The sequence below is a fragment of the Podarcis gaigeae genome, assembly GCF_964106915.1.
Source record: "Podarcis gaigeae genome assembly, chromosome: 16".
In the NCBI taxonomy this organism is placed as follows: Eukaryota; Metazoa; Chordata; class Lepidosauria; order Squamata; family Lacertidae; genus Podarcis; species Podarcis gaigeae.
Genome location: NC_139693.1, coordinates 5,584,917 through 5,648,769, shown reverse-complemented (window position 1 = coordinate 5,648,769; position 63,853 = coordinate 5,584,917). Strand labels below are relative to the sequence as shown.

At 45.1% G+C, this 63,853-nt stretch overlaps 2 protein-coding genes across 10 annotated transcripts; both read right to left on the bottom strand.

Annotated features, from left to right (window-relative positions):
• Window positions 1-3,660: 3,660 nt before the first annotated feature.
• Window positions 3,661-14,142, bottom strand: LOC310833370 (intelectin-1-like). 5 transcript variants are annotated; one of them, XM_083716080.1, is made up of 8 exons: window positions 14,015-14,142; window positions 10,829-10,941; window positions 9,082-9,246; window positions 8,137-8,384; window positions 7,137-7,295; window positions 6,110-6,230; window positions 5,694-5,797; window positions 3,661-3,928 (listed from the first exon to the last, which is right to left on the bottom strand). In XM_083716080.1, exons 2-8 carry the CDS (start codon window positions 10,887-10,889, stop codon window positions 3,779-3,781), a joined length of 1,008 nt encoding a protein of 335 aa, XP_083572206.1. In that variant the 5' UTR covers window positions 10,890-10,941; window positions 14,015-14,142; the 3' UTR covers window positions 3,661-3,778. The 5 variants fall into 5 exon arrangements, with proteins under 5 accessions (XP_083572206.1, XP_083572202.1, XP_083572204.1 ...); XM_083716076.1 differs by lacking the exon at window positions 6,110-6,230; XM_083716078.1 differs by lacking the exon at window positions 6,110-6,230 and having other exon boundaries at window positions 10,841-10,941.
• A 2,036-nt stretch (window positions 14,143-16,178) lies between these two features.
• LOC310833301 (hemojuvelin-like) lies at window positions 16,179-34,294 on the bottom strand. Of its 5 annotated transcripts, XR_014558622.1 has the most exons (5): window positions 29,601-29,760; window positions 25,736-25,919; window positions 23,685-24,187; window positions 16,416-20,320; window positions 16,179-16,377 (listed from the first exon to the last, which is right to left on the bottom strand). XR_014558622.1 is itself a non-coding variant. In XM_083715923.1 (4 exons), the coding sequence occupies exons 2-4, from the start codon at window positions 25,827-25,829 to the stop codon at window positions 19,697-19,699; spliced, it is 1,221 nt and encodes a 406-aa protein (XP_083572049.1). In that variant the 5' UTR covers window positions 25,830-25,919; window positions 33,889-34,294; the 3' UTR covers window positions 16,179-19,696. The 5 variants fall into 5 exon arrangements, 4 of the variants coding, with proteins under 4 accessions (XP_083572049.1, XP_083572050.1, XP_083572048.1 ...); XM_083715923.1 differs by lacking the exon at window positions 29,601-29,760 and adding an exon at window positions 33,889-34,294 and having other exon boundaries at window positions 16,179-20,320; XM_083715924.1 differs by lacking the exon at window positions 29,601-29,760 and adding an exon at window positions 33,871-34,121 and having other exon boundaries at window positions 16,179-20,320.
• Between the last annotated feature and the right edge of the window lie 29,559 nt (window positions 34,295-63,853).

Below are 63,853 nucleotides of genomic sequence, written 5' to 3'. Positions count from 1 at the left end.
CCTGTGACTCACATTCCTTTCCTTGGTGGTTAATAATAATTTTTAAAAAAAAATTAAAAATGAAGTTTTACATTGTGTATATCTGCTGGAAAATGTAAAGGCATCGCCTCCCTTTCCTGACCACAACTTTCAGTCTGACTAAGTTACCTGAACCTGAAGCAGCTGCTAACTCTCTTAAACAGGGCTTATCGGAAAGAAAGAAGGTGTTCGTCTGTTATGTACTGAGTTGAATAGGAACCAAAATGCAGCAGCCTGATTGGTCCTAGAACAATAGGATTCAGAATGCAGCAGTCTGATTGGTCCTAGAACAATAGGATTCAGAATGCAGCAGTCTGATTGGTCCACCCAATCCAGCTCCAGGTGGAAGTGAATCCGCAACCTGATTGGCCTACGGGAGAATCCCAGAATTAGCCAATCACGTTGGGGCCCATTGTGTAAATAATGTATATAAAGCAGACATTCTGGGGGAACTTCCATTCCTCCTCACCACTATGAGCTAAATAAAGAGCATGAAATCTACTCTCGACTCCGAGTATATTTCATCTTCTAGATTGAGGGTGGGGGCTCATGCCTGGGGACCAGATGTAGCCCCCCTAGGCTACTCTGTCTGCCCCCTGAGACTCTCCCCACACCATGTCTCTCACTTTCCCTGCTTCGCACCTTCCTGGGGGTCTTTTTGCCTGTTTGGAAATATGTCCTTGAACTCCGATCCTGCCTCTTGCTCTTGTTCTAAGAACTTTGAGGTCTCAAACCAGGGTAGGCAACCTAAGGCCTATGGGCCACAAGCAGCCCAAAGGGGTCGTTTAACTGGCCCATGAGCTGCCCCCAAACCAAGCCACCTGCTTGGCAAGTCCCCGCGTGCTGCACTAAACCGGCGAAGCACAGGGCAGGGACTCGCTTCCACAGCACTGGAAGCCGTATCTGCACATGCGCAGACACCAGAAATCGCATCTGCACAGACACAGATGCTAGAAATCTTGGGCGCGCACACACAATCCAGCCCACAGAGGGATCTGTGATGGAGTGAACCGGCCCAGGCGAGGTAAACCTTGCCGACCCCTAGAAATATAGAATAAATATTCATAAATGCACGCATATCTAAATATATGAACCATTTGTCTGACATAGTACAGGAGAGCAATCCTGAAGCCATTTTGACTCTCCCAGTGACCCCAAATATTCCTCTGCTGTAAGGGAGGCAAATGGGGAAAGCCTTCCCATGGTCTTTTTGCTTGCAAATCCTGTCTTAAGGGCGCATTTGCATATGAAATGGGTGAGCCTGTGACCTGGATTCAGGAACTAAAAGTATTAACCATCACAAAAGAATGGCCAAGCTGCCCAGGTAAGGCAACCAGTGACCCTTATCAGGTATCCTGGCAGACAGGATTTCTGCTGTAGACCGCCTCCTTCTGTGATGTATGCATGATGTTTTGGGAGGTGGTCTTGGGCTACAGGGTTGGCAATTTCAAGAGTCTATATAAGGGCTTGCACACCGTTGTTCAGGGTTCTCCTCCCTCCTGCGTGTGGTGAGTGGGGACCTTGTTGCAATAGTTCCTTGAATAAAGATCAGGCTTACTAGCTGCTTTGCTTCTCAGTATTCTCTGGTTGGCCTCTGTTATTTCTTCTACTGATAGGGAACCCACTTAAGGACTCTGTATGGGCTCCAGAATACCCCATAAGGAAAAAGGAGCAGTTTTTCTTATAACACTGTTGTTGTTAGGTGTCTTTTTTGGGAGAAAGAGCCAGGATACCCCTCAGCAAAATAGGAGATGGAGGATGGAAACTCCGTTCAAATAATCCTTCAATCAAAACTGAAACTTTGAGTACTCCCTCCCCAAAAAAAGTCCATCCAGAAATAAAATGGTCCATTCAGCAGCGATCACAAGATGCTGACTGACCTTTCAAGTGAATCTCAAACTTCCCTGGAGGAGTAAAAAATCTGATTAGGAAGGGATTTTCAAGCCCACGGCAAATCTTCAAAAAGATCATCGGTCTTGAGTTACCCTTATTTCTACAAACTAAAGAGGAGGAGCTTTGAGTGGAAGACAGACCAGCTTTTGTTTTAAACAAGGATGACCAAAGCTAATGCTAATTCAGTATGTTTAAACTGTTTTGATTCTGAATTTTAAAGTGTGATAACCTGCCCTGGGGCCTGCTGGTGAAAGGTAGTTAATAAAGTTCATAATGATAATAATCCATACTGTCAGGGAGCTGTTGGATGAGAAGGCGGGAGAGATAGGAATGTACAGGGAGCCACCTCCTTTAATGAGCAGCTGCACTTTATCAGAGAGAGAGGAGTAGGAGGGGCTGTCAGGAAACACAGAAACAGAGAGAAAGGAACAGCCTCCAACACTTCGGTTTTTAAGTAAGGAGAGGAGGGAAAGGGGGGTGGCTCAGGAAGTTTCTATGCTGTAAAGGGAACTAATAGCAACTGAGGAAGACATGCTTTTAAGAGCTCCGTACTGTACATAGTTTTCGGACTGTTGTAAATAAAAATATGCCCTTTTCCCTTATGGGGTATCCAAGAGCCCATATAGAGTCCTTACATAGGTTCCCTATTGGTAGGAGAAAATAACAGAGGCCAACCAGAGAATATTGAGAAGCAAAGCAGCTAGTAAGCTTGATCTTTATTGATCTGTTGCAACAGGGTGCTCCCCTCACACGCAGGAGAGGAAGAGGACGCCCAAAATTGCTGTGCAAGGGCTTATAAAGACTTTGAAATTCCCATTCTGTAGATCCAGACCACCCCCAGAAACATTATGCATACATCACAGAAGGGGTGTAACCTAAGACCACCCCTCAGATACATCCCACCTACATCACAGAAATTAAAATGTTGTTTTTCTCTTGTCACAGTTTATCTCCTGTCTGGCAGGTTACTTGATTGGATTTCCTGGGGAGCCTGGCCATTCTTTTGTAGTGGTAAAATACTTATTTCCTGAGCCAGGTCACAGGCTCACACCTTTATCTTAAATGTGTCCTTAAGACAGGATTTGTGAGGAAAGAGACAATGGGGAGACTTTTCCATTTTGACCATGCAGAGAAACATTTGCTCAGTTTAGGAATCAAAATGGTTCCAGGTTGGCTTTCCTGTGCTGATCTATGTACGTGTGGTTATGAACGTTGCCATATATCTAAGACCATAAAATTCCATCACAGGACTTAATAAATCTTGTAAAAGCTGGCTGGGTTGTTATCTCGGCTAGCACCCACATATCATCCTGACACTTACAATTATTATTTTTTTGCATGCAGTTGTACCTAATGTACACACTTCGGCAAAGAACCACCCTGACAGAATGCATCACAAATATATATTTCTTTAGGCACAGTTTCTCCTGATATACCATTTTAGTTTGAATGGAGAACTGCACCACAGAATTCGAGAAGGTGCCAATTTGGAAGGGCGGTTCTGCTTCCCATAGTATTTCGGGAAGGGCTAATGAAACAGCTTTGCAACTCAAATGCAAGCTGATCTGAATTTCCACCCCCTCGTCACAAATGCCTTCCTGTCCCCCAAATAGCGATATTCATTCCGTTCCCCCGCAACGTTGTGAGCAGACAGCTTGGTCAGAATGCAACCACGAAAAGACGAAACTAGAATTCGTGGGCAGTGGCACGATGCTTTTGATGGGATGATGCAAGAAAGACTAAGACTCGTATGAACCAGATGGTTGTATTAGCCTTGTTGACATGAGATGAGATTTAGCTAGGGGGAAACGTCCTCATTCTCCAGTCCAAAGCTCTGGTGCTCAGAGAATTGGCAGCGGTCTTAGACTCAGCGGTAAAAGATCAGCATCGCAGACTCCAGCAACTGTTTTGAAGCACTCCAGCCAGTGTGGGTGCCGTAGCCTTCCCAGTCAAAGGCCGTGTAGTCGCCGCACTGCCGACTTGATTCCGGAAAGTACCCTCCTCCACCGACACAGAACTGGAGAAAGGAAATTTGGGAGAGTCTAGCTCGGAACTGGGAGTGGCCTTCATCATATTCGGTATCGCCAGCGGGACAAAGCAGCTCCCAAACTTATCCTGCCTCTTTTATTATTATTTACCGCATTTTTTGCTCTATAAGACGCACCAGACCACAAGACGCACCTAGTTTTTGGAGGAGGAAAACAAGAAAAAAAATATTCTGAATCCCAGAAGCCAGAACAGCAAGAGGGATCGCTGCACAGCAAAAGCAGCGATCCCTCTTGCTGTTCTGGCTTCTGGGATAGCTGCGCAGCCTGCATTCGCTCCATAAGATGCACAGACATTTCCCCTTACTTTTTAGGAGGGTAAAAGTGAGTCTTATAGAGCAAAAAATACGGTATTTATCACACCTTTTTTTCCCTGCAAGGTGGAATACGTGGTTTCCTCCCCCCCCCTTCGTTTAATCCCCGCAACAACCCTGTGAGGTAGGTTAGTCTGAGAGGCAGCAACTACCCCCCACCCCCACCCCAAAATGTAAAACCCAGTGATCTCCGTGGGTGAGCGGGGATTTGAACCACAGTCTCCCAGGTCCTAGTCCGACACTCTAACCTCTACGCCACCCCGGGAGTGGATCTAAAAAACAGTGGGGAAACCACTATAAGTACAGTGGTACCTGGGGTTATAGATGCTTCAGGTTACAGACACTTCAGGTTACAGTCTCTGCTAACCCAGAAATAGTGCCTTGGGTTCAGAACTTTGCTTCAGGATGAGAACAGAAATTGAGTGGCGGCAGCTGGAGGCCCCATTAGCTAAAGTGGTGCTTCTGGTTAAGAACAGTTTCAGGTTAAGAACGGACCTCAAGAACAAATTAAGTACTTAACCCAAGGTTTATAACATGCCCCCAAGTATAAGACGCCCCACGGGAATCCAAATTGAGAAAATGGGGGAAGATTGTATCCGTGTATAAGACGACCCACAATTTTGAACACAATTTTTAATTTAAAAAAACCTAGTCTTATACATGGAAAAGTATGGTAAGTCAGAAATTAGATTGTTTTAAATAAAAGGAGAAAAAATCCAAGGGGAAATCCAGGGGTGTAGGTAGGTGGCGGCGGCTCACCCTGGGTGTCATCCCTCAGAGGGGTGACAAAATCCCCCCTGAGCAGATCACACCCCGCCCCCCCTGGGCACCGATCACCCCCAATGGGCGCAAATGCCCCCCCCCCCGAGCAGCTCCCCCACCCCACCCCTTCAGGTGCCTGAGCAGCTAGCTCCACCGCTGGGGAAATCTCATTTTAAACCATTCCTTCTCTCTTCCGCCATCTGCTGTTGCATGTGTAAAATGCGTTCAGTTCCTTTTTTCTTTGCTAATGTAGCTGCTTTTAAATTATGCTGCTGGAGGAGACTCTTGAGAGTCCCATACTGCTAGAAGATCAAAGCTCTCCATTCTGAAGGAAATCAGCCCTGAGTGCTCACTGGAAGGACAGATCCTGAAGCTGAGGCTCCAAGACTTTGGCCACCTCATGAGAAGAGAAGACTCCCTGGAAAAGACCCTGATGTTGGGAAAGATGGAGGGCGCAAGGCGAAGGGGACGACAGAGGATGAGATGGTGGGACAGTGTTCTCGAAGCTACCAGCAGGAGTTTGACCAAACTGCGGGAGGCAGTGGAAGACAGGAGGGCCTGGCGTGCTCTGGTCCAGGGGGTCACGAAGAGTCGGACACGACTAAACAACAACAACAATGTAGCTGAGTCCTGGCTCTCTTTCCACCAACTTACAACTCACCGTTTCTGTGTTACAGCCGGTGGCTTTGATCCCAGCACAGAGCGCCATGGCAGCTTTCTCATTGTTGAAGACCCGGAACTGTATGTAGCCAGCGACAAATTCGCCTGGAAAGACAGAGAGGCGGGGAGGGAGAACACAGTCTTGGTGGCTGAGAGAAAATGACAGCTTTCTCCTCCTCCGTGAATTTGTGTAATCCTCTTTGAAAGGCATGGGGACAAAGCTCACGTCCGCAACACATATATAAAATGGATGATGCACATTCAACTTACCTTTAAAGCACAGAGCTCTGCCCCCAAAGAATCCTGTGGGTTCTAATTTATCCCTCCCCAAGCTACAATTCCCTTAACAAACTAAAGTTCCCAGGATCCTTGTAGGAAAATCCATGTGGGTGTATCTTCAGACCGGAATAGACTTGCCTCTGGAATTTGGAGAGTAATAGAACGCCGTTTGCTGCGCATTTCCGGTGTCGTAGACGACAGGGACAATGGGGCCATTATTAGCTGGGCAGCTGCCAAGCCCAAACTTGACTGGGTATTGCTGGAAAGAAGAACAAATGGGAAATAAACCAGAGAGAGAGAGAGAGAGAGAGAGTAAGAGAGAGAGAGAGAGAGAGAGCTTGGCCTTTTCAACTTAGAAGCATACAAGCCTGAGCATCAAATTTGTTTGAAAAGAATATACAGTGGTACCTCGGGTTAAGTACTTAATTCGTTCCAGAGGTCCGTTCTTAACCTGAAACTGTTCTTAACCTGAGGCACCACTTTAGCTAATGGGGCCTCCTGCTGCCGCCATGCCGCTGGAGCACAATTTCTGTTCTCATCCTGAAGCAAAGTTCTTAACCTGAAGCACTTTTGCTTCGTTGGCGTGTATGAAGTGTATGTAACCTGAAGCGTATGTAACCCGAGGTACCACTGTAATTGCATCATCCTCCCTGTGTCCTTCCTTATTTACTTATTAATTTGATCACATTTAAGGACATAAGAAAAGCCTGCTGGATCAGAGCAGTGGCACATCAGGTCCAGAATTCTATTCTCTCATTGGTCAACCCGGTGCACCAATGGGAAACCCTCAAGGAGGGCCTGGGCACAACAGATATTCTCCCCTCCTCCGGTTTCCAACAACTAGCTTTCAGAAGCATCTACAGCCTCCAGACAGAGGTGAAGCTAGCTGCTCCGACACCCAGAGCGGCGCTCATGCTGTACACCCGGGGGTTGGGCCATGGGGGCAGGGCGAGCATCCCTTTTCCATGTTTTCCCTAACAAAGTCATAACAGAGGGAAGAGTGAAGTTGGGATGGGATGGGAACCTGGACCTCTGAGATCTACATCTGAGGCCTTCAGGTATTTGGAAGTCTCCTGCTCTCCAACACACATCGCCACCTCCTTGTGAGAGTTCCAGGCTAACTGAGGCACTAAATATTGACTGTCCATTCAGCCACATCAGTTACCTGATAAAGCCCGTGAAGGTTCCCTCCTTCTACAGACAAGAACCCGGTCTCGGTGTGATACCTCAAGAAGGCAGAGTCACGCCATTCCCTCATGGGGGTGTTGTTTGGGACATGCCAGATGGCCATATCCCGTGCTTGGAGGTCAGAGTAGCCTGGATTCTGTAAAATATCAAAAGAGGGTAGGGGAAAACACCTATATATTTAGTCAGGGCCTTATTCTGCAATCAGAGTGCCTCAGTGGCGGATTCATAATGGACCATCCACACAAGACTCTGCTTTAATACCGTATTTTTCGCTCTATAGGACACACCCGACCATAAGACACACCTAGTTTTAGAGGGGGAGAACAAGGGGGGGGGAATTCTCTCCCTCTCTCCACAGCGCCCCTTCAGCGAAACAGCAGGAGAACGGAGGCTTTGTGTTGCTTTCGCTGAAGCCATGGAGCCTGCATTTGTTCCATAAGATGCACACACATCTCCCCTTAATTTTTGGAGGGAAAAACGTGTGTCTTATAGAGCAAAAGATACGGTAGTTCTGTGATGCTTCCACGAGGTTAACACATTGCTGCCATCTAGAGGGACGACTCCATAACGCAACCAAAGTGGAATGAAAAGTTAGGAAGTTATAGGGCAGGGGTCAGCAACCTAAGGCCCATGGGCTGGAAGCAGCCCACGGAGGTCATTTGACCTGTCCACAAGCCCCCCCCAACTGAGCTGGCCAGCGTGACTAAGCTGCTTCTGGCACAACAGAACACCGTGAAGGAAACCAGAGCACATGGAAATGCTATTTACCTTCCAGCCACAGCGGTACCTATTTATCTGCTTGCACTGTGTGCTTTCGAACTGCTAGGTTGGCAGGAGTTCGGACAGAGCAACAGGAGCTCACCCCGCCGCAGGGATTCAAACCGCCGACCTTTTGATTGGCAAGCCCAAGAGGCTCAGTGGTTAGACCACAGCCACCCACGTCCTCAAGAAACTCAAGAAAGGTAACAGAGCCTCACCTTATAGTCATCACACGTTGAGCCCACAGCTGTCCCAAAGGTGTTGTTATTGGACCAGTTGCCTTCTCCACTTGGGTAATTGGCAGTGTTCCCTTGTTGACTAGACCAGCGATCTCCCAGGGTGCACTTCCCATAAATGTTGTTCTCGTGGATGCTGGCCACCAGCGTCCAGCCGCCTCCATTGGTGGACATGTCGCAGAAGGTTTGGTAGATCTCACCGTCCTCCGTGCTCAGGAAATACAACCCATCTGCCGATGAGCCAAACAGGCTATCATTATGACCCTCTCTCCACTGGCGGCATTGACTCTGATCACGTTTTGTAATCCTTGCCGCATCTCAGGCGTGGAGAGTCCTCCCCTACCTTCGGGAACTCCACAGATAAGAATTAACGAGCATTTGATATATTTATGGTCCTTTTATTACAGCATCATGTCGCAAGCACAAATATACAGCTCTTCACAAGGAGGGTAGCTGGCTACTCTAAATCCTTCCTCCGACCTCCGCAACAATTAAGTTCATTCCTCCCTCTGCCTCTTTTGCTCCCTGATACGTTCGGACCTCCGAGTCCACGGTGAGGGCAGTGTCCCCCACACTCTCAAGTGGCGTCTCAGCTAGCTGCACCCTCCCTTCTGTCTCCCTTGTCATTATCTCGTAACTAGGTAGCTCCTCCCTAAGCTGTTCAGCTCCTGTCTCTTTCTGTTTCTGAACAGGTTGTGGACGGAGGGGGGCGACTCTTCCCCCTACAGCTCTCCATCAGAGAGAAGCTGGTCTGCCATAGAATGCAGTCCCCAGTTCTCATTTTCAGACCATTCCCTGACACCGCGGTGAGCATAGAATCATAGAATTGTAGAGTCAGAAGGGACCTAAAGGGGCATTTGGCCCAACCCCCTTGAGATGCCTACGAAGAGCCCCTGATCAGGCGTATCTCCTTCTTGGCTTACCTACCTGGAGCTCCTTCCAGAGCCGTTTTGATTTCCTTGCAGCTCCGAGGGAGGGTCTGGAGGAGGTTTGGGACCAGGCCCTGCTGGTTCTGGAGGCAACTGGCATCTTCCCATTTGACCATCAGCTTGAGGATGTCTTTTTTCAAGGAGGCGATGCAACCGTCCGTGTCTGCGCAGAAGGGGCTCCTTATTAGACTCAGGAGAGGAAAGGTGGAGTGCATTTATTGGGGAAAGAGGTGGGAACGTGTTTTGTGGACCTCTCGATCTACAGTCATGCCTCCTGTTACTATAGCTTCAGGTTGCATCCCACGGTGACCCAGAAGTAATGGAACGGGTTACTTCTGGGTTTTGCTGCTCACGCATGCGCAGAAGCGCAAAATGACATCATGACATGCCCAGAAACGGCGAATCATGACCCATGCACACGCAGACGCGTGTTGCTTTCTGTTCAGGTTGCGAATGGGCCTCCGGAACAGATCCCATTCTCAACCAGAGGTGGCACTGTAAAGTCTTCTGGGCGGTCTTTTTCATGCCATCACCATGATAAATTCTCATAATCCTGCACCACATTCCCACCCAGCTGCCAAACACTGCCTCAATTTAGGATGTCTGATGAAGAGGAGGATCAGACACTGGGACTGCTATGGCTAAAGAACCGCTTTCCCCCTTAAAACCATCTGAGGATCTTCTTTGTGTCCTACCTTCAAGGGAGGTCCAGGGGTTGGTGGTGAGGGAACAGGGCCTTCCCTGTAGTAGCCACGCTGTTAAGGGAATGTTTCCCCTGGCAATTTGACTGGCACTGATTTCGTCATCATTTCAGTACCAGGCAAAATCATTTTTCTGTTTTTCTAAGCAGTTGGGTAGCACCAATGACGTTATGCGGCACTGTTAAAACTCCTTTCTATTTATTTTATTATTTTATTTCTTACCTTGATTGTAAATCGATTTGAGGCTTTTTTTTAATCTCCCTAGATAGAGCCATAGGACTGGAAAATCCAGGACTTTGCACGGCAGAAATTTCAATAAAACAATGAACAGGAGGGTGGTGATACAATGCCTACTGCAATTGTCACATGTATTAGGTTTTCTTCCAAAAGAAAAGAAATGAGCACAGACCCACTGATATATTACAAGTGAGCTCTTTACTCAATACGTTTGCAATTGTTTAAGATAAAACCTATTTGGAATTGAAACTACTTTTGCCATTTTTCTGGACGTTTATTGTTTGTTTACAGATAGTTGCTTTGGTGATATTGTCTTGTGAAGATGTCGGCAGCCTTTCAAAATGTCTGGGAAAACTTGGGGGAAATGTGCAAGCAGGTTTTTTTTGCTGAAATGTTTAAGAAATTGCTACAAAACTGGGAGGGGGGTTGCAAGAACTTTGGTCAATAAACTTTGGCACTGGTGGAGGCATTCTATGTCTTGCATATGTGTGAGAGAGAGAGAAAGAGAGAGAGAGAGAAAGAAAGAAAGAAAGAAAGAAAGAAAGAAAGAAAGAAAGAAAGAAAGAAAGAAAGAAAAGGGGAACTGGGGTGGAGAAGGAAATATGTTTTTGTCCTTTTGGAGGGCAGCTGTCTGTGAGAGAGTGGTCTTGAAACATAAGATAGTGTGGCCCTTTGGTTGGTTCAGAAACGGAGAAGGAAAGAAAATGTCAGTGTGGTTTTAAGGAGGGAAATTGAGGCAATAAAAGCTTTACAAAACATTATGTAGCTAGTTCTCCCCTCTTCCCCTATGAACATACATAGACTTACCACACTCCAAACCTTTTGGGAAGACAATCACACAAAGCAGAATGGCCACAAGCGCCTTCATTCTTCTGAGTGGGAGAGATCAAGTTTATTTCGTGAGAATCACTCTTCACCACCTACAAAAAAAAAGTCTCTCAGGCAGAAATCCACATGAATCTGACCTTTGAAGAGTTTGTAAGTAAACTATTTTTAACTTACTGAATGTGTGGTCTTTTTCTATGCTGGGGGGAGAGGGAAACTCTGGTACTGACTTTAAAGGGCACATTTTAAGGGCCTTTATCTCCACACTTTGCTGAATATTTTGTGACTATAAATCTCTGCTGAGGTTCTCTCACCAAAGAGTACTTGCCCCAAATGTGATTTTGGCATATATATGCATCCCAACAAAAACTGCAATGTCAACAATTCCAATTTCCTGATTCAGTCTACATTCCGAGGCAAGCATACCATGTTTACACTATCTGAAACAATATGTGAACTGAAACACAGCCATCCTTTGAAACTGGCACTGAATTTTACAACGAAGTCCTCCAGCCAACAAGTGTACAGTATATACAAATAGATTGTGTATACTATTGTGAAGTTTGCATAAAGATACATACAGCTGTGAATAGAAAGAAAGGTAAAGAGACCCCTGACCATTAGGTCCAGTCGTCTGTGAATATTGCATGCAAAAAATGCATTATATTACAGGAAACAACTTTGTAAAAATGTGTCTGTTGGACATATCCATATGAATGTGGATATTAGGAGAAATTTGCACTGAAATGCTGATAAATTTTCATGAGCACATTTTTTTAAAAAAATGCAAGTCGGTGTGGAAATTTGATGAACCAAACTTAGGGCTGAAAACATTGTGAACAGTTTCACCCAGTCCGACTCCTGGATGATTGGAGGTTGCACAAAAATACTTTCGGACTTTATTTTGGAGCTGCAAGCCTCCTCCACCCGCCCACCCCTGCTCCAAAGTTCTTTGTTCCAGTTGCAAAAGCGGAACTGTCCCCAAGGCATGAGAAATGCCTGTGAAATAAATCTGAGGGAAAGAGAACAGACTAACATAGGGAGGGGTCATTTTATTACAAACCCAGGCCAATATTCTAGAGGGCAGAAAGAAGGGGGAAAATTTCAAGGCAAGCGAAATCTTGCTGTGGGTGTGGCATAGACCACCCTTCAGCCAGACAGGACGGCTGGGCTGTTGCAACTTGTCTCCAGAGCCAGTGTGGTGTAGTGGTTAAGAGCGGTAGACTTGTAATCTGGTGAACCAGGTTCGATTCCCCACTCCTCCACATGCAGCTGCTGGGTGACCTTGGGCCAGTCACACTTCTCTGAAGTCTCTCAGCCCCACTCACCTCACAGAGTGTTTGTTGTGGGGGAGGAAGGGAAAGGAGATTGCTAGCCACTTTGAGACTCCTTCGGGTAGTGATAAAACGGGATATCAAATCCAAACTCTTCTTCTTCTTCCAGACCACAGAGTCACATTTGAGCTTCCTGCATGCCCTTTGGGAGGTTGGTGTCCAAGTTTGGGAAGCCTGAGAGAACTGAGCCAGTGGTTTGCATAGTGGGCAGTAGCACCCACTGGGGGGGCAGTGAGATTACCCAGGGGTCACCAAGAGGCAAAGGGGTTGATTTAATCAAATGAAGAACAACAACAACAACAATTTATTATTTATACCCCACCCATCTGGCCCAGCCACTCTGGGCAGCTCCCAACTGAATATTTAAAATACAATAAAACATCAAACATTAAAAACTTCCCTAAACGGGGCTGCCTTCCGATGTCTTCTAAAAGTCAGATAGTTGTTTATTTCCTTGACATCTGATGGGAGGGAGGGCGCCACCACCAAGAAGGCCCTCTGCTTGGTTCTCTGTAACCTCACTTCTCACATGGAGGGAACCACCAAAAGGCCGTCAGAGCTGGACCTCAGTGTCCGGGCTGAACGATGAGGGTGGAGATACTCCTTCAGGTACGCTGACTTTAATTGGATTTTGAATGCAGTTTGATTGTGGCTGATTTGAATTTTGTTGTGTTATTATCTTCCTTAGCGGATCGTGCAAACCACTATTCTGAATAATGCTGTTATGGGGTGGGGTAGGGGGCACAGGGGATGAGTTTTTGGAATCAAGGGGGCAGTTTCCCAGAAAGGTTTTGGAACAACTGGACTAGGCGAGCAAAGCCTTTGGTGTAATTGTATACACCTATTAGGCCCCAAACATCTGAAAGACCAGCTCCTTCCCTGCAAGACTGCCTTGGGTGTTAAGATCAGCAGAGGAGGCACCTCTTGGTAGTTCCTCGGCCCTTGAAAGGGCAAGGGGTGGCAGTCCAGGACAGCAGACACATATTTCGGGCAGCGCAAGCAGTGCAGCCACACCAGATGTACAGCCAAGAAGGGCACCTTCTCAAAGCCACCTTGGGAAGGAGGCATGGGGGCCCTCCTTTGGGAAGGAGATAGGAGGGCTCTGGGATCCTGCCAGAGCCTCACACCTCCTTCCCAAAGCCTGGCATATTACCAAGGTCCGCCGCCCCTAAAGAGAGGGCTTTCTCCAGTGACAGCCCCTAACCTGCAGAATTATTATTATTATTATTATTATTATAGTGGTACCTCTGGTTATGTACTTAATTCGTTCCGGAGGTCCGTTCTTAACCTGAAACTATTCCTAACCTGAGGTACCACTTTAGCTAATGGGGCCTCCTGCTGCCACTGCGCGATTTCTGTTCTCATCCTGAAGCAAAGTTCTTAACCTGAGGCACTATTTCTGGGTTAGCAGAGTCTGTAACCTGAAGCGTATGTAACCTGAAGTGAATGTAACCCGAGGTACCACTGTATTTAATATTTACGGTATATCCCGCCCATCTGGCTGGGTTTCCCCAGCCACTCTGGGCGGCTTCCAACAAAGTATTAAAATACAGAATTCCCTCCCCACAGAAGTCTATTGGGAAGCTTCAAAATGTAGTTTCTGTCATGTCATTAAGACCCACCTCTTTATCCTGGCCCTTGACACCACATGTATCTGTAAATATTTTAGATATCACTCTATTTTCCCCCCCCGACCACAATTCACATTAAACTGTTGTTGTTGTTTTACGCTGCCGCCACCCACCCTGGAACCTTAGGGTGAAGGGTAGGTAAGAAATCCAATTAATGATAATGAATTAATTAATGATAATGAATTAATTAATTAATAGCTCACCCTTTCAGCAGCTCAGCTCGTTTGGAGTTTCTAAACTGCAGCTTTCAACGGCGGCCGTGGAAATGGAAGGAAAGGCGCTGGCGTTCTGCCGACTGCCCTCTGCTTTAGACAAATGGACCTTAGTCGAGGATGAGGAAATCTTTGCAGGTGACCAGCAGTGACCTGGGCTTCTTGGCACACACAAGGCAGGAGGGCAGTGGACTGACTGCAGAAGGGATCATTCTTTCTTTATTTGTATTTTTCCTTCAAGTATTCCTTCCAGGGCTTACCATCTGCAAATTCTGCTACCAATCTTTCCAACCCAGTGGTCCTCAAAGAGGATGGTACAGCCCCCTGGGGGGGAATGAGATTACCTGGTGATGCTGAGAGCTAAGAAGGGGGCAGGGGGGCACTGGAGGTGTAAATGTCTATCGGACTTTGAAAACCTCATATCAGTGGCAGATAGGTAGCCGTGTTGGTCTGCCATAGTCAAAACAAAAAAAATTCCTTCCAGTAGCACCTTAAAGACCAACTAAGTTAGTTCTTGGTATGAGCTTTCGTGCGCATGGTATCTGAAGAAGTGTGCATGCACACGAAAGCTCATACCAAGAACTAACTTAGTTGGTCTTTAAGGTGCTACTGGAAGGAATTCTCATATCAGTGGGTCACGTTCATCATTTTTTGTTCAACTGATTAAAATGATTAGTTGGATTTTGAATAAACATGCAATTAATTGTTACTGTTTTAAATTTTATTGCTTTGCTTCTAGTGGGCTGTGGAAGCCACTATTCTAAATAATGCTTCTTATAGCATAAAAGTAAAGGGACCCCTGACTGCTAGGTCCAGTCATGGCCGACTCTGGGGTTGCGGCGCTCATCTCACTTTACTGGCCGAAGGAGCCGGCGTACAACTTCCGGGTCATGTGGCCAGCATACTAAGCCACTTCTGGCAAACCAGAGCAGTGCACAGAAACACTGTTTACCTTCCCACCAGAGTGGTACCTATTTATCTACTTGCACTGGCGTGTTTTCAAACTGCTAGGTTGGCAGGAGCAGGGACCGAGCAACGGGAGCTCACCCCGTCATGGGGATTCGAACCACCGACCTTCTGATCAGCAAGTCCTAGGCTCTGTGGTTTAACCCACAGCACCACCTGTGTCCCTTCTTATAGCATATTATCATTTTATGTATTAAATTTGTATACCACCTCTATACCTGTAGATCTCAGGGTGGTTCACAACATAGGGTAGGGGGCACTGGGGTTGAGTTTATGGAATCAAGGGTGCGGGGGACCAAAAAAGGTTAGGGAGCCAGTGAGCTAAGTTCTTTGTCCACACAAGAGCTCATGAAAGGAGAGCTGGAGGCTGCCGGGAAACTATTTCCATTCAAATACATAGGTGCTGTGCCAGTAATAGCATGGATGGATGGATTAGCAATATATCTATGGCTTATTATTGTAGTTTCTAAGCGCTGTGCAAGAGCAATATAGCATAGAGTCAGTGAACATAAACTGCATTTTGTGTGACCGTGACAGCATTTTGTTTATGCAGCTATTTTGTACAGAGTTTGCAGTGTTTGCAATTTAATTCAATTTCCTGCTCAGATCGTCTGCCGTTCTGGCTGCCAATTTCTCACTACATGCCTCCAAGCCGTTAAACTAACTTCAGCACGCCCTCTTGTGGGTCGTGGTTTAAAACACTTTATAGAGTGACCCTCTGTAGAAGAGCGAAGTCCTGTACCTTTAGAATCACAGGATCATAGAATTGCGGAGTTGGAAGAGACCATGAGCATCATCTAGTCCAACACCCTGCGCTGCAGAAATCCATGGCAGGTGACCATCCAAACCTTGGTTAACTGTGCATGTTATTTAATGGGAGAGGGACCTAGACTGTTTTCACCGGCCCTGTTTGTCAGAAACACAACCGTAGAGAGAGAGATTACATTGCACATTTGGTGACTGGAGCGGCAATGAAAATACACATGAACTGGTGTACTGAAAGTTAGGAATGTCTGAATTGGAGATACAGGGATCCTCTCCTTTCGGACTTCATTGCTGGACACCCTGTTTTGTATGCATTTCATTTTTCCAACGGAAGAAAGACACCTCCCGCCCTCTTTAAGGCGAGTTATTTTTAGCTTCACCTGTTGCAAACCAGGCGCTTAAAGGCACAGCAGATGAGAGGAAATGAAGGCTTCAAAAATAGATGTATTTTTAATGCCAAACACTTGAGGATTAACGGAGGCCGTACGGAAGCAGTTCAGAAGCGAACACTGTCAGGGCTGGAGGCAGGTTTGGAGAGAGCAGAATATGGGATTATGTCTCGTACCCAATCATTGTGATGTGACGTGGCTTGAAGGAATCAAAATCTAGAAATTCTTTGCAGGCTACGTCACCATACATACACATACACACACACACACACACACACACACACACACACAAACACACACACTCATTCTTCTTCCCCTTTTAGTTTCCAGGTCATTCCACGCCAGATCAACTGATTTTAATATTCGACCGTGCTCTCACAACTCAGATTTTCTTCAAAAAAAAAAAATAGCTGTGAGATAGCTCATAGCTATGTAGATAGCTATGAGATAACCTCAAAATATTTTTTTTAAATTTTTTGGTCCAAATTTGGGTGTAGGATAATTTTTTTGAAAATTTCAATTTTTGAGTGATTTAGGCTAATGCAATTTCTGTGTCAGTTTAGAGAAAACCTCCTGTTTCACTTATTTTTCAACTGGGCTTATTTTGGTATCAAAATAAAGCTAATTGTGGTCTCTTTCCACATCTGTCCAAAATAAGGTATAAAAATGGTATTAAGTGCCACAGAAAAGGGTCACCAACCATTCAAAGTGAATTTTTGTCATTTTATTCCCAGTAGATTTTATTCCCGGCTGATCGCCGAAGAATTGATGCTTTTGAATTCTGGTGCTGGAGGAGACTCTTGAGAGTCCCATGGACTGCAAGAAGATCCAACCTCTCCATTCTGAAGGAAATCAGCCCTGAGTGCTCACTGGAAGAACAGATCGTGAAGCTGAGGCTCCAAGACTTTGGCCACCTCATGAGAAGAGAAGACTCCCTGGAAAAGACCCTGATGTTGGGAAAGATTGAGGGCACAAGGAGAAGGGGATGACAGAGGATGAGATGGTGGGACAGTGTTCTTGAAGCTACAAACATGAGTCTGACCAAACTGCGGGAGGCAGTGGAAGACAGGAGTGCCTGGCATGCTCTGGTCCAGGGGGTCACGAAGCGGCGGACACAACTAAACAACAACAGATTTGATAAGCCATAGGGCACAAACCACAACTAGCACATTTCATACTTTTTTGTAGAATGGGCTAACCATGTACTTGTTATGTTTTAAAAATAAGGAGGGTGTTTTTGTGTCAATAAAATAAATTGATTTTGAAGAATATTTTTTACAAAAAAAATATTATTTGTACAGGTTTAAGGTCTCTTTGAGCCTGAAATAACTCACACATTTGTGAGAATAGTTGAACTTGTACCCTCTTATGTTACAATGTCATCTAATATAGTTTAAAAATTCAGTTTTATTGATTATTTAATAAAAACAAAATACATCTCAGAGTCCTTACTCATTTTATTGTGTAAAACACTTCTGCAAAGCTATTTTGTTTCCAATACATGCGATATGGTCAATGATGGACCAAAAAATCTTTAAAAAAATAATTTGAGGTTATCTCTCAACCTAAAAAAAAAATTGAGTCGCAAGAGCACATGGCACCAAGTGATTTGGCGTGGAATGACACTTCCATGCAACATCAATAACGGATACCAATGACACCATCAGCCGATTACATTCACAGTCTCCACGGACAAATGCAACCTCTCTTAAAGTCTTCAGCTTTAATATATTAATCATTTCCCCCTCTTTCTTATTTACATTCCTTAATAATTTCCCTCCCCAATCAGATCCAGTAGGTTTCAATTAGCACACGTTATATGGGCCTAAGGTTGCAATGCACACATCAGCAGTATTAGAGTAAAGGTAAAGGGACCCCTGGCCGTTAGGTCCAGTCACAGACGACTCTGGGGTTCCGCGCTCATCTCGCTCTATAGGCTGAGGGAGCCAGCATTTGTCCGCAGACAGCTTCCGGGTCATGTGGCCAGCATGACTAAATCGATTCTGGTGAACCAGAGCAGTGCACAGAAACACCATTTGCCTTCCCACCTGGAGCAGTACCTATTTGCACTTGACGTGCTTTCAAACTGCTAGGTGTGCAGGAGCTGGGACTGAACAACAGGAGCTCACCCCATCATGGGGATTCAAACTGCCGACCTTCCGATCAGCAAGCCCTAGGCTCTGTGGTTTAGACCACAGCACCACCCCGTCCCCTAGTATTAGAGTAAAGGTAAAGATAAAGGGACCCCTGACCATTAGGTCCAGTCGTGGACGACGCTGGGATTGCGGCACTCATCTCACTTTATTGGCCAAGGGAGCCGGCGTACAGCTTCCGGGTCATGTGGCCAGCATGACTAAGCCGCTTCTGGTGAACTAGAGCAGTGCACGGAAACACCATTTACCTTCCCACCAGAGTGGTACCTATTTATCTACTTGCACTTTAACATGCTTTCAAACTGCTTGGTTGGCAGGAGCTGGGGCCGAGCAATAGGAGCTCACCCTGTCGCGGGGATTCAAACTGAGGACCTTCCAATCAGCAAGTCCTAGGCTCTGTGGTTTAGACCACAGCGCCACCCGCGTCCCTTAGTATTAGTCTTCCTCATATCAATAGGCTTGCCCTGGAGTCAACAGGCCACGATGTCAGGGCTCATTCCAGAGAGAAATGTTCTCCTGGGCATGCTACATTGAGATTTGTTGATTCAAGACTACCGAAGCCATTTTGCTGCCTGAGATGGAGGAGAATCATAGCATTGTAGAGTTGGAAGGCACCCAAAAGATTGTCTAGTCCAATCCCCTTCAAAAAAAACCCAAGATGGTGTCCCCCTTATGGTTCATGTAGAGAAGGCTGTTGGATTGGCAGTTGACTAGAGATGACTTCAGTGCTAGAGATGGTGCCATGACCTTCACTGTACCTGGGACGAGCAGGCGAGCTTAACAGGGTGTCAGGCAGAACATGGGGCACACACAGTAAGAGTGTAAGCAGACATAATTCTCTGTTCCGCCCTATATTCACCACTTGCAGCACCAAATAATACGCCAACTGAAGCACAGATGTCATTAGAAATCCATACTTCTCCAAATTTTGCGATGCAGCTGTCTAACAAAGAAAAAGTGTACAAATATGCATCTGCTAGGGTGAAAAGTGTGCATAACTTTGGTAAAATAGTGTACAAGAATGCATTCCTAGTAATTGCTTGCAGAAACGATGTGCGTATTAGGAGAAATTCTCACCAAAACGCTGACAAATTTTCATGAGGATTTGTTAAATAAATAAAAAATGATGTGGAAGTGTGACACGCTGAATTTAAGATTTGAGGAATGAGGAGCAGAGAGGTCAAAATCAACAGATTTGTCCATTTCCACTCTCAGCTTTTCCTCTCCCTAATAAAGCTGTGAAGGTCAGGGTGCCCTGCTTCCATCCATCCCAGATTCTTACAGCTTTACACTTTGTCCTGTCCCATGTTTGCTGGAGGCCATACTTCTGGGGGAGTCAACCCCATTCGCTATCCTCTCAAACTAGCACCATACAACTTTCCACCAGTCCCCAGAAACCTTCAGAAGTGTAGCTGCAACACTGAAAGGACCAACGTGATGGCGAGGAGGAAGGCCGAGCAACGGGACACGCAAGCTGTGTCGCTTTGGAAGAGATGGTGCTTCTTGGCGTCCGGGTGGAAGACTTTGGCGTCCTCCAGGGCAGCGTGCGCAGCCAGCGTAAAGTTGACGTCTCCCGATGTCACCACGTCAAAGACACACGACTGGAAGTAGACATCCTCCACCGGCAGCTTCTCCTTGCACAGGAGCTGGGCCTTCTGAGCAGGGATGGCTCCATTGCTGCAGCAGCATTCGGTCTGGGAGATGCGCTGGCTGGGCGGGCAGCCTCCCACGCATAGCTGGAGGTCCTGCTCCTCCGTGAAGGAGCGCACCACGTCCTCGGCCGCCCGGATGGAGAAAGAGAGCTGCCTCCCTGCCTGGCGCACGGCAATGGTGGTGCCGATGTAGGTGGCGAGGATCTCCACGTGCTGCCCGGGTGTGCGCTCGTGGATGCTCAAGCTTTTCCCTCCGGGCTTCTCGCCCCCATTCGTGGATCCATCCTCGAAAGCCGCTGGCAGGTTGTCGATCTCCGCCTGGTAGACTTTCTGGTCTATGCACTCCTTCATGTTCTTGAATATGATGGTGAGCTGAAAAGAGAGAGGTAAAAAGGTAAGGTAAAGGACCCCTGGATGGTTAAGTCCAATCAAAGGCGACTATGGGGTTGAGAGGCTCATCTCACTTTCAGGCCAAGGGAGCCGGTGTTTGTCCATAGACAGCTTTCCAGGTCATGTGGCCAGCATGACTAAAGTGCTTCTGGAGCAACGGGATGTTGGAAACCAGAGTGCATGGAAACGCTGTTTACCTTCCTGCCGCAGTTGTGACTATTTATCTACTTGCACTTGTGTGCTTTCGAAATGGGAGCTCACTCCGTCATGGGGATTTGAACCGCCGACCTTTTGATTTGCAAGCCCAGGAGGCTCAGTGGTTTAGACCACAGTACTATTTCATGCTCTCCATGTGTGCCCAAGCCACTTAATCTTCCCTGGGAGTATGAAAGCTGTGAGCTGACCCATTTATTATTTTTCAAAAATGTGTACAGGCAAGAGAAATGCACACTGAAACCCTGACAGATTTTTCAGGAGGAATTTTGCATGTTTGTGGGCAGTGGGTATGTGTATCTGTGTGTATAAATACATATGCATATATATACACACACACATACGGGACGCGTATACACACACACACACACACACACACACGGGATGCGGGTGGCGCTCTGGTCTAAACCACTGAGCCTAGTGCTTACCAATTGGAAGGTTGGCAGTTCAAATCCCCGTGACGGGGTGAGCTCCCATTGCTCTTCCCCAGCTCTTGCCAACCTAGCAGTTCGAAAGCACAAAGTGCAAGTAGATAAATAGGTACCGCTCCGGTGGGAATGTAAACGGCGTTTCCGTGCGCTGCTCTGGTTTCGCCAGAAGTGGCTTAGTCATGCTGGCCACATGACCTGGGAAAACTGTCTGCGGACCAACACCGGCTTCCTCGGCCAGTAAAGCGAGATGAGCGCCGCAACCCTAGAGTCATCCAAGACTGAACTTAACTGTCAGGGGTCCTTTATACACACACACACACACACACAGAGAGAGAGAGAGAGAGAGAGAGAGAGAGAGAGAGAGAGAGAGAGATATTCAGAGAATCAGAGAATAATAGGGTTGGAATAGATCTCAAGGGTCATCTGGTCCAGCCCCTGCAATGCAGGAATCCCAGCTAATGAATCTCTGGCAGATGGCCATCCAAGAGCCCCGTGTACTTCAGAATATACGTCCTCTCATGTATCTCTCTTCTCCCCCTCTCTAGTTGTCCATGTACGAACTTGAAGAGTCCTCCTAGGGGATTCGTCGCTCCTTAAGGGAAGTGGTAGCATCAGCCCTGGGCAGTTTCCTGGTTGTTGACATCTGCAGGGCAGCCACTTGGGCCTCTGCTTGTAGCCTTATTGGAGTTCACTGATTGGGTCTGCGTTTCTCCAGGACAGGAGGAAGGAAGTCAAAATGACACCAAGTTGGTTCAAAGAAAGAGTTTATTCTGCTCTCCAGATAGCAGAAGGCACTTGCGTGATTAGTCCACAGCAAGTCCAAAGAAATGACAGGTTTCATGCAGTATTTATATCCTCCAGGCACCCTCTCCCTCCTTCCAACCACATCAGCCTATGTATGCAGGTTGACATCACATATGTTCCTGCTCTGGTACTCTCAACCATAAAAGGGATTTCCTTCCTGCACTCCTGACCATAAAAGGATATTCCTGTTCCTACTCCTATCTTGGAGCAAAAGGTCACTACTTCCGAGAACATGCTCTGGCGTTAGTCCCAGACTTGGGTCTCCCCGTCATTTGTGGTCAGAACATAAGATATGTCTGTGTCTGTTCTACTGGGAGTAGATCACAGTCTCTTGGGAGATGGACGTCCCTGAATTATATCTAATATCGTTCTCATAACGTTACAACAGTTCAGTGTAGATCCATCCCTGGTTTGAACGGAGATGTAAGTGTGGTGTTGTGTAACTTCCGAATGTGTCTCCTGTGGCATAATTTTTTGTATGGGGCATGGTGACCATGGCTGTGCTTGCCTTTTTCAGGGCCATCTTTAGCTCTGCCAGATCTGGAGGGTCTCCTCCCCCTAGAAGAGGCGAAAGAAGACTTGGAAGGCCCTGGCTATCTAGTCCAGTGGGAGGAGTGAGCCCCATATGAACCCCACCCCCTGGCCTGAGGCTTTCCGGTTCTGATGTATACAGTGTTGGAATCTTTGACACTGTGGTGATCACACAGGGTCCCCAGACATTTAACGATCTATTGATCCCTGTGCCACCACTGTGCTCGCTTCCCTGCTGTCACTAACCAGTTACTCTCTGGTAAAACACTGAATCCAGACAGTTGTTAAAAATGAACCAAAAAAACCCCCAAGTTTATTTTACAGACATTAACAAGTTTATGGTTTCTCCAATGATATTCGTGTCAGTATCTTAACTTTAGTTTCTTTACCGGCCTATACCTTCCTAATACCTTCTGACTGATTATCTCAACTGTTTGACTGACGCCTCTTAACAAATTCTCTCACTCTCTCACACCAGACTAGCCCAACCCAGACTTATCTTATCTTCTAACTCTAGACTGTCTTCTCCACCCTAACTCTAACTCCTCCCCCTGGGTTCCCATTGGTTAGTCATTTTACAATTAGTTAACCCTTTCCCTATGAACCCAGTATGATGTCACACACCTAGTGTGATGGCCTGGGATTCGGACTTGGAGGCTGAACCTGAGGAATCCCAGCCTGCACAGGATTCCCCGACTCCAGAACCAGCTGAGCTGGGGCTGGGGCCTGAGCCTGAAGGGTCCTCACCTGTGCTGGATCCTCAGGTGCAGGCACCAGCTGAGTCTGCTCTGGCTCCTGAGGTGATGGAGGACCCATTGCCTGCAGGTGCTCCACTCTCAGCCCCGTCGGGGGAGGCTGAGGTTGCCTCTGGGTCCGGTAACCCTCCAACCTCTCCTGAGCTGCAGAGGCTCAGGGCAGAGAGGCAGAGGGAACTAAGTTCCCGCAGGAGGAGTGCTCGTCTCCAGGCCAGGAGAGGTGAGTCACCTGAGGATCGGGGCCGCTCTGTACCTCAGGGCAGATAAAAGCCAGCCAGCCCCAGTCCCAAGTTGCGGGAGCAACGTTGTTGGTAGCCAGTTCCTGCCTGCACCCTGTCCTGCCAGATCTCCTGACCTCACCCGACTCCCTGCCTTGGACCCTGCTTCAGCTTTGACGGACGGCCTCAACACTGCTCCCTCGACCTCGGACTGGACTCGGACCTCACCTCACAGAAACCCACGGGACCAGCACACCTAGGAGGGCAAACGCCACAGATGCAATTTGCTAGAAATGCCCATAGTAATTATGAGCCTATCTCCCTGGTCACACCACCAATGAAACAAGCCATGGGAAACTTTAATGGGACACCTGTAGAGGTCACCGTTTCTTACCTTGCTAGTAGCTGTTGCGTTTGATCCTTTCAAGACGGGGTAGCTCGTCGCTTGAGCAAACAAATAGTTGTTGTCCAGGAGTGGCCAGGAACCTTCCACTCTGCATGTGTGGAACTCATCGCTGAAGGTCCGTACGTGGGGGTCCCCAAACGTGGCGCAGTGCTGGTACGTGGGGGGTCTGTTGTGCTTCCGGGAAAAGCTCTTCTCGTAATCGCAAATCTCTGGGGGTTCCAAACCCTGACGTGCAGGGGGTGGTGCAGGGGGTCGCCGCGGGGAAGTGGGCCCCTCCTTGGAGCACTTGTTCTGGATCATGAGGTCCTCGATGCCGTGGACGGCAGAGTGGTAGGCGAGGTCCCCGCGGCAGGTACGGGCCGTCCTGCGAGTGCAGCGGGAGTAGGAGCGCAGGGTGTTGCAGTAGCTGGCGTGCTTGTTGGGGCCACGCAAGTTGAGCGTGGCGGCCACGTACTCGGAGTTGCAGCGCAAGATCCTGCAGTGGGAATATGCTGCAGGGCAGAACCCAAAAAGCAACGATGGTAATGATAGGAAGAGAAAGGGAAAAAAACAGCCAGGAAGATCAGAGTCAGGTAAAACTTTGGTTTACATTTCAAAATATTCATTTAAACAACCTTAAATCAATGACTTCTCTTCTTCTCTCTCCATGGTTCATTTTGCATACCATACATCCTTGCATATTTTACATGAACTAAACCATGGGTAGGCAAACTAAGGCCCGGGGGCCGGATCCGGCCCAATCACCTTCTTAATCCAGCCCACGGATGGTCTGGGAATCAGCATGTTTTTACATGAGTAGAATGTGTCCATTTATTTAAAATGCATATCTGAGTTATTTGTGGGGCATTCATTTCCCTCCACCAATATATAGTCCAGTCCCCCACAAGGTCTGAGGGACAGTGGACCGGCCCCCTGTTGAAAACATTTGCTGACCCCTGAGCTAAACCATTCAGTAATCCATTATTACTTCCATCAAAACTTATTTTCACTGCTGAAATTATCTTAATGCTACCGGAGTTTTTAAATGAACACAATTTTCATCCATATATTCAGTAAGCATTTTCCATTCTTCTTTAAACATACATTCTTCTTGTTCTCTTATTCTATATGTTAAATCCGCAAGCTGCGCGTATTCCATCAGTTTAAGGTGCCACTCTTCTTTGGTTGAGACCTCACTCGTTTTCCATTTTGGGGCTAACAAAACATGGCCCGCAGTAGCGGCATGCATAAATAGTCTTTTTTGACACCTGGGAATTTCCCTCTGAATTATCCCCAACGAAAAGGACTCTGCTTTTTTCCTTTTTTTTGGAATGGTACTTTAAAAGGTTATAAGTTATAAGACTAAATTCTTCCGACATGTAGAACAGTTCAGTGTTTGTTGCAGTGCCATGCTGGCAGGGATCCACTGGATCACATGGGGCAGCTGAGTGGGGGTGGGGAGACTTTGTTCCACCCTCCTTCCTTGCAAAGATAACTGTGGAGAATTCAGCAGCACTTGTACAATCGCTGAGCTGCAGTCCTTGCCCTATAAGAGGCACTTTTCCCCTCCTAAAAAGTAAGGGGAAATGTGTGTGCGTCTTATGGAATGAATGCAGGCGGGAGGCTCTGCTCAGCGCTCCCTTTAAAGAGCCACGTGCAGCATGTGTGCGGCTCTTCAGAGCTTTTCCCGAAGAGAAGATAAAAGCCCCCAAGACACACACTCCATGCGCTCTTTAAAGGGAATGCAGCTCTTGGGGGAGCCTTAGCTGTGTGCAGCCTGTCCCGGGCAGGGAATGAAGGCTCCCCTTGCCCAGGAAAGGCTGCGCGTGGCTATCCCATAAGCCAGGACAGCACTTGGGATCGCTTCACAGCGATCCCGCTTGCTGCCCTGGCTTATGGGATTCAGAATATTTTTTTTCTTGTTTTTCTCTTCCAAAAACTAGGTGCGTCTGGTGCGTCTTATAGAGCGAAAAATACAGTAATTTCCCAGTCCTTGGGGTTCTGAATAAAGGGTTGGTTTAAACAGGTATAGCAGAAGAGTTGGCCTGTCGAGTCCTTACCATGTCTACAAAGCAGGAGAAGGAAGAGCGCTTTAATGATGAAACCAGCATTCGTCGAGTGTCCCGGCCCCATGGAGCAGGCGAGTCTCCCCATTCCAATCCATCCAGAGTTTAGGAACGTTTCTTACCCAGATTGTTCCTCTCCCTCCGTTCTCTTTGCTTCCTTCTTTCTTTCAGTGGTTGTCTGGAAGAAAAGCCAAATAATAATAGTAATTATTATTATTATTATTATTTATTTATTCCCTGCCCATCTGGCTGGGTTTCCCCAGCCACTCTGGGCAGCTCCCAATAGAATATTAAAAACACAATAAAACATCAAACATTAAAAACTTCCCTAAGCAAGGCTGCCTTCAGATGTCTTCTAAAAGTCAGAGAGTTGTTTATTTCCTTGATATCTGATGGGAGGACAGGCATCACCACCAAGAAGGCCCTCTGCCTGGTTCCCTGTACCCTCACTTCTTGCAGGGAGGGAACCGCCAGAAGGTCCTCAGAGCTGGACCTCCGTGTTTGGGCCGAATGATGGAAGAAGGAGACGCTCCTTCAGGTATGCTGGGCTGAGGCCATTTAGGACTCTAAAGGTCAGCACAAACACTTTGAATTGTGCTTGGAAATGTAGAAAAAGACAGAAAAGAAGAAAAGACAGATTCTATACCAAGTATGGGATGTGGGTGGCACTGTGGGTTAAACCACTGAGCCTAGGACTTGCCAATCAGAAGGTTGACGGTTCAAATCCCCGCAATGAGGTGAGCTTCCGTTGCTCGGTCCCTGCTCCTGCCCACCTAGCAGTTCAAAAGCACTTCAAACTGCAAGTACAGGCGGGAAGGTAAATGGCATTTCCATGCACTGCTCTGGTTCGCCAGAAGCGGCTTAGTCATGCTGGCCACATGACCCAGAAGCTGTACGCCGTCTCCCTCAGCCAATAAAGCGAGATGAGCGCCACAGCCCCAGAGTCGGCCACGACTGGACCTAATGGTCAGGGGTCCCTTTACCTTATACCAAACATACATCTGCGTGATGGATTGATTTTCAATTCATTTATATACCACTTGATTTTTATTTTGAAGAAAAGGAATTTCGCAGCAGTTTATAAAAAAGAATAAAGTTAAAAACAACTGTTTAAAATATTCAAAATGTAATTAAAATCAAGGATAAGCTATAAAAAAAACAAAACCAAGTTAACTAACACATGTCAACGTTCTGCTTGTTCGACTAGGCTTTCCCCAAATGGCAATGTTTTTAGCAGGAGCCAGAAAAAATCCAGCGAAGAAAGCACCTGCCTGAAGTCAATGGGCGGGTAGTTCTTCAGATCTACAGGGCACAAAGCTGGGTGGCTGATATAGTATGCAACCACCCAGATGCAGGGGCATGATTCTGGTTGCGAGTCTTGCCCCCGTCCCTTTTCCTTTCAAAATAAAACCAGTGCAAAGTTTCTGGGATGAACTTTCCTTTGCACGTTTGGTGAAATTTGGGTAGGTGGCAATTTTTAGAGAACTAGCTGTTTTTGAGGATTGCACCAGGATTGACTGGTAATAAGCCCTCCCCTAAAATGCTTAGCAGGGGGAACACTTCCTTCAACTGGTTGGACGGTGACGGTCCTGAAAATATAAAAGGTAAAGGGTAAAGGGATCACTGACCATTAGGTCCGGTCGTGACCGACTCTGGGGTTGCAGTGCTCATCTCGCTTTATTGGCCGAGGGAGCCGGCGTGTAGCTTCCGGGTCATGTGGCCGGAATGACTAAGCCACTTCTGGTGAACCAGAGCAGCGCACGGAAACACCGTTTACCTTCCCGCCGGAGTGGTACCTATTTATCTACTTGCACTTTGACGTGCTTTCAAACTGCTAGGTTGGCAGGAGCAGGGAACAAACAACGGGAGCTCACCCTGTCTGCTTGTATATCCATATATCCATATATATATATATACACACAGAGAGAGAAAGAGAGAGAGAGAGAGAGAGAGAGAGAGAGAGAAGAGAGAGTCGTATCTCCACTTACATAACCCTCTAGATACGTAAACTTTGGGATGCGAAATGTGGGTTTCGCCACGTGCACATGTACAGAAGCGCTAAACTGTGTCGCACACATGCGCAGAAGCAGTCCTCCAGTTGCGAATTCCTTGGGATGTGGCTGGACCTCCAGAACGGATCCCGTTCACAACCCGAGGTACCATTGTATACACACAAACATGCACAAATACACGCTATACTAAGCTACCCTACACTGAAATGTTAAAATGTTTGTCTTTTTTAATTGCCCTTGAATCTTCCTGCCACACTTCCCATCCCCTCCTGCCACAGGGTTTTGGGCACCGTCCTCTCCCAGCCCCACCTGGAGATACCTATGGGGATTCAAACCTGGCCCCTTCTGCTTGTGAAGCAGGTGCTCAGCCAACAGAGCAGGAGCCCTTCTCAATGACAAAATTGCAGCATTTCACCACCACCCTGAAGGTAGATGACGCGATGCCCCTTTGGGCATTTCTCAAGAAGAGTGGATACCTTCAAGATCATAACAGCAAGCCAAAACTGGGTTTAATGCATCTTCCCTCTGAGTTACAGCAACTGACATAAATGCTTTGCTTCGTGGAGAATGGAGGTGAGTTGCTATCATCGAAAGCCATCAATGAATCAGCACCAAGGCCTGGAATATCACCCGCCTTGAGCGTCATTAACCCTATAAAGCTGCTCTCTCTCTCGCTCTCTCTCGTTCCATTTTCTTTTCCCCTTCATCTAGTTTCTGTCTGGAAAAGGAACTGGAAGAATTAACTCAGGGAGCAGGAGTTTGGGGTCTTTTTTCAATGAAACACCACTCCATAAACCATCCCCCCCCCCCATTCTTTATAATCACACTTTCATCCAGGGATGTCGAATACCGTATTTTTTGCTCTATAAGACTCCCTTTTTCCCTCCTAAAAAGTAAAGGGAAATGTGTGTGCATCTTATGGAGCGAATGCAGGCTACGCAGCTATCCCAGAAGCCAGAACAGCAAGAGGGATTGCTGCTTTCACTGCGCAGCGATCTCTCTTGCTGCTCTGGCTTCTGAGATTCAGAATATTTTTTTTCTTGTTTTCCTCCTCCAAAAACTAGGTGCGTTTTGTGGCCTGGTGCGTCTTATAGAGCGAAAAATACGGTAACTTACAAAAAAATCATTCAGTCGAAAATCTAACCATAACATGCATCAAAATCATCCTCCAATTAGTTATGCATAATGGTATATACTTTTGTCCCTACTCATTTATCCTCCTTCCTTTCTCCCCTTTAACCCCTCTCCCCAAAACTTGTTCTCTCTTCAAATTTTTAACCATGTGCACAGATTATTCGTTCAAATTTGGGTGCTTGGGTTGGCTTCCCCCCTTGCTATCCAATTCCTATAACTTGTCCATTTATTCAAAATCTTTTGACATTTGTTTTCCCATGTATCTTCCGTCATTACCTGTTCAAATATATCAGATTGTATATATTCAGAAACATAGTCATTCCATTTTTCCATTGTCCATTTATCCTTTTCTTTCTATCCTGATGCAATAACAAGCATACCAGCTAAGATCATAATTTTATGCCAGTCTTGCTCTTTTCTACCTCTCCATAAACCTTGCCCACTTAGCACTACTCTGTCTCATCTTTTGGCCAAGCCCCTTCCTTAAAGAAACAGATACGAAGTGATGCACGAAGATGCCTTTGAGCATGTGCAGAGTGCCCCTCTTTCACCCACTGCAGCCTGCTGTCACAAGAAAGGAGAAAGCAGCCTCCTGTCTGAGGATACATATTTAAAACGGTAGATATCTCAAAGCCAAGTGGTATGTATCTCTTTCCGTGTGTGTGTGTGTATGCATGAAAAGAAATGCAGAAAGAATAAACCAAAATGCTTACCTCGATGTGAACTAGAATGCTGCTTGGTCAAACTCCCCCTGCGGGGAAACTGCCGGCTTTCCTCCATAAACTCCCCCAAAGGCCCCCAGCTCCTGCCTTCTTGTGATAATCAAGGGGGAAAAGACATCAATTGCTCATGGCCAGCAGCCTAGAGACAGCTGAGCCTCTGCAACCTGATCTGTCCCCCAAAAGGCAAAGGTCCGCAACAGATGCTTTAAAAATAGGTTGTAGTATTTTGGATCCCGAAAGCAGAATTCGGGGGCGGGCAGAAGGCCACATCCCGGAGGCGGCTGGTTTTATTTTAGTAACTGACACCTTGTATACACACACACACACACACACACACACACACACACACACACACTTTTCCTCCGAATATTAATTGTGGGTCATCACAAATGGGGAGTGATCTGCTGCTGTTCGCTGGGTCTCTGATTGGCCAATTTGAGAACAGGAGGGTGGACTTGATGGGCTCTCTCTGGCCTGATCCAGCACAGTGGCAGCTTAGAAATACATTTTGCAGACCCAGAATGGGAAGAGGGATGGGGAAGGACCTGGGAGAGATCTGTAGAAATGGAGGGTTCAGCCCTCAGGGAACTATAACGATACCCGCCCTCCTGAGAAGTCACTCACAACTGGGAAGAACATGGATTAATTCACACCTACCAAGGGACACGGGTGGCACTGTGGGTTAAACCACAGAGCCTAGGACTTGCTGATCAGATGGCCGGCGGTTCGAATCCCCGTGACGGGGTGAGCTCCCGTTGCTCGGTCCCTGCTCCGGCCAACCTAGCAGTTCGAAAACATGTCAAAGTGCAAGTAGATAAATAGGTACCGCTCCAGCGGGAAGGTAAACGGTGTTTCCATTTACAGATGGGCAGCCGTGTTAGTCTGCCATAGTCAAAACAAAAAAATTCCTTCCAGTAGCACCTTAAAGACCAATTAAGTTAGTTCTTGGTATGAGCTTTCGTGTGCATGCACACTTCTTTAGATACCAGCACATGGCGTTTCTGTGCGCTGCTCTGGTTCGCCAGAAGAGGCTTAGTCATGCTGGCCACATGACCCGGAAGCTGTATGCCAGCTCCCTCGGCCAGTAAAGCGAGATGAGCGCCGCAACCCCAGAGTTGGTCACGACTGGACCTAATGGTCAGGGGTCCCTTTACCTTTACCTACCAAAGTCACACTTTCTGAAACAAATATGCGAATTACAAAAAAAAGTTGCTCCCTCCTTCAGAATATGCAATTCTCTGAATTTGGCACCGCAGTTCCCTAGCCAAGTTAGGTGCTCAGAAAATGCATATACCAAAGTGTGCATCTGTTGGTGAAAAGCAAACACACAGAAACGCCTTAACTCAGGGGAACTCATTTTGCAAAAATGTACATTGTAGGGGGGAATTACCTACAAACATGTCTTATTTTAGGAGACATCCTCACAAAAAATGCTGATGAATTTTCACGATGACTTTCCTCCTCCCCACAAAAAAGTAAAAGAGGAATCACAAACTGATGTGTCAATGAGGAGAACAGAGAATTACATGGGGGCAGATGAGGCCCTGATGGAAATCTAAATTGACATATTTCCCCTGTCTTTATTCTTAGCCTCAAAGACATTTCTGTAGGGCTCTTAACCACATTGGCTCCATCTTTCCCCTTCTGTCAAAGTCTACTGCATAGTCAGCTTCTGGATTGTATCCTCCTCGGGGCGAGGGACTGTATTTGTTGTTTGAGCTGCAAAGTGCCACACACATTCACAACTCGGCATTTGCAACAAAGACCTCATCATGATAACGTCAACCAAAAACTCCCAGATTCCACATGCACGAAATTTTGCTTGGAAAAATGTTCAGCATCTCCAAATAGACACATTTTTTGTGATCTTGCCTGATATTTATTTTACACATTTTTGCAAGGCATAATCCCCTCGTACATAATGTTATTTTCAGGCACGCTTTCTGCTGATATACACATTTCTATAGAATTTCAAAGTGTTGGAGAAGTGCATTGCAAAATTCAGAGAAGTGCAAAGGATAGGTTTGTTTCACTTTGCATAGGGTTGCCATATTTCAAAAAGTAAAAACCAGGACACCTCAAAAGGTTTTAGGAAGACCCTTTTTTTTTTACAAGAAGAAAGAAAAAAGGACAAAGTGCCACCTTTTGGAAATTCCACCTTTGAAATCCCGGTAATGTCCAGATGTGTGGCAGCCCTAACTTTGCATGTTGTTTTGAGAAGCATTACATCCTTGTGGGACAGAGGTCTGTCGCCGATCTGCTGTGCTCTTAGAAGGGGTTGGGTTCAACCCCTGGCACCTCTGGGTAAGGTTTAGGTCTAGGAGCTTAAAACCCTGGAGAGCTGCTTTCAATCCGTGTAGTTGCACCAATTGCCTGACTGTACACAGGTGGTGCTGTGATCTAAACCACAGAGCCTAGGGCTTGCCGATCAGAAGGTCTGCAGTTTGAATCCCTGTGACGGGGTGAGCTCCCATTGCTCGGTCCCTGCTCCTGCCAACCTAGCAGTTCGAAAGCACGTTAAAGTGCAAGTAGATAAATAGGTACCACTCCAGCGGGAAGGTAAACGGCGTTTCCATGCGCTGCTCTGGTTCGCCAGAAGCGGCTTAGTCATGCTGGCCACATGACCCGGAAGCTGTATGCCAGCTCCCTCGGCCAATAAAGCGAGATGAGCGCCGCAACCCCAGAGTCGTCCACGACTGGACCTAATGGTCAGGGGTTCCTTTACCTTTAGAAAGGAACTGCCTATGCCCTTAGTTTCATTGGAACCATGACACAGGGAAAGGGAATAGCTCAGTGGCAGAGGAACTGCTTTGCTCGTGCCACACTGAATTTTTTATTGGTAAGAAATACTTTGGAAAACAAAAAGAAATGGGGGGGGGGACTCCTATCAGTGCTTGATTTATAATGTAGAACACAACTACTTCATTATTTATTTATTTATTTATTTGCACCCTGCCCATCTGGCTGGGTTTCCCCAGCCACCCTGGGCAGCTTCCAACAAAGATTAAAAATACATTAATATGTCACACATTAAAAAGTTCCCTGAACAGGGCTGCCTTCAGGTGTCTTCTGAATGTCAGGTAGCTGTTTATTCCTTTAACATCTCATGGAAGGGCGTTCCACAGGGCGGGCGCCACTACCGAGAAGGCCCTCTGCCTGGTTCCCTGTAACTTGGCTTCTTGCAGCGAGGAAACCACCAGAAGGCCCTCGGAGCTGGACCTCAGTATCCGGGCTGGACAATGGGTGTGGAGATGCTCCTTCAGGTATACTGGACCGAGGCCGTTTAGGGCTTTAAAGGTCAGCACCAACACTTTGAATTGTTCTCGGAAACGTACTGGGAACCAATGTAGGTCTTTCATGGGACGTCCATAAAGTATAAAACAAGGCAACTACATAAGAACATGAATCATTCCCGAGGTATAATACTGGTTGTCCATCAGTCTTCCTGCCACACTTACCATCCTCTCCCGCCACAGCCTTGTGGTATGCCACACCCTTTGAGAACCACTGGTATAGACAATACTGAACAAGATCAATTAGCAAACTGAACCAAATAGTCCCAGCCCTGTGTTATTGCTGCTAGGAGCATCTCACAGAACCCAAAAGGGCAAGGCTGAAAGTTATGGGTCGAGCGGATAGAATTTGTGGGTTGAGCGGACAGAATTTGTTGCAGCTGTGCACAGGGAATACAGGCAAAGTTGTTGTGTGTGCCAGGTGTTCGGGGAGCAAAGGTGGGAGTCCCTACCATCTGTTGTTGCAGATTTTTCTCAACGTGCCTTGTCAGTATGACTTGGGGAAAGGAAGGGAGAACACTCAGCCCTGCAAACCTCTCGTAGGAATTTTGTATTTAAACAAAAAAATGAGTGAATGGCTGAGATTAGAAGCTAAAGCAGAACTGCCTCTTTGCACCAAACTCTCTGTGGATACAGGAGTGGCAACCTAGCTGATGCCAAGACCTCTTCCACCATCAGTTGAGTTGCGCCTTCCCACAACTGCAGCTTAAATATATTTCCATCTGCCTTTCCCATCTCCCCCCTTTCCAATTGCTCTCTGAAAGTATTTTATAGAAGTATTTTATAGAAGAAACGGATATCCATTAAAAAAATAATAATCAGCAGTGCCCAGCTTCACGAAAGAGGCAAGACCAATGTTGCCCTATCTGAAAACGGTGCCTTTTCTGAGTCCTCTTACCCATTGTCAAAACTCAAGTTTTGTTTAACACCAAATTGGCTGCACAGATTTTAGAGAATCTCTTCCAAACCTGGGCATCACCACTCACTTCCTTGATCATTGGAGAGACATTCTGGAAGATGTTGGCACTGGATTTCTTCCTAAGAGCCCAGAACTCCACGCTGGGAATTATGAAGGGGTGGGGGAGACTTCCAAGCCTTCTGCCATTTCCCTTCCCCTTTGGAAGGTATGAGATCTGGGAAGAGATGATGAAACTGAGTCACAGCACCAGGCAAAGGAAAAGACAAGGAGCGGTGGAAAATGCCGTCATTAGACTCATCTGACACACCCCCTCTGGACACGCAGATACAGTACCGTGACCCCCTCTTGGCTAATCTTTGCAGAGGAGCCAGGGGGCAACCAGAGATAAATCAAGGGACAGAAGCACCTGTTCCGAAAACTGGCATCTGTAAATGGGAGCTTGAGCCGGGGGGGGGGGGGGAGTCTGTGTGTTTAAAACAGGAACCAGTCCGGGAAGGGACCAGAGGGGGGGGCGAGTTTTCTAAAAAAAGATCAGAGCAGATGGAGCAACAGCAAGATTCCATCACATGGGTAAAGATCCAGCGAGGACGACAGACCTGCCATTTGAGACTAGTGGCGTGCAAGCATTTGGCCCAGTCTCTATGGGCGCTGCAGCCCCTCTCCTCACTGGGGATGGGGAAAGAATTCATTTTGGTTCTTGTTTGAAGGTGAACGGCCCTTTACGGAGCAAGACGCAGCTGTCCTTCGGGATTCACCCTTCTCTGAATTTTGCAATGCGGTTCTCTGACCAAACCATGTTTGCAAAAATAAAGAATAATAATGCGCAGATTATGGGGAATGGTGCAGATTTGGGGAAGGGGCAGGGAGAGGAGAGGGGAGAGGTAGGGTTCTCCAACCACATGAGGAGCAATTGAGGGTCGGTCATGTTTAGCCTGGAAATGAGAAGACTCAGACGTGATAAAATAATAATAATAATAATAATTTTTATTTATACCCCGCCCTCCCCAGCCAAGGCCGGGCTCAGGGCGGCTAACAAGCAATGATAAAAACAAGTTGAACGAATACAACTTAAAAACGAAATTAAAATACAACATTAAAATATTAAAATGCAGCCTCATCACAGGAGGAGAAAGGAAAAAGAAAGAGGGGGAGGGAATCAAACTGGCTCCAAGCCAAAGGCCAGGTGGAACAACATAATGGGGGGGGGGACCAATTTAAAATAAAGGCTAAATTGCAATTTAAAATGCAGTGTCATTTTTAAAAGTAGCCCATAGATCAAAACCATAAGGTGAGGGAAATATAAGGGTCAGACTTGAGTCCAAACCAAAGGCCAGGCGGAACAGCTCTGTCTTGCAGGCCCTGCAGAAAGATGTCAATTCCCGCAGGGCCCTAGTCTCTTGTGACAGAGCGTTCCACCAAGTCGGGGCCAGTACTGAAAAGGCCCTGGCCCTAGTTGAGACCGATGTAACCACCTTGTGACTTGGGACCTTCAAAATGTTGTCATTTGTGGACCTTAAGGTCCTCCACGGGGCAGACCAGGAGATGCCCACAAGGGCTGCCACATAGAAGATGGAGCAAGCTTGTTTTCTGTTACTCCAGAGCGTAGGACCCAAACCAATGGGTTCAAACTGCAACTCTTCATCGGGAAGAACTTTCTAAGAGCTGTTTGACAGTGGAAGGTGGAGGCTCTTGGAAGGTGGTGGATTCCCTTCCTTGGAGGTTTCTAAACAGAGGTTGGACGGTCATCTGTCAGGGATTCTTTAGCTGCGATTCCTGCATTGCAGGGGGTTGGTCTAGATCAGTGTTTCCCAACCTTGGGTCTCCAGCTGCTTTTGGACTACAACTCCCATCGTCCCTAGCTAGCAGTACCAGGGGTCAGGGATGGTAGGAAATGTAGTCCGAAAACAGCTAGAGACCAAAGGTTGGGAAACTCTGGTCTAGATAACCCTTTGGGGTCTTCTTCAGCTCTACAGTTCTATGATTCTAAGCATAAATCCCGGAACTAATGCAGCAGCTTTGTGGGATCCTGTATGTTCAGCATTTATGTTTTTATTTTAAAGCTCTTCTACTGAAGGAACTTGGGGACGATGCAGCAAACATCTCTATAAATTATAGGCTTGATTCCTAATTCCAGACCAAATATGTCAGAAATGTTGTTGTTTATTTGCTTGGCCGTTTTAATAATAATAATAATAATAATAATAATTTATTTATCTCCCGCCTTCCCCAGCCGAAGCCGGGCTCAGAGTGGCTAACAACAGTTAAAATAGCACAGTTTACATAAAATCACAATCAATGAATTGTAATACATTCTAAAATCAATTCAGAGTCAAATTAATGGCTACCATTGGGCTAGAGTTCTATGAGGGTTACAGAAGGAGGAGGTCAGACTGTGCCTTGGCCAAAGGCCTGGTGGAACAGCTCCATCTTGCAGGCCCTGCGGAAAGATGTCAAGTCCCACAGAGCCCTAGTCTCTTGTGACAGAGATTTCCACCGGATCGGAGCCACAGCCGAAAGAGCCCTGGCTCTGGTTGAGGCCAGCCTAACCTCCCTGTGGCCCTGGATCTCCAAGATGTTTTTGTTTGAAGACTGTAAGGTCCTCCATGGAGAGGTGCTCCCAGAGGTACGAGGGTCCTAGGCAGTATAGGGCTTTAAAGGTTAAAACCAGCACCTTAAACCTGATCCTGTACTCCACCAGGAGCCAGTGCAGCTGGTACAGCACCGGGTGAATGTGATCTCGCAGCGAAGACCCCGTAAGGAGTGTTGCAGCGGCATTCTGCACCCGCTGGAGTTTCTGGGTAGCGCCATGTAGAGTGAGTTACAATAATCAAGTCTGGGGGTGACCGTCACGTGGATCACAGTGGCTAGGTCAGAGCGAGAGAGGTAAGGAGCCATTTATTCCGTTTATGAATCACGTCCCATAAAATATCTCAGAGCAGTTCCACGGGGGGGGGGGGGGACATCAACAACAGAAGCAATCGAAAACAATTCCATATGTAGAAGCAATTTGCAATAATACAATCATACCTCAGGTTACAGACACTTCAGGTTACACGTTTTCGGGGTTTCGGCACTCGCGCATGTGCAGAAACACTAAATTGCGCTTTACCCATGTGCAGAAGTTCCAGATCGCGACCCGCGTGTGTGTAGATGCGGCGCTGCGGGTTGTGAACGTGCCTCCCACACAGATCACGTTCGCAACCCGAGCATCCACTGTAATAATGATAATGATAATGATAATGTATTACTTATACTTATATCCCGCCCATCTGGCTGGGTTTCTCCAGCCACTCTGGGCGGCTTCCAACAGGAGATTAAAAATACATTAAAACATCAGTCATTAAAAAACAGACTGGGATTAAAAGGCTCATTGGAAAAGGTCTTGAAAGTCCAGGAAAATGACAGAGACCTGGAATGCCTATCTGATGTGCAATGAGTTAAGGAGTTTAAAAATGTTGCATTCTACTAATGAGAGCCATGCTCCAACAACTGGGAGTTCGAAAGCAGTTTGAGGGAGGCTTCCCAGCAGATGGCGTCGTCTCCATTCCGTTGGTAGCTGGAACCGCTGAAAATTGCCAGCCGCCTACAGACTTCTGGTTATATGCAGGACTGATTACTGGCATGCCAGCAAATTAAAGTTGCCGATTTCTGGGCACAGGGAAGATTCACTGGCAGAGTTTATGTTTGACCCCAAATCTGGAAAACAGTTCGGAGAGCAACTTAGATACCAGCAAAGGCCAGCAACATGTAAGCAAAATTAGCAGGTTGGAAGGAATAGAACAGGGTTTCCCAAACTTGGGTGTCCCAACTTTTTTTTGGACTACAACTCCATCATCCCTGACTGTTGGTCCTGTTAACTAGGGATGATGGGAGTTGTAGTCCAAAAACTGCTGGAGACCCAAGTTTGGGAAACCCTGGCCTAGAGGAAGAACCTCGTGGTTCTATCTGTTATTTCTTTGGGGTTTGTGGAAGTCCATCACTCTAATGGTCTCTACTCCACGTCCGCAGTGCGCCCATATCGGAATTTGAAATACTCCGGGGTCATGTCGAATTGAGAAGGAAGAGGAGGAGAATTCAGAGTGAAAAGTGAATCGTGACTTAGGTCCCACTGAAATAAATGGGACTTAACTAAGGAGGAGAGAGAAACTTGATTCCGTTTTCATTTAAAGCCAAACCCATAAACTTTGCATTTTCTGAAACAATGAGAAAACCAAACCAAAGCACAACTGTCCTTTGAAATTTGCAGTTGTCCAAATTTTATGATGCAGTTCCCCAAATGATGTTTCCAAAAGCACATACACAAGAGGAAAACCTGCATTAAAAATGACTATATTAGTGAAAACAAAATACAAAAATGCATTATATGATGAGGAAAAGCTTGCAAAAATGTTAGTCAAAACTGTGCACAAAATATATGTTCATTAGGAAAAATTCTCCCTAAAATGCTGTTGAATTTTCATGGTGATTTGAAAATAAATCTGCAAATTATTATTATTATTATTATTATTGTCAGGGGTCCTGACAATTATTATTATTATTATTATTATTATTATTATTATTATTATTATTATTATTAGTTTGATTATACCCCGCCCATCTGGCTGGGTTTCCCCAGCCACTCTGGGTGGCTTCCAACAAAAGATTAAAAATAGATTAAAACATCAGTCATTAAAAACTTCCCTAAACAGGGCTGCCTTCAGATGTTTTCTAAAAGTCAGATCATTGTTTATTTCTTTGACATCTGATGGGAGGGCGTTCCACAGGGCAGGTGCCACTACCTGGAAGACCGAGAATGAATGTGGAAATGTGCAGAACTGGATTTAAAGTTGCAAATCAATAGAAACGTAGAGAAACAGAGTTGACAGATCCTTCCACCCTCTAGACCCAACAGAACAATCCTGCCTGAGAGAAGTAAGTCTCGTTGAATTCAGTGGGACTTGCTCCCAGGTAAGTAAGTGTGCGCCTCAAGAGTAGCCAAAATGGCTCCCTCCAGACATTTCCAGACCATTGGTCACGTTGGCTGGACCTGATGAGAACTGGGAGTCCAACAACATCTTGAGGGAACCTGGTTGGCTATCCCTGGATTGCAGTCTTTGTGCAACTAAGCTGGTCTGAAGGACCCAATTCAACATCACAGCTGTTCCTCCTCCTACACATTTGTTGTTGTTTAGTCGTTTAGTCGTGTCCGACTCTTCGTGACCCCATGGACCAGAGCACGCCAGGCACTCCTGTCTTCCACTGCCTCCCGCAGTTTGGTTAAATTCATGTTGGTAGCTTCGAGAACACTGTCCAACTATCTCGTCCTCTGTCATCCCCTTCTCCTTGTGCCCTCCATCTTTCCCAACATCAGGGACTTTTCCAGGGAGTCTTCTCTTCTCATGAGCTGGCCAAAGTATTGGAGCCTCAGCTTCAGCATCTGTCCTTACAGTGAGCACTCTGATTTCCTTCAGAATGGAGAGGTTTGATCTTCTTGCAGTCCATGGGACTCTCAAGAGTCTCCTCCAGCACCACAATTCAAAAGCATCAATTCTTCAGCGATCAGCCTTCTTTATGGTCCAGCTCTCACTTCCATACATCACTACTGGGAAAACCATAGCTTTAACTATATGGACCTTTGTTGGCAAAGTGATGCCTGTTGTCTTTGTCCATGGAGTTTTCTTGGCAGGGATACTGGAGTGGCTTGCCAGTTCCTGCTCCAGGTGGATCATGTTTGGTCAAAACTCTCCACTATGACCTGTCCATCTTGGGTGGCCCTCCATGGCATAGCTCATAACTTCTCTGAGTTATCCAAGCCACTTCGCAACGGCAAGGCAGTGATCCATGAAGGATTTACACATTTACACTGCAGTAACTCTGTCCTGAAGGGGAAAGAGGGTCCCCTCTTTTGGGTCACAATATCCTGGAGAAGCTGGAATGGAACCAGGCCCAGATTTAGGTTTTATGAGGCCCTGAGCTACTGAAGGTAATGGGACCCTTTATATGTCCAGCTGTCCTTTGTCAACAACAAATTGTCACTTTTTTGTGTTGAATATATGCTATATGGTAATTTATGGACCTAAAGCCATTTGCACATAAAATATGTATTTTATCAAAGTAATTATTGAAAAGTCCATGAAGAATACAAAGTCCATGCAGAATGTAGGCACCCTATATATAGAAATGAGCAAACCAGTGCTATTTTAGGGAGCCTACACAACACAAAACACAGTTGCTGTATGTAGGCTTAATTTGCTTCTTATATACTGGAAATATACATCCAGTTGTTTTTTCCCTTTAAATTTTTTTTTGGGGGGGTGCTGTGGGTTAAACCACAGAGCCTAGGACTTGCTGATCAGAAGGTCAGCGATTCAAATCCCCACAATGGGGTGAGCTCCTGTTGCTCAGTCCCTGCTCCTGCCAACCTAGCAGTTCGAGAGCACATCAGAGTGCAAGTAGATAAATAGGTACCGCTCCAGCGGGAAGGTAAACGGTGTTTCCGTGCACTGCTCTGGTTTGCCAGAAGCAGCTTAGTCATGCTGGCCACATGACCCGGAAGCTGTACGCCGGCTCCCTCGGCCAATAAAGCGAGATGAGCGCCGCAACCCCAGAGTTGGTCATGACTGGACCTAATGGTCAGGGGTCCCTTTACCTTTACCTAAGAGAGTGGGGCCCTAAGCTACAGCTTGTTTAGCTTATACATAAATCTGGCATGGGATGGAACCCACAGCTGTTTCACAGCAACATCTTCCCTTTAAAAGCTCAGAATGAATGAAGCCTTCCTCACTGGGAGCATGTGTGAAGTGTCAAGGTGAGCACTAGGTGGCGCCATAGCATGCTAGACAGCGCACTTTGGCAATTTGTTCTGCTCCGGAGTCAAGATGAACTCAGTGCTTGATTTATTTGATCTGATATCTTACGCACCATTCACCACGAGGTGCCGTGGAAGGGGGCGGTAGCTCCATGGTAGATAACTCTTGTAAGATAATAAAATACAGTGGTACCTTGGTTCTCAAACTTAGTCCGTTCCGGAAGTCCGTTCCAAAACCAAAACATTCCAAAACCAAGGCGCGCTTTCCCATAGAAAGTACAGTCATGCCTCGGGTTACAGCCACTTCAGGTTGTGTTTTTTCGGGTTACGGACCGCCGAAACCCGGAAGTACAAGAATGGGTTACTTCCGGGTTTCGGAGGTCGCGCATAGACAGAAGTGCTAGATTGGGCTTTGCGCATGCACAGAGGCACTGAATTGCATCCCGCGTGTGCTCAGACGCACCACTGTGGGTTCCAAATGCTGCGGGTTGCGAACGTGCATCCTGCACGGATCACGTTCGCAACCTGAGCATCCACTGTATTGGTTTTGTTATTATGATGCAATTTTTTAAAAAAATTCCCTAATATATGCATTTAAATGCATCCTCCCCACTAATATGAACATGGTTTGTTGGAGATCTGCACTGCGAAACAGAACCACAAATTTTGATGCAGAACTGAATTTTGAGTTGCATAGAGTTTTGGGGACTGCAAATTAGGCAGGTTTGCATTAAGATGCAAACGGAACTGAATTTCTCTCCACTCGGAAATAACATCACATTGAACCAACAATTTCAAACTGCTGCTTTCTGCCGAACCATGCTGGATAATCTCTTGAGAATCTGGTTTAATTTTAAAAATAAAAACATCTTTTTTAAAAAAAGTGTTACGGTTTTTACTGTGTAAGAATATATATAAACATTAAAAATAAATAAATGAAAGCCTGCAGGATACAGCAGGGAGAAAAACACAGAGAGTAAAAAGTGTAAAATTACACCCCATCATCAAAAAACAAGGGCAAAAGGTTTAGATCTTAATAGCCGGTCACATTCTTGTACTGAGTGGGTAGGAAAAGTGTTTTAATATTAAGAACTCAAAAATTTCTTAGAACTTTTCTGGCTTCCACCAAAACTCCTTAGGAAATCCTACCCACACAAGAATCTAGGACAACTTTCCATCCATTAGGACATAATTTCAGCTGACCTAAAAGAGAATTACTTTAAGATCCCTGACGAATGGTGCTTAACACCCTACAGATTAATTTAATATATAAGTTGGCATCACACAAATCTTGGACCTGTAAATTGAGTAAAGCGGGCTATATAAACAACTTTCGGAATTGCTCTAAGTTACAAACATATTTGAAATCTGTCCAGGCTAATATTTCTGATACAGTAGGATATCTTATGGTGCTGGAGGAGACTCCTGAGAGTCCCATTGACTACAAGAAGATCAAACCTCTCCATTCTTAAGGAAATCAGCCCTGAGTGCTTACTGGAAGGACAGATCCTGAAGCTGAGGCTCCAATACTTTGGCCACCTCATGAGAAGAGAAGACTCCCTGGAAAAGAGCCTGATGTTGGGAAAGATGGAGGGCACAAGGAGAAGGGGACGACGGAGGACAAGATGGTTGGACAGTGTTCTCGAAGCTACCAGCATGAGTTTGACCAAACTGCGGGAGGCAGTGGAAGACGGGAATGCCTGGCGTGCTCTGGTCCAGGGGGTCACGAAGAGTCGGACATGACTAAACGACTAAACAACAACAAGGATATCATATACCGTTAGGTCCTAAAATATTTCTACTTAGTTATCTGAAGGTCGTTATCTCAGAAAATGATCGAGAAATAGTAATTTTATAACTGTTGCAAAGATAGCTAAGATTTGCAGTGGTGAAGAAGTAACATCACTTACTGTATGTGAATGGTTTGCGGGGGGGGAGGGGTTCTAGTAACTATGATTAAGTTAACTTTTTATAAAATAATACATATAAATCAACCTAACAGGTTTTTTGGGGGGAATAGTATTTTTGGTAGTGTTTTGGAATAGTAAATTTAATGATAGCGTTCAACTTTTCAGCCTGTTGGAACGGTACGAATATTTCTTAATTGATATTTTGGTTTCCATTATTTAACTTAAATATATTTTTTAAAAAAGAAACACCAAATTTTCACCCCAAAAAGTAGGGGACGTTTGTTGGGAAATCGTAGCCCCAACCAATGTCTAATTGAGTGTTTCGTGTCCGTCGTGTGGGGCTAAAATGTTAATAATATCTCAGGAATGCCAAAGGGGAGCGAGGCTCTCACGATTTTGCGCAATTTCGGCTGAGGTCTCTGGACCCGAGATACCCTATATTATTTACTATCATTTATTCATTTTTAAGAGGCTTTTCAACTCTTGAACTCTCCCATGGAAACAACCGGACCAACTTTCTCTGCTTGCGAACACAGAGAATGAGCGGTAACTAATATTTTTTTTCAAAGCAAAACAAAACTAGGCTATCCTTAAACACAACACAGCTTTTTTTTGGGGGGGGGATATCCAGAAAAGGACACAGAGTCGGGTTTTGCGACGACACCGAAATGAAATATTTTGGTTTATGGAGCCCGTCAGGATGTGGGATATGACCCCCTTGGGGAACCAAGAATACTCTAAATCACCGGCCTCTCTGAGATGGAAGACGGCTAAGTCATTTCCATTGTGTTTTCACAGTGACACTGCTCTGGCGACATGTTTTCCTTCCCAAGTTCAGCGGCGCAGGGAGGATTCTGACCCTGGGAACTTGCAGTAAAACGGGGGGAGATGGCTGTCGGGCCATCACCTGGTTAACCAAACAAAGCTCAGACCCTCTTTGCAAGAGAGTGTCCCAGCTTCCATTGCCTTGTGGGGGAGATTTGGGGACAACTTTTTAAAAACGTTGCACCCATCGGGTTCAATCTAGCTCAGTGTTGTCTATGCAACTTAGAATCATAGAACTGTTGAGTTGGAAGGGATCATGAGGGTTGTCTAACCCGCTGCAATGCAGGAATCCTTTGCCCAACACGGGAATTGAACCCACAGCCCTGAGATTAAGAGCTTCACAATCTCCTGACTGAGCCAGTAACAGCTCTGCAGAGTTTCAGGCTCGGTTCTCTCCCAGACCTATCTGGAGAGGGCATGGAATGAACCTGGGGCCTTCTGCATGGCAAATACCGTATTTTTCACTCTATAAGACGCACCAGACCACAAGGCGCACCTAGTTTTTGGAGGAGGAAAACAAGAAAAAAAAATATTCTGAATCTCAGAAGCCAGAACAGCAAGAGGGATCGCTATGCAGTGAAAGCAGCAATCCCTCTTGCTGTTCTGGCTTCTGGGATAGCTGCGCAGCCTGCATTTGCTCCATAAGACGCACACACATTTCCCCTTACTTATTAGGAGGGGAAAAGTGAGTCTTATAGAGCAAAAAATACAGTAGCTTGCTTACTCTACCACTGAGCTACGGCCCTTCCTTCTTCATAATGTTATCCAAGATGTGGTCTCCTCCTTCCATCCATGAATGATTTCCTTCCACTCTTCCATTCTGTCCTTTCCCCATTCTTTATAGAGTTGGCCAAGATGTGGGATTCCTTCTTCCATTCTTGGTTGAGTTCCTTCCATTCCCTCTTTCTTCGGTTTTTCATTGAGATTCTTCTGTGCTCTCTGTATTCCATTCTTATTCTTATTCATTTATTTACTCTGGGCAGCATCCAACAAATTAAAACCCAAAAATCCTTGAACATTAAAAACCTCCCTGTAATAATAATAATAATTTATTATTTATACCCCGCCCATCTGGCTGGGTTTCCCCAGCCACTCTGGGTGGCTCCCAACAGAATATTAATAACACCAAACATTAAAAACTTCCTGATACAGGGATACTTTCAGCTGTCTTCTAAAAGTCAGATAGTTGTTTATTTCCTTGACATCTGGTGGAAGGACGTTCCACAGGGCGGGCACCACTACTCAGAAGGCCCTCTGCCTGGTTCCCCGCAACCTCACTTCTCGCAGTGAGGGAACAGCCAGAAGGCCCTCGGTGTTGGACCTCAGTGTCCAGGCTGGACGATGGAGGTGGAGATGCTCCTTCAGGTATACAGGGTGAAAGCTGTTGAGAGCTTTGAAGATCAGCACCAACACTTTGAATTGTGCTCAGAAATGTACTCCTCTTTGTAGAGTTCCCCAAGATGTGTGACTCCTTCCACCAGGAGAGACACTCAAATTTTTTTACGCTGCTTCAATGTCATCTCAGAATTCTCTCCTTCTAGATGGCCTTTGGCCTAAATCAAGGATAAGGAGCATCTCTGACCTTACAGTTGTTATTGGATGTTCATCTCCCAGAAGCCAACATTGCCCATTGGTCAGGGATGAATGGAGATATGGGCATGACTGTTCTCCATTCTTGATTTGCTGTCCAAATCAAGGATAAGGAACATGTGAAACCCCCCAGAGGCCATTGGGCCACCAACTCCAAGCTGCCAGCGAGGCCCCTTGGTCAGAGAGATGATGGTGAAAATAGTAATCCTTACAAGATCTCAGACCATCGAGAAGATCCCTATTTTCCAGGGACAGTCCTGAATTTACAGTTACCATTCTGGTTTCTAATTTTATCCCGGAATGTCCCGCTTTTCCTTATTAAGTCCCTATTTTCATCAGAGAAATGTTGGAGGCTATGGAGTTACCCAACCCAGAGCCTTCTGTAAAAGCAAGTTTTTTAATGTTTAATTATTATATTTTATATGTTGGAAGCCTCCCTGAGGGGGGAACCCAGTCAGATGGGCAGAATAATAATAATAATAATAATAATAATAATAATAATAATAATAATAATAATAATAATAATAATATTGTAGGGTTTTAGATCTGGAGAGCTGCAAATGTTCCCTATCCACAGCCCAGGTGTGTGACGGTTATTTTATCCTGCAATATGCCTTTATCCACAATGTGCTGCTGTTTCTTTCAACATTTGCCATTTTAATTTTTTGCTCTTTTTTAACTGTTAGCAATTTATGACTTGGGAAAAAAGAAGTCTCGCAGTCCTAGAGCACTTTAGAAACAAGTCTCTTAATAAAGACACGTTTCACCTCCCCTACAACCGGGTGCGTTAATGCTCAATTAACATATCATCGGATCATTATGGTTTGCTAATATATCTTCAGCTAAAAGAACAAAGGGCCCCTCTGCTCTTAAAATAGCACGAGGCAGCCTATAGCTGTGGAATCTGCAGGAGACATCGGCCCAGGGGATGGAGAACACATATACACACACACACACACACACACACACTCCCTGTCAGGCCAAACTGCACACTGTCAAGCACACAGTTCAAAATATACGATACGATACAATACGGTAATCTTTATTGTCATTGTCCCAGACAGAACAACGAAATTGAAAATCTACATCAGACATTCAGAAACCAACAAGCCTGCTATCCCAGCCTGGTTAGCCACCTAAAAAGTCTGATACCCCATAATTAAATACAATATACTCCCATAGAGACTACCTTACACTGCATTTAAAACCCAGATCGCATTTGAATAGAAACTGTTTCTCAGGCGGCTAGTCCTAGTCTTTATAACTCTGTACCTTCTTCCAGAAGGCAGAAGCTGAAAGAGATCATTTCAGGGGTGCGCACTATCCTGCGCTATCTCTGCAGCTTTCTTATGGCACCTGGAAGCGTAGATTTGATCCAAGGTGGGAAGAGTGCACCCAATTATTCTCTCTGCAGTCTTTACAACCCTGGACAGCATTGTTTTTTCCCTTACCATGCAGCTCCCAAACCACACACACAGACCATAAGTTAATACACTCTCAACAGTGCAATGGTAAAATGCCATCAACAGGTCCTTTGAGAGATTGTTTTTCTGGAGGATTCTCAGAAAATATAACCTCTTCTGTGCTCTCTTCATCAGGCCTTTGCTGTTTTCTCCCCAGGTAAGGTCATCGCTCAACTCCATTCCCATGCGCTTGCAATTATAATGGCAGCCACGAAACCCCACACCCCACTTGGATTCAGTTATAATAAGAACATCAGAAGATCCTGGCTGCCGGATCAGGCCCAAAGGAGGCCCATTTAGTCCAGCATCCTGTCCTCATATTGGCCAAACAAATGTCTGTGGGAGAGCAGGATCTAAGCACGAAAGCAACTCTTCCGTCTTGCAGGTTCCATAAACTGGAATTCAGAAGCTTTGCTGTCTCTGACTTCGCAGATGGCCAGCAGCCTTCTCCATGAAGTTGTCCAATCCTCCTTTAAAGACATCAAGATTGGTGGCCTTCGGTGTCTCCTGCAGGAGCGATTTCCATAGTTTAAGCATGTGTTGCATGAAGAAGTCCTTCCTTCTATATGTCCTGTATATTCCAACATCCAGCTTCGTCCAGGACTTCTAGTGCTGCAAGAGAGGGAGGCGTAATTTTATAAACTTTTTATCGTGTGTGTTGTTGTTGTTGTTTCTTAAAGATACCTCTCCAAACCATTTATCGTGCTTTTCCAGTCTTTGCAGACGGCCTCACAAAAAGGGACTTAGTTTTTTTTAAAAAAAAACCTGAAAACAAAGCCTGCGCTAAATTGATGGATTCAGCAAAAGGAGTGTATTCAAGCAGATTAGGGACCAATTGGTTTCTTTCCCCCTTAGTTCCTTTCCCTCTCTCTCTCTTCTTTCCCTTCACAATGCCACTCACAGGGCTACCAAACTCTCGGCCCATCTCCGAAGCAGCCCAGCCGCCTTTGGGAAACTCAAGGGCTGAGATCATGCAGGCAGACCACCGGGGAATCAACTGGGTAAGCCATTTGTGGCAGGCAGGAGAGGGAGGGAATTGGATGTTTGCTAGATTTTCTACGAAGATACATTGCTGGTGTGATTTCCCCTTCGTTCTTGGCTCTGAACAGGGAGGAATTTTCGGTCCCTTTCACCTAGTGAAACGTAGATCCTGAATTCTATTGCAATGTGTGTTCTGTCTTGGATGCTGAAAGTAGTGTGTGTGTGTGTGATTTTGTTTCCTTCAAATATTTACTCGTTTTGATTATTTAACCTACGCTTCTGGGTAATTGATTTGATCAAATGTATGTGATTTGTAAGCAAAATGTATGCGATATGTAAGCGATTTGATCAAATGTATGCCTGTCGTTTTGCTCCGGGGAGCCTGAGCTAAGCAATTCAGCTGAGTTCCATAACGGCAACCAGGAATGTGAAGACCTGGCCTTTTCCGCAGAGGAAATATGGGTTTGAATTGCGGGTTTGTGAGATGAATAATCGCAACAACCGAGGCAGGCAGTCCCAGGCAGGAAAAGTTGTTGGTGTGCATTTCTGTGCACGATATGGTAGGGAGAAGCTTTTATCAAAAAACACTTGCTGGCTGGCACTGGTGTGATTGTGATAATATGAAGTTTGAGTCTCTCACTGTGGAATTTCTGTGCCTTCGCCCCACCCACTCAACTTTTTGATGCATTGTTGAAGGAAATTGTAGGTTGTAATCTCTTTGTAATCCCTTTTTGGGGTCATTGGAAAAGACACGGAACCCCTGGAGGGCCAGCGTTGGTCAGTGCCGATGGTCTGATTCAGATAGAGGCAGCTTTCTGCCTCGCCTAGTTTGTGGAGAGATCTTGGTGTGGACCTGAGCAGCTTCTTCTGTCCTACTGGAGTCTCGCTGGAGCTCACTCATGAATCTGTTCCATTCTGCTTTGTGTGGGTCTTTATATTGGAAGGATGTACAAAAAATGTCTGCGTTTCAAATCGTACGCATCTTGCAAGCCTCTTGTATCCACCCCACCCCCACCCCCCCTCCTAATAAGATATGCACTCTTAAAACCTAAACACTTTTCAACATAAAATATATACTTTCCAGTGCACTGGGTCGGTTTTTTAAAAAAAAAGTTTGTGCAATTTTTTTACATATAATATGTATTTTTTTAGCACACTTTCCCTGAAACTGGACTGGAGTATCTGGAGGCGAAAACCTGGGAGTTGTTTTCCGATTGAGAAGCAAACGGGAGAGTATCAGATTAGGTCAGCCCACTGCAAAAAGCAAAATCCTCCCCCATCTCTAGAAAGAGCCAAGTAATGTGTCCAAGAAATATTTGCTTTCCTGTTATCTACAAGCCTTCGAATATTTGCATTCATCCGTTTTTGTATTTAGGCAAAACAACAGGTTGTTCTGATGGGGTAGAAATGCCTTCATCCTGGGGGGGGGGGGACTAGACAGGCATCTATTGTGTGACTATTACGGCTAGCCCAGGACTATTAGGCAATGTTGCAAATGACACCATCCCCTATCGCATGGCCACTCAAGTTATCATAGTCCTGTATACCTAAACGGCCTCGGTCCTGTATACCTGAAGGAGCGTCTCCACTCCCATCATTCTGCCCGGACACTGAGGTCCAGCTCCGAAGGCCTTCCGGTGTTTCCCTCCCTGCGAGAAGCCAAGTTACACGGAACCAGGCAGGGGGCCTTCTCGGTAGCGGCACCCGCCCTGTGGAATGCCCTCCCACCAGATTTCAAAGAAAACAACAACTACCAGACTTTTAGAAGACATCTGAAGGCAGCCCTGTTTAGGGAAGCTTTTAATGTTTGATGGATTACTGTATTTTAATATTTTGTTGGCAGCTGCCCAGAGTGGCTGGGGAAGCCCAGCCAGATGGGCAGGGTATAAATAATAAATTATTATGATGATGATGATAGCTGAGGCTGTGAACATTCCACAAGTGCCTGTCCTCCTCTCCTTCACAGTGAAAATGCAGCAACAATGGGTGACATGACTAATTTTCTGCCTACCAATGGCACCCAAAACCAGCCGCCTGAGGGAGCTGCCTCACTCTACCCAACGTCAGAGCCGGCCCTTTTGAATATTCACCTCCTACTAGGGATGTGAAAAAATTCCGATGAAAACAGAAAAGAGAGAGGAAATTGTTGGTGTCCGCTTATTCACCCCATTTCCAGAACAGAAAGCAATGCAGCAAACACGACCGGTATTCGTTGTTGTCATTCTTGCTTTCAGCCCAGAAATGTTACATAATTTGCTGTGCGTCTTCCCCTCTCGATTTGCATCAAGTTTCCTTTGCGTTGAATTGAATGGGATGTGATAATGTAATGACAGTGTGAATTATGTAATTTCACCACAGCAGACAGCAGGACAAGTAATGTCATTTTTTTGTTGTTGTTGTTGTTGTTGTTGGCAGTAGTTGGCCGTAGGCAGACTGAAGCTGGATGTTGTGTGTTGCAAATACAGGGAAAATGTTCCCAGTTACATTCCCTAACTTTCTTCCCGCTGCTGCTTCCCTTAACCCTGAATTAGTCAGGCGGGTGGCCCCAACCAATCAGGAACCAAGCAGGACAAAGTCACCATGCAATATCTGACCCAATGAGATCGCCAGAGGTCAGTGCATAACGCAGCCACGTGGGTCTGCCTCTCTCCCTAAGTGATTTGAGGTCACCGAGGGTGAACAAGACTAATGTTGATGCAGAAGTGAAGGAAGGTCAAAGTTGCTGGTTTGGGCACCGCTGAAAATGTCGTTCTCCCCCCCCCCAAAAAAAAGTGAGGAGCAATTTAACCACTTCTTTGTATAGCCATACCGAAAGCAGGGTGGGATGTGGGTGGCGCTGTGAGTTAAACCACAGAGCCTAGGACTTGCCGATCAGAAGGTTGGCGGTTCGAATCTCCGCGATGGGGTGAGCTCCCGTTGCTCGGTCCCTGCTCCTGCCCACCTAGCAGTTTGAAAGCACGTCAGAGTGCAAGTAGATAAATAGGTACCGCTCCGGCGGGAAGGTAAACGGCGTTTCCATGCGCTGCTCTGGTTCGCCAGAAGTAGCTTTGTCATGCTGACCACATGACCCGGAAGCTGTACGCCGGCTCCCTCAGCCAGTAGAGCAAGATGAGCGCCGCAACCCCAGAATCGGCCACGACTGACTGGACCTAATGGTCAGGGGTCCCTTTACCTTTACCGAAAGCAGGGACAGAGTTGGTGATTCCCTACTTGGCAAATGAGAAGATAGACCAGCAAGCACTCCCACCATTCTTGGCCTTCATTTGACACAAATTTCTGAACACATGTTTAGGAGCACTGAATGTGCAAATCTGATGTGCAGAATGCCAAGCATACCACTCTGATGGTGTCAGGCCTCATTATCGTGAGTTCTTGGCGCTTGTGTTATTCTTTTTTTCTTTTTCTTAAAAGGCCTGGAAGTGTTATATTATGTTATATTATGTGCATGTAGGTTCAGACCATGATCACTTTCAGAACTGTTCTGTCCAGACTTTACACAGTTTCATGGGCAATCCTTCTGAGTTTCCCCCTTTCTTGTGTTTCTCACATAAGATACTAAGGACATACCCTATACAGTGGTACCTTGGGCTAAGAACTTAATTCGTTCTGGAGGTCCGTTCTTAACCTGAAACTGTTCTTAACCAGAAGCACCACCTCAGTGGGGCCTCCCACTGCAGCCGTGATTCTCATCCTCCTTAACCCGAGGTACTATTTCTGGGTTAGCAGAGTCTGTAACCTGAAGCGTATGTAACCCGAGGTACCCCTGTATACTGCCACTTGACCACCTCGATCGATGGAACTACTACAGTGGTACATCAGGTTACAGTTACCCCATTCAAGACCAGGGAGTCCTCCATGAATTTCTGTAATGCTCTTATAAAGCCATCCAAGTTGATAGCCATTGTGGCCTCTTGTGGGAGGCAGTTCCAGCGTTTAACTATGCTCTGGATGGAAAAGGACTTTCTTTTTATCTGCCCCGAATCAACAAGCTTAGGGCCCCACTCTCTTGGGGGTCCCAGAAAAATGTTAAAGGGGGGAAAAACTGGATGTACATTCCCAAAATATAAGATAAATAAACAAAATAAAACCTGTTGTGTAGGCTCCTATGATGATGATGATGATGATGATGATGATGATGATGATGAAGGTCTCCGAGGACTTGGTCCAACACTCAAATCACCACACTACAAAAGCTGGGGAGGTCCTGCTTCAGGTGAAAAATAATCCTGGGGAATTTCAAGAGAAGCTGTAACATTTTGGAAAGATAGGGGCAAATGTTATTTTTACAGGGGAACTGCTAATCGCACATCACTCTAGCGAACAGAAGCATCATTTTAGAAAATTTGCATGTGGGATCAGTGATACTTCTGACCTTGTACTTTTTATTCCGGAGGCTCCTTCCAGTATTTATTTATTTTTAATCATTTCATGAGAGTTGCATCCCATTGCGGATCATTTTGACTTCAGATCGGAAAGGGTGCAAATGATTCGTCACCTCGTTCAACAGCGGGGAATCTGGGGGGGAGCCGTCCTGCAAAACAAATCAGGGGAGGGAAGAAGATCTAAAATTACAGGAGGGAGCGCATTAAACGTTCTGGTTTTTCCCCTGGGAACATTTTCTTTTTTTCCTGGGAAGCAAGAATGGCACAAATACATCATCCCCACCAACAAATCCTTCAGAACTTCTATTAGTTATCAGAGCTTTCCTCCCAACCCAGCCACCCCCAAAAATGGGCAGATTCCGTGGCCAAAATATTGGGAAATAATAGAAAAAGATGGAGATAATTGGAGGTTGCAGAGTTTGGAGAAATTAAAAGATAAAGTGCGAGATTGGTTACATTATGCTCAGATCAAAGAAGTTTTTAAGTTGGATAAAAAGATAGGATTCCAGGTGGAAAAATCAAAGTTAGAAACGGAATTGTTAGAACCTAAACTAACGTACTTTCAAGAATGTATAATTTGCTGCTAAAATGGAACACACAAGATGAAACGGTCAAATCGGCTATGATAAAATGGGGACAAGATATAGGGTATAATATCATGTTTGCTGACTGGGAAAGGTTATGGACCACTGGTTTGAAATTCACGGCATGTAATGCCTTGAAAGAAAACGTTATGAAAATGATATATAGGTGGTACATGACCCCAGTCAAGCTTGCAAAAATATACCATTTGTCTGATAATAAATGTTGGAAATGTAAAGAAACTGAAGGAACGTTCTTTCACCTCTGGTGGACCTGCCCTAGAGTTAAGGCTTTCTGGGAAATGATATGTAACGAGTTGAAAAAGGTATTTAAGTATACCTTCCCTAAGAAACCAGAGGCCTTTCTTCTGGGCATTGTCGGCCAGAGGGTGTTAAAGAAGGACCGAACATTTTTTATGTATGCAACAACAGCAGCAAGGATACTTGTCGCTAAGCACTGGAAAACCCAAGATTTGCCCACACTGGAAGAATGGCAGATGCAACTGATAGACTATATGGAGCTAGCAGAAATGACTGGCAAAATCCGAGACCTGGGAGAAGAGGCTGTGGAGGAGGACTGGAAGAAATTTAAGGACTATTTACAAAAATATTGTAAATTGTATGAATGCTAAGAAAGATGTAAGATTATCAACAATATGGTACCAATAAGTTAGTTAAAAGGAATATGAAGATAAATGAAGATATAAGAAAAGATAAATTTTGGATAAATATTATGTTAAAATTAAGTTTTTAAGGTTTGGATTAAATTATCTAAAATTAGGGATACAATATTGGAAAATTATAATATAAGAATTGAAACAAGGTGATAAATTGCTGGGTAAAGCTCGAAAATTTGGAACGCAGGAACGAGAGATGCGAGGAAGTCCAAAGAAGTGAAGAAAATGTGGATATTGAAAAATTATATGTTATTCTGTTTGTTTTTTCTATTGTATTAAGAAAATCTTTAATAAATATTTATATAAAAAAAAACAAAAATGGGCAGATTCCTGAAGCGAAATGAAATTTATTGATACGCACCAGAAGAATTCTGTTGACAAATGGAGGGGGCTCCATTAATGACTATCCCCCCCCCCAACCCTACAACACATAAATGCTTTAACTCAGCAATAACAATAAAACCATGAATTCTTAACTTTAGGGTTTGTACGTCGTTCCCCAACTATATATGTGATCCGTAACTATAAAACCTTTAACATGAGGGGGCAGCGGTGCTGTTATTGACAAAGATCATCTGAGGGGGACAAACCAGGCAACTTCTAAGCCCTAGAAGTGGGTCAGGTGGATGGACGATGGCACAAAATCCATTTCACGGGGTTGTTGCCAGCTAAGCCCTACTCAGAGTAGACCCACTGAAATTAATGGACTGGTGCCCATTAATTACAGCGGGTCTCCTCTGTCTTGGGATAGGGCCCACAAGCTGAAGAACTCTGCTGAGAATTTACCACCGACTTTCTCTACTGTCTCTTTCGAGTCTGTTTCAGCTCCGAAATGGTCTTGGGTTCCTACGGTCCTTGGTTACTGGAGAATGAATAAATACTACTTTGTAAGGTCCTTCTACTGGCCAGAGACACTTCTCTCTTTAGGATTAAATGCTTGTCTTTAAAGGACAGCAGGGGTCACACGATGGGCGTCTCTTCAGGAAAATGGGATTAAGAAGTGGAGAGATCGCTCCATTTCAAACAAATAAAAAACAAACAAAATAGAGGCCAATAATGAATGCTCAAGTGTCTTACCTAATTGAAATAAGTCGCTCTCGGGGCAGAGGGTTTTGTCCAACTACTCAAGAGTAGATTCAGTGAAATTCATGTGCCTAAGTAAGCCCTTTCTATTGTTTTCAGTGAATTTATTTTGAGCAGGACAAAGGCTTGACCCAGCTAAGAATTCCAACAGAAATCGTTAATGCTTGAAATAATTTAGGCTGCAATCCTAACCCCACTTACCTGGGAGCAAGCACAACTGAATTTAGTGGGACTTACTTCTGAGTAGACACTGTTAGGATTCTGCTGCTAATCTATCTAAAAAAATACATTTATACCCATCCTCTTTATTTCTCTATCTGTTGTGATTTTTAAATCATGAAAGCAGACACATTTTGTCCATCTATAGTTTGATCTTAATGTTTGAAAGTTCTGTAGTAGAAATGTGTCACTGGAGATGGTGGAAGAAAGTTTTGTATATGTGTACTGACTATCCAAAGTTTTGTGAACATTCTTATGTGATCCACACACACACACCCAGTAATTCTAGATTAATTTGAACAATACTGAATCATAAAATTTCGGTAAGGTTGGTTTTGCATATGAAGTGGTCATATAGGAAAGAAAGAGAATTTAATACAGATGTTGAAAGAATAAATGAAACCAGGAGTCCCCGAATATCACTGCATCACAGATTTGGAGTGTGCAGGCAACCCACAATTATGTAGGCAACCCACAATGGAGGAGAAATTTGGCTTGGTTTGCCTCTGAATGCAAAACTGCCCAAGTCTGGCTTCCAGAAACAACATCTGAATTGAAACCACAGCTGCTCTTTGAAAATTTCACTTTGAATTTTGCAAAACAATTCTCCAACAAACAAACGAAACCACTTGCAACCCAAACAACTTTTATAAATGATTGCAGAAATTGTGTGCATGACGGAAAGTATGCATGAAATACAAAAATGCATTAAATTACCAAAAATCTCTTGCAAAAATATGTGTGTTAGGCAAATTTTGTACTTAAGCTGTGATTTTAAATGGAAACAGTATTTTTTTGTTTCTGTTTTATGGAACATATACTTGTACACATTATTTTACATGATGAGCTTTTGATAAAGAACCAAATAACTAAACTGCCTATTAATGTTCATTAGGACTTCTGAACACAAAAGGTAAAGTGGAAAATGAAACTTAACATGGCAAAAATGAGATGTGCAGCAAACCCAAAATTGAGATGATCATCCATTCCTGTACAATAATGCAAGCAGTTTCTGGTCACCCATCTAGGGTGGTGTTGTCATCATCACAGAGTTTGTGATGGAACAGAAAAACAGGTTGATGGAAAATAACGATAGACGGCAAAGAAAGAAAACCGTTTCACAAGAGTAGACCTCCTGCCGTTCCTTTACCGCCCACCGTTGATGCCGATCAAACAGGTTTTAGAAGCGATACCGAAAACCTGCCCAGCCTTTTAGCCACAGGTGGGGAGAAGGATTGGTTCACATGCCCTGGGCGGTGATCCCTCTTTCAAAGCACCTTCAACTCTTTGAAACAATTATTCTCTTTCCTGCAGCTCATTGTTGTTCTTTGTACCTTAGTAAAAAGGCGAGAGAGAGGAGGGGAGGGGACTTAATCAGCTAATGTTATAATAGCAATGAGAGAACTTTGCAGCTACATATATATATATATTAGCAGAAAAGAGTGGATTCTTCGGTCCATCTGGGGCAGGAGGACAGCAGAGTTTGAGAAATCTCCTCCCGTTCTCCATCGACGGCGACGATTCCCCGGTCGAAGCAGGAAGAAGATGGCTTAATCGAGATGTTTTGGCCCGTAAAGTGACAGGGCAGTGTGTAACTATTCCACCTCCAAGCCTTTCTGCTAATCCTTCTGCTTCATTTAAAATCGAGTCAAGTAATCCCAGGAGAAGAGAGTTTATCGCTACCCAAAGAACAAGGCGAGAGGCGATAATCCGGTCTCGTTTGCTTATATTATGATTACCCCTAAATCCTACTTAATGGTTTTCACTTTAAAAAAAAAAACCTGCATCCCCTCCCACCTCCAGGCACCCCCATGTTCAGCAGTACTTTTTTTAAAAAGAAAAGATTTTGGTGTGCCATCCTGCTCACTTAAACACCATTGAACTTGACGGAGTGCCTCTCTGCAATTAGTTTGAGATTAAGACTTGCAACCTCATGTACACACACGCTAGGCATCAGCTCTGGCTAAACACAGCGGGGTTTTACTCCAGAGTAAACATATACAGGACCGGCAGGAGCATGGCACATGTTTTCCTGTGGTTTATATTTGGTTCACCGCTATTTATGAGAACTCACCGTTCCTCTCTGAAAGTGCCAATCTGGTAACATAGCATAAAACGTTGGAAATAGGGAAAAATGTAAAGACAGCGCCCCGAATTAGTCCTTGTCTCTGCAGAAACTTGCAGTGGCTTCTTTTTTTAAAGGAAGGACTTGACCTTTGTAAGTAAAGAACTAGAATTATTGATTAGTTGGAAGCGATTAGCTGTGGTGCGAAGAACAATGTTAAAAAAACCAGGCTGCTTTTTAAAAAAAAAAGCTAGTTATGCACTCTTAAGTCTCAAAAAAAATTTCCAGGGTTGGCTTGGGACTTCTGATTGATATTGAAAAGAAAAGAAAAACTAACAAAAACCAAGGTGCAAATTGATAGACACATAAAAATGTTGCCTTCCCCGGTCATTAACAACTTGAAACTTGGTTTGAGTTCTTGTTGGCTCAAAAATTATTGTCATGAAGGGAATTAAGAAATATGTTATGTTAAACTCGGACGCAACAGCATGTTTTCATAACAATCGCCAGACTAGAGCAGTTCTTACGAGAGGCAGAATTGTAAAAAAAAAGAGTTCTAAATCTCTGCGAATATCACCTTGTCACTTAAATTTGTAATATTTCTTTCCCAGCCCAAACCGCCTTTTTCTGGTCTTACTGTAGGACGTAGAGGATGAAAGGGAATTGAGGAGCTAAAGAGAACTTTAAGAAAGAAAACAAATAATAGGAAAGGAATAAACAGTGCAGAGAGACACATTTTGATAATTTGGGTTGCTAAGGAATAATTAGTAGTGACTCTAGAATGAGGACTTTGTCGTGTGTTTCTCAAAACCTCCAAAGGGGAGGAACAGCCTTGAAACCGAAATGAAATGTTTGCACAAAACTGCAAATCTTGTTAGTCCCACAGCTGCATGTGGGCAAACATTCAGGATTTGGGTAGCATTCCTCAGGAATTGAACACAGTGCCCTGTCTTCCCAGAGCATGGTGAAATTTTGATATACCAAATGTTTTAATTAGACTACCATAATTATTGAAAGCAAAGATGGGGGCACTGGGCAGCTACCAAAGTTTTTAGATATGTAAAATGCTATCAAAAGCAGAAAACAAAATTTAGGGCAACAAGTACAAAACATTACTAGAAAACCGATTTTATTCTATATTACACATTTATTGTATTAATCAACTCAACCAGAGATTTTAACATGTTAGCTTTGTAACTCGATCTTTATTGCAAGTGCTTACAGTGGAAAATTCTTCATCATCATCATTTTTAATTTGTATACCGTTCTTTCTATCTTACAATACTTGAGGAGGTTTACAAGCTGAAGAAACAAAAAATGTACATCTTATAACAATCTAATGCAATACAAAAAACGTGATGATAAAACAAAACTTTAAAATAAGCAACCTACATCCAAAAAGTAACATTCAACAATTATTAGAAGAGTATAAAATAATAATATCAACATATAAAAGTTAAACAGAAATCCACTCAACAGTTACAATAAATAGTTTCTAAACTATCATCAATAAAACAACGGCAAGCCACAGTACATAAAATAATACAATACAATTTCAGAATATCAGAGGTGCTGCAGTCAATCTCTGGACAACTCTCAGTTTTGGATAAAGGGCTGTACATTCTTTGCTTTCTATTATCTACGATGTACAGTCGGGAGAAAAGTAAACCACTTTCTCTCTTGCCCCTGTGTTATCCGATTACTTCTGCTAAGAGCAAGACCACTCCTCTGATTTTATTTTTTTTAATTTTTACTTTTAAGAAAGAACGAAAGTTTTAAAAAGGTTTGTCTGCCCAAGCCCAAGCCCAAACTCTTGACACTGAAATTCGGCACTTGAAAATTAACATTTAAATAACCATCGCTGGAAGGTTTTGGAGTCCAAATTGTCCATTTGGGGATTGAATTTCACCTTTGTGGGGAGAAGAATCTGAGTCCGTAGCAAGCGCGTTGTGGCTCCCTGGAGTCCCACTGAAATCAATAGGGTTAAGTGAGGCATACTTAACTTGCCCCATTGATTCCAATGGGAAGCATTGAAACTAACCTTCTCGGCTGTGTGTGTGCATGCGAAGATATTATTAAGGGAAGGGCCACACAGCTTGCTGTTAGAGCACCTGTTTTTTGTGCAGAACGTCCCCAATTCGATCCCCAGAATCTGCAGGCAGGGCTGAGAATGTCCCAACTGAAAGCCCAGAAAGGTGCTACCATAGTTGTGGATAATATTGGGCCAGTGGGCTGACTTGGAATAAGGCAGCTCCCTGGGTTTATATTTAAACCAGTGCTTTATTCAGAGCCCCAAAGAGCAGAATCATGCTTCATTTGTAGGAGAAAGGCAGTCGAACACAGTGGGTGAGCTTCTCTGCCTTACATGCCCTGGAGAGATGCTGCCAGCCCGTGTAGGCAGCACTGAGCTGGAAGGGCCAGGGGTCTGATCCAGTAAAACGCAGCTTCATTTGTTCCCATGTGGCAACGTCAGCCCCCTTTAACTCGGTGCTTCCCCAAAGTTTTGAATTCCAACTCCTGTAAGTTGGGAGACAGGCAAGGTGTAAATCAGGGGTCAGCAAAATTTTTCAGCAGGGGGCCGGTCCACTGTCCCTCAGACCTTGTGGGGGGCCGGACTATATGGGGGGGAGAATGAACGAATCCCTATGCCCCACAAATAACCCAGAGGTGCATTTTAAATAAAAGCACACATTCTACTCATGTAAAAACACGCCGATTCCCAGACCGTCCGCGGGCCGGATGGAGAAGGCGATTGGGCCGGATACGGCCCCCGGGCCTTAGTTTGCCTACCCATGGTGTAAATCAATAAATAACAGGATGTGCTAATCATCATCATCCCCGGCTGTTGGCTAACTTGGCCGGGGCTGAGAGGAGCTGTCATCCGGCACTTATTCTGCAGGGCATACCAGGTTTAGGAAGACGGGAGGACATCAATTACTGAAGCTGAGCTCTCCGTTTCCAGATTGGTGGACTCGGTGAGGAATTCGGCGTTGAGCTATGATGAAATGTCGTGTCAATGCGAGAATTTCTGCCAGTCGAAATGGCCCCTCCTTCCTCTGCCCACACACTGTTCCAGTTTTCTTTCTTTCTTTCTTTCTTTCTTTCTTCCTTTCTTCCTTTCTTCCTTTCTTCCTTTCTTCCTTTCTTCCTTTCTTCCTTTCTTCCTTTCTTCCTTTCTTCCTTTCTTCCTTTCTTCCTTCTTCGTCTTCTTCTTCTTCTTTAAAAAACCTTTATTATACAACAGTTTACACATAGGTAGGCAAACCAAGGCCCAGGGGCCAGATCCGGCCCAATCGCCTTCTCAATCCGGCCCACGAACGGTCCGGGAATCAGTATGTTTTGACATGAGTAGAATGTGTGCTTTTATTTAAAATGCATCTCTGGGTTGTTTGTGGGGCATAGGAATTCATTCATTCCCCCCAAAAAAATATAGTCCGGCCCCCCACAAGGTCTGAGGGACAGTGGACCGGCCCCCTGCTGAAAAAGTTTGCTGACCCCTGAATTTACATATGACATCGACGACACACAACTACATAAACAACATGGACACTAACTAGCAATATATATATATATATATATATATATATATATATATATATGCAGGTTTTGGTGTCCTCGGGTGTCTTCCCGTGTAAAAGTTGGGGTGTCTAGGCGACGTTTCGACGAGGTCTCACTCGTCATCTTCAGGCTGGTGCTTTCGGCTTCTTGTTACTGGAACAGAGCGGGATCTCAATGTTTGAGTTCCTATAAATACTGTAGAGGGGGTGTGGTGTCTAGCCTCCAATGTTCTGGGCAGAGAGGAAGTTCCCAGGCTAGTGTGCCTTTTCTTCTTTTGTTCCTTAATTACTTGAGAGATACCTTGAGTGATTTCTTGAGTGATATCCTGAGTACCACTTAGGTGGGTCATTAGGTGTGGATTAGTTGCTAAAGTCTTTGTGTCTTGACCTCTTGAACTTTGTGAAGAGTTTTCCTGAGAAGATGGCTGTATTGCACTTAGTTGTGCTTTGGCTTGGCTTCGTGTATAGGGGCGAGCTGTGGTTTTGTGGCTTGTGTCAGCCAGATCTGTGTAGGGATTGCAGGGGGGTGCAGCATCCGGAGGTGCCACCATGGATTGGCTACTGGATGGTGTCAGTAATTCATCTGTGGAGAGGGTCTGGGTTTGGGTCTGGCTGACACAAGCCACAAAACCACAGCTCGCCCCTATACACTAAGCCAAGCCAAAGCACAACTAAGTGCAATACAGCCATCTTCTCAGGAAAACTCTTCACAAAGTTCAAGAGGTCAAGACACAAAGACTTTAGCAACTAATCCACACCTAATGACCCACCTAAGTGGTACTCAGGATATCACTCAAGAAATCACTCAAGGTATCTCTCAAGTAATTAAGGAACAAAAGAAGAAAAGGCACACTAGCCTGGGAACTTCCTCTCTGCCCAGAACATTGGAGGCTAGACACCACACCCCCTCTACAGTATTTATAGGAACTCAAACATTGAGATCCCGCTCTGTTCCAGTAACAAGAAGCCGAAAGCACCAGCCTGAAGATGACGAGTGAGACCTCGTCGAAACGTCGCCTAGACACCCCAACTTTTACACGGGAAGACACCCGAGGACACCAAAACCTGCATATATATATATATATATACACACACACACACACACACACACACACACACTTCTGATCAATCTCATTATTCTTTTTTACCGTTTGTAGATCTAAACGCACTTTATTATTATTTTACTTCCCCATTATTTATCAACACAAATTTTATTTTATAATTTCTTTATATTTCAGGATTCGGTCTAGGTCTGTCAGGAGGTTTGCGCTATCATAATGATTTTTGAGATGTTCTCTAAATATTACCCAATCTTTATTAACTTTCTGGTTTGATCTTCCTCATATTCTCCCAGTCATTTTCGCGAGTTGTAAGTACTCTTATCATTTTCGCTTGCCAGTCTATTTTTGTGGGGATGGTATCGCCTTTCCAATTCTTTTGCTATTAAAATCCTGGCCGCTGTGGTTGCATACATAAAAAGGGTTCTGTGGGTTTTTTTTAAATTTCTGTGGACATAACAGAAAGGCTTCAGGGTTGTTTTTTAAAAAATGAGAGTTTAAATATCTTTTTAAGTTCATTATATATAAAGTTCATTATATATATATATTATATTATATTAGGGACGCAGGTGGCGCTGTGGGTTAAAGCCTCAGCGCCTAGGACTTGCCGATCGAAAGGTCGGCGGTTCGAATCCCTGCGGCGGGGTGCGCTCCCGCTGCTCGGTCCCAGCGCCTGCCAACCTAGCAGTTCGAAAGCACCTCCGGGTGCAAGTAGATAAATAGGGACCGCTTACCAGCGGAAAGGTAAACGGCGTTTCCGTGTGCGGCTCTGGCTCGCCAGATGCAGCTTTGTCACGCTGGCCACGTGACCCGGAAGTGTCTCCGGACAGCGCTGGCCCCTGGCCTCTTGAGTGAGATGGGCGCACAACCCCAGAGTCTGTCAAGACTGGCCCGTACGGGCAGGGGTACCTTTACCTTTACCTATATTATTATTATATTATTATATTATATTAATATATATAAGTTCATTATATATATATATATATATATATATATATGGACCCTTGACTCTGGGGTCCATATATATATGGACTCTGGGGTTGCGGCACTCATCTCACTTTACTGGCTGAGGGAGCCGACGTTTGTCCACAAGTTTTTCCAGTTCATGTGGCCAGCATGACTAAGCTGCCTCTGGCGAAACCAGAGCAGCGCACAGAAATGCTGTTTACCTTCCCACCAGAGCAGTACCTATTTATCTACTTGCACTTTTTGGCTTGCTTTCGAACTGCTAGGTTGGCAGGAGCAGGGACCAAACAACGGGAGCTTACCTCGTCGCGGGGATTCTAACCGCCAACCTTCCGATCGGCAAGTCCTAGGCTCTGTGGTTTAACCCACAGCGCCACCCACATTCCTCATGATATACAGTGTTCCAAAATTATCTTATCTTCTTACAGTCCCACCAGATGTGCACAAAGGTAGGAACAGAGTCAATGTTTTCATGGGTGCACAGTGTGGAGAGAGGGGCTGGACGCCCCATCACACAAGCAGAAATCCCCGCGCTTAAAGGATTCACAAGCTGAATTTTGTCCCTCGGTTGGGACAACACGGCCCAGCCGAAATATAGTTCGCATTGAAAGCAAAGGTCCCCGTGACTCATTCTCTTCCCCTTCCTTCAAGGTAAAGTTAGAGAAATCTTACACTTTGATGCCCTCCCACTCAGCTTGCGAGTTCCCATTCCCCCACTTGTTCAAAAGCCAAGACAAGGAACCTCACATTAATGCCTCTTGCTTTTCTGATGTTCACACATTACATTCAGATGAGTTTACACCCCGTGCCCATGTCTGCAGAATGTCTGGGTGCGCACCGTAGCTAAGCCATACAAACCAACAAGCATGTACACTTTCACACAAACACTTGTACCCGTGTTAACGTAAACGTGTGAAATAGCATCAGATGAGGGGCAAATCTCCATGTTTTGTTTTGTTTTGTTTTGTTTTACTTATTAATTTATTTACTCGGTTTATATTCCGCCCTTTATCCAAAGATCCCAAGGTACTGTATTTTTCGCTCAGTAAGATGCACTTTTCCCCTCCTAAAAAGTAAGGGGAAATGTGTGTGCGTCTTATGGAGCGAATGCAGGCTGCACAGCTATCCCAGAAGCCAGAACAGCAAGAGGGATTGCTGCTTTCACTGCACAGCGATCCCTCTTGCTGTTCTGGCTTCTGAGATTCAGAGTATTTTTTTTCTTGTTTTCCTCCTCCAAAAACTAGGTGCATCTTGTGGTCTCTTGCGTCTTATAGAGTGAAAAATATGGTAACATTAAGGACACGGAGCATCAATAATAATAATAATATAATAAAATATGTTATCATTGCCCCCCAAAATGATGGGAGGGATGAAGCCTGATGGGACAGCTACCGCAGCCAAAGAAAAAGGTGAAGGAATTGAACCAAAGTTTGAGATAAAGGAGTGAGTGACTCAGGATGTTTTGGGGGTGGGGGGTTGCCCCAGGATCATACATCCCAAACTACCAGTCATGTTTCCTTCCCATAGCTGCCAAAGTAGGACTGATTTGGATGCTTAATTCTCTTTTTTTTATATAAGATATTTATTAAAGTTTTACAAAGAAAAACATAAAAATCCATACATCATAGAAAGAGAGAACAAAGATAACAAAAATACGCAAAAAATAGGGCATACATCATAAAAAGAGAAAACAAAAATAACAAAAATACACAAAAAGTAAAGCAGAGAATACATAATAAAAGAATGCAGAAAAAAGATAATGAAAAAACATAGACAAAAGAAAATCAATCTTTAACTCTATATTTGTTTAACCCTCTTTCAGTTCTCATTATTGATTATATTAACTTAACATAGTATGTCTCCAATATTTCATCCCTTTTTAGTTCAT

Excerpts from the sequence above, each read along its gene's own strand:
- LOC310833370 (XM_083716080.1), bottom strand. The coding sequence starts at position 10,889 with ATGAAGGCGCTTGTGGCCATTCTGCTTTGTGTGATTGTCTTCCCAAAA. Across the intron at positions 6,231-7,136 it reads ACCTTCACGGGCTTTATCAG|CAATACCCAGTCAAGTTTGG; the intron begins GTAACTGATGTG and ends TCTTCTTTCCAG. Across the intron at positions 5,798-6,109 it reads TTACTCTCCAAATTCCAGAG|GCGAATTTGTCGCTGGCTAC; the intron begins GCAAGTCTATTC and ends CTGTCTTTCCAG.
- LOC310833301 (XM_083715923.1), bottom strand. The coding sequence starts at position 25,829 with ATGGGGAGACTCGCCTGCTCCATGGGGCCGGGACACTCGACGAATGCT. Across the intron at positions 24,188-25,735 it reads TCTCCTGCTTTGTAGACATG|CATATTCCCACTGCAGGATC; the intron begins GTAAGGACTCGA and ends TCTGCCCTGCAG. Across the intron at positions 20,321-23,684 it reads ACGCAACAGCTACTAGCAAG|CTCACCATCATATTCAAGAA; the intron begins GTAAGAAACGGT and ends CTCTCTTTTCAG.